The sequence below is a fragment of the Benincasa hispida genome, chromosome 2 (assembly GCF_009727055.1).
Source record: "Benincasa hispida cultivar B227 chromosome 2, ASM972705v1, whole genome shotgun sequence".
Classification (NCBI taxonomy): domain Eukaryota; kingdom Viridiplantae; phylum Streptophyta; class Magnoliopsida; order Cucurbitales; family Cucurbitaceae; genus Benincasa; species Benincasa hispida.
Genome location: NC_052350.1, coordinates 2,548,798 through 2,620,886, shown reverse-complemented (window position 1 = coordinate 2,620,886; position 72,089 = coordinate 2,548,798). Strand labels below are relative to the sequence as shown.

Below are 72,089 nucleotides of genomic sequence, written 5' to 3'. Positions count from 1 at the left end.
ATCTCAATTATTTCATTTCAAGGGGAATATGAATCGTTTTTCCCATTTCCATTTTAGTTTGAATTATAGAGTTGTTTCGAACTTGAGTCCTATTTATTTGGTCCTTCAATTTTAAAATTTTAAAATTAGTCTTTGATTTATTTAAATTTAAAAAAACGTACAAATTTATTAGACACAAAAGTTAAATTTTTAGAATTTTTATTAAACATGAAATTCAAATTCATATTTAATAGATCGATTAATTTTTAGACTTGTTAATTGAAGGTTTAAGAACCTTATTACAAACTTTCGAAAATTCAAATATCAAATAAATACAAATTTCAAAATTTACCATTTAAATTAATATTAAGCTTGTAATTTCACCAAAATTTTAAATAAACTAAAATATGTGGTTACCAAAAATTATACCATGCACTTTCCCTTTATAATTGTTAGATTTGTCTTGCATAGTAAAGAATGGAGAAAAGGTATTAAATGTAATTTTAGGTTAAAAAGTATTTTTATCATGAACTTAACAATTTAGTCCTTGAATTTTAATTTGTGATGATTTAGTCTTTATACTTTCAATTTTAAAACAATTTAGTCCCGAATTTGAGTATGTAACAATTTAGTATTTGTACTTTCGAAATCGTAACAATCTAATCCCTAACGTAAAAAAATTAGTTTAACGGTTTATTTATGCATGAAATCTCATTAAACCTTAACATTAATTTCTACAATAGGGGCTAAATTGTTACAAATTTTAAAGTGCAAGGACTAGATTATTACCTAATAAAATTCAATGACTAAATAATTACAAAATTGAAAGTATAGGGACTACATAGTTACAAGTCAAAGTTGAAGGACTAAATTGTTACTTATATGAAAGTTTAAGGCATTATTTGGTAACCATTGATTTTTTTTTTAATTAAACCTACAAACACTACTTTCACCTCCAAATTTCTTCTTTTTGTTATCTACCTTTTACCAATGGTTTAAAAAACGAGTTCAAACTTTGAAAACTAAAAAATGTAGGCCCCATCCGGTAACCATTTCGTTTTTTTGTTTTTAGTTTTTAAAAATTAAGCCTATTTCTTCTTCATTTCTTATAATGGTTTGCATATTTCTCAAGTATGATGGTTGAATTCTCAGCCAAATTCTCTAAAAAAAAATGAAAAGCCACTTTTTTTAGTTTTTAAAATTTAGTTTGATTTTTTAAGCCATTGATAAAAAGTAGATGACAAATTGAGAGTTTTAAATGTGGAAATAGTGTTTATAAACTTAATTTTCAAAAACAAAAATAAAAAACTAAATAGTTATCAAACGGGACCGTAGCTTTTAAAAACTTGTCTTTGTTTTTTGAATTTGACTCATAATTCAACCATTGTCCTTAAAAGAAATATGTAAATCATTATAAAAAAAAAAAAGAGAAAATAAATTTGATTTAGAGAAAAAAAAAAAAAACAAAATGATTATTAAACCAGAAGGAAGAGACAAAGTGATTTATAACTAATTTGAAAATTATTGGTGTGGCAATGGCCCACCACTCTCAATAATTTTTTCACTACAAATGGAGGATTTTATATTACATCCCTAGCCTTACACTTATCAATTATGTGATTCAAAAAGAAAACACCCTTGTGAAGAATTAAATTATTGTTGATTCGTACAATTTGGATCTGACATTTATTTAGTCTATAAAATTTCTAAAAAAGTGTCTCCTTGAAACTTAAAATCGAATACATACCAAATTTAAATCTTAAAAAACTAAAAATTTGTTTTTTTGAGGAAAAATAATTGTTGTTACATTTTTTTTAATATTTAATAACTTTATTAAATTTGAATTTTTATTTAAGTCAAAAAAGAGGTCTTTTGAATTAAGACGTAGTTGATTTGTAAATGTTATTTATTATGGATATCAAATATTGGATGTAAAATTTCACTATAAAATGACTCTTATCATTTTCAACACATAGAGAAATAATTAAAAAACGACTCTCTCTTATTTTCTCTCATTAGCTCGTTCAAGAGTAATTGGCCAAAAAGAATATAATGATGTTCTTAGTTGTAGAACTTCGAGCTTAACCTTTTTAGTGCAGAGTGGTTTGAACTATCACAATGTTGTTGTATCTTGGGAGACTTGCTAGAGGGTATCTATTACACCAGTGGTAAATTATAAAAATATTCAATACAAATGTCACGTAAAGCTTGAATCTCCTTAAAGAGAGCGAGATATTCACGCCGCAATCTAATTGTTTACGTGTTTATTTGCCAGTATTTACTCTATTTTTTTTTTGTTGGTATTTGTAATTTTCCGACAATAATTATAGAATGAATTTACTCTCCCTTCCATATATATTTGTTTTTTAAATCAATGACCTGGTTGATAATCAATATTTAAGTCTCAATTATGATATTTAATCGTATAATTTTTTATTAAAAAATATTTATTAGAAGATTTTGGCGAGTCTATTCTCCCAATAATAAAATTAGTAATGTAAATTATATGTTTACCTAATGATTGTAAATGGATGGCATACTATCTTTTAAATTTTTTTTTTATTTTTTTATTTTTTTATTTGCTTTGCTAACTTTAAATTAATTTTATAATTGATCAAAGACATCCTCAATGATACGTTAATTTTGTTATAAAATTGAAAAGCACAACGAGAACACCGATATGGAGAAAATATAATATAGTAATTTAATTATAACAATAATATATAAAATAATAAATAAATAAAATATAAAATGACTAAAATGGAAATTGAAAAATTCTCCAAAATTCTCCACTAATTTCTCAATCTTTTGAATTCCTCATCAATGTATGTATGTCATCCAAAACCCACAAAATGTCGCTATGTATAGGCAATTTGGCAAATAGAAGGTGAATTACATGGATACTAATAGTGTGTAATTTTGAGACACATGAACAACATTTTGGGTAATGAGGATATGACACACGGTAATTGGACACTAAGCATGAACATCTATTGGGCATTTATTACTATAATAATTCCCATTTAGATGTCCATTATATATATATATATATATATGCCTGACTAAAATCTTACTAGGAAAAAAACCCAATGGAAAAAACATAGTGAAGAAAAAAGGTACGTATTTCATATAATCTAATACTCTTAAAAAGAATATAGTATATTTACTCCCCTCATGGAAACATCACTTGAAATCTCTAAATCACTTCATTCCAAAGTTGCACCAATTTTTCAAAGGTTGTGATTGGTAATAATTTTGTAAATAAGTATGTCAAATTATCCTACGAACAAATTTGTTGTACAATGACGTCACCAATTTCTTCAAGATCATGAGTGTAGAAAAGCTTTGATGAAATATACTTTATTATATCTTTTTTAATCTATCCTCTATTGATTTGGGTTATGTAAGCTGTGTTGTCATTGTATAATATTGTTGGAATATTTTTATTGGAAGATAAGCCACGCGTTCCATGAATATGTTAAGTCATTGATCTTAGCCGTACACATTCTCGACTAGCCTCATGGATTGCAAAGATTTCAGTATGATTTAAAGAAGTGGCTCTTATGGTCTATTTCACCGATTGTCATGATACGATAGTTCCTCCACATGTGAATAGATAACTCGTTTGAGATTTAATTTTGTGTGGATAAGATAAATATCTAGAATCTGTATAACCAACTATATAAAAATTTGATTTATTTGAATAAAATAAACCCATATCAGTCGTTCCTCGGAGATAACGGAGCATATGCTTAATTTTATTCCAATGTCTTTTTTCGTTCCTCGGAGATAACGGAGTATATGCTTAACTGAAGGAACTTTTATCAAAGAGACCCGTGAGCGGAAGCAAGATCGTTCCAAAACCCCATTGTGACAGAACATAAACATTTATAATCAAACAGTAATAGTTATGCAAAAACTCTAAATTACAGCATGCTTCAAATGGGAAATACTAAGGCTTAAGAGAACTCACCCTTGAAGAACTATTCTTCTTGTTCCCTCGATCTTACTGCACGATCGTTCACTAACATGAACAAATGTACACTTGAACAATAATCTCCTCAGCAATCTCCTTGAACAAGAACAAATCTACACTCGTCCCTCGAATAGTAAGTAGCCACTACTAGAAGGCTACCTTGGTATTCTCGGTGTGAGAATCCAAGAGTTGTGTGTTGGCATTGGTGTCCTAATTCTCCCGGAGTCTCGTTGTTTGTAATACATACACATTGGTATGAATAAAATAAGAGTTATTTCATTATCGCATTTACTTATATCCAATAAATAATGCTTCATGGTTATTGTATGTAAACTTAAACATGTTTATGAGATATACAAGTGGATCGTGCCTTAAGTGATAACCTAAATAGGTCTGTAGTATAAGGATTAAAGAGGGATTCTTGATCCTGGTGACACTACGGATACGACCCACTTAGTAGAGGTTTGTAAGTATTGTAAATTATTATAGATGGTAGATCCTGACCATTCATGTGGAGACATGTGAGCACGGGTGTCCTATAAAAAGAGTTTGTATAAGATCGGACCACGAGATGATTCGTATCTGTATATAACGTCGTTGATACTGGAGACTTACATCTCACCTAAACGAACATAAGTGACATGACCTTGATCCTGAGTGTTTTGGGAACTTCTGTCTTTGAGGGCAGTCCTTTGATTAGTATGGGTAAGAGTGACGAGATTGCCAACTTAACATGCCTACCTTTTTAGAGACTTGTCTGATTTAGGAGTTAGGAACTTAGTTACACAAGATGAAATTCACTCATTCCCTAAGCAGGGATAAGTAGGTAGATTACTCCCTTAAGGGCTGATTCTAGGGCTTGAACATAGTTGCCACAACTTCTCTTTGGAAGAGAGGGTTGAGTCATAGTAGGACTATGACTTATGTTCATTAGAGGGATCGGTGGTACTTAAGGAGTTAGATGTAACTACAGGGGCATAACGGTTATTGGTTGAGTTGTATTTACGAGCGATCTGTGAAGGGTTATCATACTGTTGATTGGTTAAGATGGACACATAATATATCTGTAGTAAGGAGAGTTCGGCTGTCGGTCTTTAGTGGAGTGCCTGTCAGTTAATGGATGGTGGATCCCGTGACTAAAGAGTTGAGTTAGTTATTCACGTACAGTTGGAGCTTCGAGCTACAGGTCTATAAGATCCCCTTGGTAGCTCAATGGATTCAAGTTGAGAATCAGTTCTTGGTGTTGATTTAAAATGTTCAAATTGACAAGAGGTAATTCGATTATATATGGTATGATCAGTGTGATGTATGAGATACATCAGGTGGAGAGTTAATGTAAATGCGATTTACATTAAGTACCATGAAATAGAAAAAAAGCTATGGTTTATATGTTTCATGAGATGAAATATTAAAACTATAGGTTATAAATATAGTATGGTAAGTTGGTTATCATATATATATATTTATAATAATATTAATTGTTGGATAATTATCTCTTTTTCTCTAATAACCAATTGAGTGGAAGGTTATTGGTGGTTTCATGGTAACCTGAGATAAAAGAAAAAATATTTTCCTAAATTTAGTCGTTGTATTGAGAATTCCATTCTCAGAAAGTTCTCACGGAAAGACTGTCAAGTAAATTAGATTTGCTAAACGATAGCTTTGAGAGACTAGATGATCGTGGAGTGTTTCTATACAATAGACACTCAACTGGTCAATTAGCTAAATGATTGTGCAGCTTTTACTAAATGATCGCATGGCTTTTGTTAAATGATTGGGTATCGTCTATACGATAGATACTGTCATCTCCCACTTGCTTAGTCGTTTACACGATTGTTCTCCTCCGTTCTAGTCCTCTAACCAAGTCCAAATAGAGTCCAAACTTCTTAATTCTCACACCAAAAATATCAAGATAGCCAATGTGGTGGTGCCATACTCAACTAGACATAGTCGAGGTTCTATGGAGGTCGTTCGTGGTGTTCGTGTGGAGTCCGCTATGTTCGTGATCTTGGAGATCGTGGTGTTCCAGTTATTTATTGATCGTGCGTTCGTGTGTTGCAATCTTGGAGTCTGTTCGAGCACTCGTGATCAAGGACGTTGAAGATGAGTCTTCAAAGGTATGTTTGTTCTTTCCTTGATCTTAGTAAAGCATGCTATATTTTTGGTTTTGTGCATAGCCTGTATGTTTCCGTTTCTTGATTGTAATTGTTAATGTTCATATACGATTGAAATTTGGAACAATCCTTCCACTGCCCATGGAAATCCTCATGTTCGATTTCCTTCATTGTGGGCTCTGTAGGATTTGGTAGAGGGTCAGAGGAATTTGACAGATCGTGTAGACGATCGAGTAAGTGGGAGATAACAATGGTTTATCGTATAGACTTTGTACTCGATCATTTAGAAAACTAGTTACTATCGTATAGAAAACTATTACACGATCGTTTATGCTCTCAAACTATCGTATGGCTATTTCTTTTGATCGCACGTCATTCAATCGCTTAATGATCGCATAGTGTAAAAATGAAAACAATTTTTATTTTATCTATTAGTTACCATAATTGATCACAACTTTCCACTAAGTTGGTTATGAGAGAAAAAACCGTAACCAATTATCCTATAATTGATTTATTTACAAATATAATCAATATATTCATACTCTATGGTTTTAATATCACATCTCATGCAATATATAAACCATAGTTCTTTTCCTCCCTTATAGCATTTAATAATAATTCCTCCAATTAATGTATCTAATACATTAAGTCAATTATATCTCACATAATTGATGCAATTTAATTATATCATATATAATCAGATTTTCTCTTGTTAATTTGAACACTTCAAACTAACCCAAAAGCTGATTCTCAACATGAATCCATTGAGCTACCAAGGGGACTTTACTAGACCTGTAACTTGAAGCTCAACGGTACGTAAAAAACTGACTAAACTCTTTAATCACGATATTCACCATTTGTTTAACTGTCGGGCATTCCACTAAAGACTGACAGCTGCACTCTTCGTGCTACAGATAATATTTTGTGTGTCCATTGGATATAACCAAACAATAGTACGATGACGCTTCATAAATCGCTCGTAAGTACAGCCGAACCAATTTACCGTTTTACTCATGTAATTACATCTAACTTCTTAAGTACCACTGATTCCTCTAATGAACAATCCATCATAGTCCTACTATGAGTGAATCCTTCTCGGGCCATGAGAAGGTTGGCACCAACATTGTTCAAGTCCCAGAATCAGTCTTTTAGGGAGCAATTTATCTACTTATCCCTAAATCGGGGAAGAGAGTGAATTTCGTCTTGTGTAACTGAGTTCTCAGCTCTCCAATCAGATGAATCCCCAAAGTGGTAGGTTTGAGTCGGCGAGCTGGCCACTCGCACCCATACAAATCAAAGGACTGCCCCTCAACTAGGCCAAGAGTTCCCAATTCACTCAGGATTAAGGTCATGTTATCTATGGTCATCCTAGTAAAATGAAAGTCTCTGTCATGAACGACATTATATAATGAGACTAAAAATTTCGTGGTTCGGTCTTATACAAACTCTTTTATATAGAGCATCCCTGCTCGCATGTCTAATACATGAATGGTCAGGATCAGACCATTTGTAGTATTTTACAACATCTGTAAGATCTACAAAGCAGGTCACACTCATAGTGTCAACAGGATAAGGTTTCCCTCATTTATTCATCTATTATAGACCATTTACGTTATCACTTAAAGCACGATCCACTTGTATGTCATCACATACATGCTTAAGTTACAATGATAACCAGAGATCTTAGTTTATTGGTTTGTGGTTAATGTAACAAAATATCTCATATATCAAAGACTATAGTGAAGAAAATATCTCATATTATTACATCACATAATGTTTGTTCATATATATGTTTAAAAACTATTGGACCCTACGAGATTTAGGGCATCAACCCCAACATTAACTCTATTCCAATGTCTTTTTGTTGGAGAAGAATTCTATCTAGTTAATAAATATTTGGTCTTGTATTATTAGCAAGATACATAAGTGCATTAATTGTACTAAGATATGGTACTTTAGAACCAAGAAGTTCTTTATTATTATATCGAGGTTGAAATATATCTTTCTTCATATCTAGTGAACGAATTTCAATTGGAATGTTCAATAGATGTACTTTGTTCATATAAAATATTTTCAAAATTTTTCCTATATAAGTTGACTGATGAACATGTTGGGATTGGTGTCCTAATTCTCTCAGAGTCTCGTTGTTTTATAAAGATACACATTGTTCAATGAATAAAATAAGTGTTATTTAATTCTAGCATTTACTCATGTTCAATAAACAAAGCTCCTTGGTTATCTTATGTGAACTTAAGCATGTATATGTGATATACAAGTGGATCATGCCTTAAGTGATAACCTAAATCGATCTGTAATATAAGGATTAAGGTAGGATACCTGATCCTGATGAAACTACAGATATGGCCTGCTTTGTAGAGGTTTGCAAGTGTTGTAAACTACTACAGATGGTAGATCCTGACCATTCGTGTGGAGAGTAGAGTGGGGGTGTCCTATACAAAGAGTTTGTATAAGACCTGGACCACGAGATGACTAGACTTTGTATATAACGCCGTTGATACTAGAGACTTACATCTCACCTAAACGACCATAGATGATACGACCTCAATCCTGAGTGTTTTGTGAACTCCTGCCTTTGAGGGCGATCTTTTAATTAGTATGGGTGATTGCCAACTCAACATGCCTACCTTTTTGGGGACTTGTCTGATCTGGGAGTTGGGAACTCATTCCACAAGATGGAATTCATTCCTTTTCCGAAGTAGAGATAAGTAGAGAGATTTCTCCCTTAAGGGCTGATTCCGGGGCTTGAACATAGTGGCCACAGCTTCTCTTTGGGAGAGACGACTCAGTCATAGTAGGACTATGACTTATGTTCATTAGAGGGATCAGTGGTACTTAAGGAGACAGATGTAACTATAGGGGCATAACGGTTATTGGCCCAGTTGTACTTACGAGCGATCTGTGAAGGGTTGTCGCACTGCTGATTGGTTAAGATGGACACATAATATATCTGTAGAGAGGAGAGTTCAGCTGTCGATCTTTAGTGGAGTGTCTGGCAGTTAACGGATGGTGGATCCCGTGACTAAAGAGTTTAATCAGTTATTCACGTACCGTTGGAGTTTCGAATCTACAGGTTCATGAGGTCCCCTTGGTAGCTTGGATTCTGTAGAGAATCAGTTCTTGGTATTGATTTGAAATGTTCAAATTGAAAAGAGGTATTTTGATTATATATGATATAATCGGTATAATGTATAAGATACATCTAGTGGAGGATTGATGTAAATGAGATTTACATTAAGTACCATTGAATAGAAAAAGAACTATGGTTTATATGTTTCATGAGATGAAATATTAAAACTATAGGTAATAAATATAGTATGATAAGTTGGTTATCATTTATATTTATAATAATATTAATTATTAGATAATTAATTCTTTTTCTTTTAAATAACCAAAGTACTGGGTGGTTATTGGATGATGGTAACCGTGAGTTTAAAAGGAAAGTGGTTTCCTATTTTGAAAAGGGGTTTTTCAAAAGTTTGAAAAGGATTTTTGAGTTTTCTCTCCGCGAAAAAAAACTCACGAAGTTGTCAAATAAATACAAATTTACTAAACGACAGCTGAGCGAGCTAAACGATCGTACAGTGTTTACTAAACGATCGCATATCTTTGCTAGATGATCTCTAGCCCATTGTAAACGATCGTGTAGAGTCTGTAGGTGACAGACCGAGCTAAACGATCACATAGTCTTATCTAAACGATTGGGCATCGACCTATACAATAGGTCTCCGACTTCTTCCACTTGCCCAGTTGTATACACGATCGTTCTTTCCTCCGTTCGTCTGCCTCATACCAAGTTCGAACAGAGCCCACCCTCTGGATTCTCACCGAGAATACCAAGGTCGCCTTGTTGGTGGTGTCAAACACAACTCGACATCGTCGAGTTTTTCTAGAGGCCGTTCGTGGTGCTGTGGAGGAGTTCGTGTTGCAGAGGAGATCGTTGAGAACGAGCGCGAAGTGTTCGTGCTGTGTTTGTTGCGGTGTTGCAGTCGTGTAGATCGAGTGTTCGTGGTCGCTGTTGTTTGAGGGGTCGCGCATCGGAGCGTGGAGACGCTTCTGCCTATGTGTGTAGAGTTTTACTCTCTGTTCCTTTGTATTTTACATGCTGTAATTTTTATATGAATCGCATAACCGTTTGTTTAAAGTCGACTGTATATGTTTTGTTGATTCATGATGTAATTTGGAATAGTCTTATTCCGCTGCTCATGAAAATCTCGATTCCGATTTCCTTCAGAACAAATATCTACCACTGGAGAATATGTCTCCTCAAAATCAATGTCAGGTCTTTGTGAAAAAACTTATGCAACTAGTCTTACTCTATATCTTAAATAAACAGGAGTTTATAAATAGCTCAGGATTAAGGTTAAGTTATCTAGGTCGTCGCTTTGAAATAGTTAGTCCCAGTAAACAACGTTTTAAAGTAAGAGTGACTTACTTCTTGGTCCGGTCTTATACAATCTCTTTGCACATGACGCTCCTACTCGCGTGTCTCCAAATGAACGATTCAGGATCACATCGTTTATACTAAATACAAAGTGGACCGCATTCGATAGTATCCCCAGAATAAGATGTCCAGTCTTATCCGTATACTATAGACCATTTTGGCTATCTACTTGAACTTGATCCACTCTTATGTCTTCACATAAAGTCCAAGTACTTATGTAATAGTTATGGATATTAGTTTATTGAATTTAGGTTCTTTCTAAAATGAAATGAGTAATTCATACATTCAATAACAATTTTATTGAATAAATCTCAATAACATCTTTGTTGATAACATAATAAGTTTATTGTTTAACAACCACGAGTTTTAGGACATAAAATCCAACGGGTATGTCTTCCAAGACCCACCAAATTCCATTTTTTATAGGTAATTTTGCAAGTAGGAGGTGGACTACATGGACACTAATAGTATATAATCTTGAGACACATGGATAACATTTGGGGTAATGGGGATATGATACATGGTAAATGGACACTAAGCATGAGCATCTATTGCTATAATATTTATAATAGTGTCGTCCTATTTTAAAAGTTTTTTATTTTAGGTTTAAATACATATGGGGTTTATGTACTTTTGCTTTAATCTATTTAATTATTTTTAGAATCAAGTTTTGTAAATGTATCAATTTACATCATTTTCTAAATTTTGTTCGTCAAAATTCATAATTTAAATTGATTAAATTCCTAAATGTTCATAAGTTAATCAATTTAGACTTTTCATTACAATTTCTTACTAGCATCATCCATCCATCAAATCTCAAACTGTGTAAATTTCTTCAAATGTTGTTGTTACAAAATGGTCAATATAAATAAATGCATGGATGATTTATTAAGGAAATTTTGTCTAAGAATCCAAATTTATTCCTTTATAAAAGTTTAAGGATTTAATTGATACTATTACAAGTTTCATACAATATTTAAATTGATACCATTATTAGTTCACTGTTTAAATTGATACAATCCTTAAAGTTTATGTATATAAATTAATATACTTTTTTTAATACTTTTAAAACGTCCATTTTGATCATTGTATTTTCAAAATGTACCATCTTAATTACTATTTGCAAAATTTTAACACAATTTTTATATACCAATTTATGACTACATAATAAGAAATTTAGTGAATTAAGTTTCATGTTAAACATTTGATTGAAAGAAATAAGAAAATAAAATTAAAGGAACTAAAATGACCACTTTTTAAGAGATTAAGACCAAATAAATGTTTTGAAAATACGAAAACTAATATAAACGAAAGTTGAAAGTACAAAACCTAAATAAATTATAGTGAAAAAGTACATTGACTAGATTAATATTTAAAACTTATTTGCAGTTTTAGTATATTATATTATAGAGATTTGAAATTTTTTAAGTAAGTGTTATTGTACATACATATTTCTATCACGTTAAATTTCAAGTATGCTCCCTAAATTTGTATGTTGGTTTCAATTAGGTCACTAAATTTTGAAATATTTATAATGACTCCTTGAAAATTAAATTCATGTCCCAATAGATCCCTGCACACTAAAATTTTTTAATAGGTCTATAAGCTTTTTTTAATTCTAATAGATCTCGTATTTGAAATTTTGACATATTAACTAGTCTATTTGATATCAAATCTAATTTATGTTTAATACGACACTATACTTTGAATTTTATGTCTAGTATACCTATCTATTTTTTAAAAAATGTAAAATATGTCAATGATATATTAGATACAAAATTGAAAACTCATAGATCTATTATAGATAACCGAAATATTTAGATGTTAAGAATTATAGATGTCTGGGGCTACATATACCCAACATTTAGATAACTATGTTTGTTTTGTAAGAATATTTTTTAATATATCTAAAAATACTTGGATGACTATGTTTGTTTGGTAGGATTTCTACTCGGGAGTGTCTTAAATTTACATAATATTCCAAGATTGTTCTTGCGACTACTCATTAATTCATAATTAATTTAATAAAAATTGAACTTAAATTTAAATTAATAAAGTGTATTATTATATTTGTTTTTTTTAACAGAATTATATATATATTAAATTAAGTTTTTTTAAGAATAAATATCGATTTAAATTTAAACTTATTTCTTAAAAAATAAAAAATAGCTATATATAAGCAAATAAAGTAAAATACATGGTAAATTTATTTTAATTATAATATGAAAATAAAGATGAGTGATATTTATATATGAGGAAACTTGAAGGCTTGAAAAAGTAAAAAATGATGGTCTCAACTGATGTGGATATTTCATGTTACATGCAAGTGTACGTGGTCAAGTTATAATATTAAAATGGTTTGTAAGGCCAAATGTTGTCTTTAGGGAACAAATCAACAAGGTATCGTTTAACTATCTCATGAATGTATCAATTTTAGCTAAGGAAACATAATCAAATTAAATTTGTGGTTTTGGAAAATAAAAGATACTAGAAGAATTGTTTAAAAATCTAAGAACAAAAGCATTCTAGGGTATTGAATTCGTTAACTACTTCAATAGATTTATGCTAGCCAATTCATAGAATCATGTATAAACATTATGCCTAAGTCTAAAAACTTAATTCAAGATTACTTTTTCTAAAAAATAACTTATTCTCATGCATCTTAATTGATAACTAATCTCATGAAATCAAATTAAGAAACAAGGCATTAGGAGTTGTCATTAACAACTTTCACTATTAACCTAACTATGATCATGATAGATTAATATCAATCTAATAGTATAAATCCAGTAAAACATTCAACCTAACAAATATCAATGGCCAATTAATAAGAATTAAACATGATATCATTAAAAAAAAATAAAGTGTTCGGCAAGCATCCATGAAAAGAACTAAATTCAATCTAAATTCATAACAATTTCATCAATACCCTAAAACAACAAGTTTAACCACTCATAGCTTGCAGAAATATATTTTCATACATCAATTCAAGCATAAGATTCAGAGAAAGAAAAGGAAATCGAAGAATGCTCTAAGTTCGCCTCGATGGTCACCTTGGGAACTCGAACGTTCTTCAAAATATCTCTTAAATTCTCTAACTTTTAAGCATAAACTCTCTTTTAGGTCTCAAATTTCAATCTTCAGCGTTCAATTTGATCAGAATTATGTTTCGTTAGGTCAAAATGGCGTCCAATTATATAGAAGATGAGAAATTTGGCACAAAATCTTTACTGAACTTATCAGATTTTTTTCAAATAAGGTAAGTTAGCGTTGCGATGCCTCGACAAAAACGTTGCAACGCTGGTTCAAAATCATCATAGCGTTGCAACGCTTCATCTTAAATTGCAACTAATTTGCATCAAAACCTCACTTCATGTCGTAGCATTACAGCGCTACACCTAGCGTTGCATCACTCCCCTATTCTTTGGACATTACATTTTCCTCTCTTTTTTTCACTCCATTTGATCAATTGTTCGGTTTTAACTCCTTTAAACCTAATTTACTCCTTTTTTTATTTATTTTGAGTATGATTCACATCTCAATCATAAATCCTTGAAATTACTAGGAAACATATCAAATCCTAATAAAAACACATTAAAAACAGTCCTAAATCTAAGGCAAATAACGTACATTTTGTGTGCATTCTATTAACACGGGACCAGATTGAAAGAGAACGTGAATACTTGCAGCGGAAAACAGAACATATAATTCAACAGAGGACGAAAACTAGGATTTTCAAATCTAATTAAGCATGTAATCATAGTTGGAAGGGATGAAGGGAGTAAGAACTTACCTTTGAAGACAAAACTCTTAATAAATTATCTCCTGGTCGACTGCACGAACAACTCGTACTCATCCCACGAATACACGAATGCAACAATAAACACAACAATTTAAAGCCAAAATCGGATACCACCACAAAATTAATCCTCGTTATTCTTAAGATTGAAAATCATAAGAGGAGTAGGCTTCCGTAATTAATTTTGGATGAGGAAGAGGTTTGATTTTGTGAGCAAAAAGTCACAAAGAGTAACTATGAGAAGTTCTTCTGTGTGTTTACAGGAAAAGGTAGAGAATCTATATTAAAACCTCTGCCTTAACCCACATTCAACGAGAGAATAGGGCAGAGGGGTGGTTATCCAATGACTCCTCTCCAAAAACTAAAATTTTAAATTAAAAATAATTTTAATTTAGTTATATATATATATATGTAACTTTATGTTATATCTAATATAACACATAACATATAGTTTATATTATGTCACATATAATATAATCCATGATTTATTATTCTCTCATTAAACCTATAGTATTTATTATGAATCATATTTACATTACTTTTAACCTATATTTTATAATATGAATCTCACTAATATTTGAATCATAATCAAATATTTATTTTTCTCAAATAAAACTTTATATTATAATGCATCACATACATTATATTAATTATATCTCATATAATTAATTTTATATTATAATGTATCACATACATTATACTAAATATATCTAATATAATTAATTTTCTATATAAATTTGAACAATTCAAATTAATCCAAAATTAACTTGATCCTCATTAATTTGTTTTAAACTAATAAGGAGACCTTATAGATCTATAGATTGAAGCTCCAATGATACTTGATTAATTAATTAAATTAATAAACTTTCATTAATTTTCAGTCACTCCACTAAAGACCGATAGTTGTACTCTTCGCACTATAGATATTTTTCTGTGTCCATTGGATATAACCAATCAAAAGTGTATTGACCCTCCACAAATTGCTCGTAAGTACAGTTTGACCAAAATTATCATTTTGGCCCTATAGTTACATCTAACTACTTAAGTACCACTGATTCCTCTAATGAACAATTAGTTATAGTCCAACTATAACCGAACCCCTCTCGGACCAGGAGAGGGTGTGTGGCGCCACATTGTTCAAGTCCTAGAATCAACTCTTAAAGGAGCAATTTGTCTACTTGTCCTAACAGTATGGAATGAGTGGATTTCTTCTTGTGTAGCTACGTTCCCAACTCCCAATCAGAAGAATTCCCAAAATGGTAGGCTTATTGAGTCGAAGAAACTGGCTACTCTCACCCATGCATATCAAAAGACCGTCTCATAGGTAGAAGTTCACCAACTCATTTAGGATTCAGGTCAAGTCACCTATGGTCATCCTGGTGAAATGTAAGTCTTTTAGTAACGGTGTTATATAGAGAAACTAATTCATTTTGTGGTCCGGTCTTATACAAACTCTTTGCAAAGAATGCCCATGCTCACATATCTCCACATGAATGATCAGTATCAGATCATTTATAGCACCTTATAATTATAACAACCACAAAGTGGATCGTATTCGTAATGTTACTAGGATAAAGCACCTAACCTTATTTATCTACTACAGACAGGTTATCACTTAAACATGATCCACTTGTATGTCTCCATATACATATTTAATTTATAGAAGATAACATGGGTCACTACAACTAAATGTTAAATAAAATACCTCTTATTTTATTAAATAAGTAAAATGTTTGTACAATACAATTGCAAATAACAAGACCACGATATTTAGGGCATCAACCCAATACAGATGCCAAGGCATCTTACACTATTGCAAAAGAAACACGGGTAATCCAAATTTCATTTTTATGGTAATCTTGGATTCCCACGAGGGGTTTTTTTTTTTTTTTTTTTGGAATGTAGATAATCAGAATCTTTAGATACTTGGAATTATAGATGTCTGACATCCTTAAATAACCATGTTTGTTTTGTAAGAATATTTTTTAAGTTATCTCNTCAGAATCTTTAGATACTTGGAATTATAGATGTCTGACATCCTTAAATAACCATGTTTGTTTTGTAAGAATATTTTTTAAGTTATCTCGAAATACTTGGATAATTGTGTTTGTTTTGTGATATTCATATTCAAAACTTTTAAATTTACATAATGTTTCCAAGAATGTTCTTACAACTATTCATTATTTTATAATTAATTTAAGATAATTGGTTTGAATTTTTTAAATTATTATCATTTTATTATTTTATTTGTCAATTTTCTCAACAAACTAATATATATTTGTATAAGGTTTTTCATAAGATACATATTTATTTGAATTCTAATATTTTTTGAGAACCAGAAATAGGGTTAAAAAAGTAAAAATGGATGCCCTCAACACAGGAATCTAGAGAACTTATATTTTCAGGAAGACATCCAAAACTTTTAAGAAGTCCTTTGTATAACCATCCTAGGATGTCTAGGTATCTAACATTACCGCAAAACAAATGCATTGATACAAATATCCATCCATAGAAATCTGGGATTCCCATCAAACAAATGACTCCTAAAGATCTTTTAGAAACGTTCTTAAAATTCAAAGTCCTATTAGATATAAGACTAAAGAGATTTGTTTGACACTTCAAAATTTAAAAACCAAATAGGCACAAACCCATAAAATTGAAAGTTTATACTCTAAACTTATAATTTAACATTTTACTAAAAATATAATTAAAAAAAAACATTGACCGTAATTCGTGTGATAGGTTTTAAGTTTTATGATAATAGTATTCACACCTTGATGGGCTATAATTATTTAGTTTCGGTCTTATATATTTTCTTTTTTCTCTTACTATTTTTTACAAGATATAGCAAAATTTTAGAACTATCTGTGATAGACGTCGATATGCACTGATAACTCTAAAATTTTGCTATATTTTACAAATATTTTGGTTCATTTTTCTATATTTAAAAATAGCTCATTTCTTTAACTTTTTTCATTTATTGACGTGAGCATAACTCAACAAAAATAAATTTGTATTATAAATTTCTAAATAAAAGTTAGATTATGGTATAAAAAAATTTTATTTGAATGTTTATTTATTTTCCACTTTTCTTAAATTCTACCCAAGAATGATGAGATAAAGTTAACATAAAGTTGTTCAAAGAAAAGTTTAGATAAAATTATTACGGCAGAGACTAAATTAAAAATCTAAGAGAAATGGTAGTATATAGCTTAAAATGAGATTTTAAATACTTGTGGACCAAAAAATGAATACAAACAATTCAGCTAACAAAATAAAAAAGATTTAAAACTTGTGATCCATAATGAAATATAAAGAGAGCTTTGAGACCAAACTATCTGTTTAAAACCCAAAATATAATCATTCAGGGAAAAAACAAATATAAGGTGGAGATTGGAGAGTACAAAAGATATTGAATGACAATAATAAAATGAAACTAAAAATTCAAGAGAAGTTCTTATAAATATGAAAAATCTAAAGAATATTTAGACTTTATAGCAAAAAAATTTCAAAAGTATTTATATTTTGAAACTTTTGCTATAAAGTGTAAATATTTTTAAATATTTTTTTATATTTAAAAATATCTCAAAATTCAAATTATTTCTAATGAAAAATAATTTTTTAGACAATAATAAAATTAAAGTTAAGATTATATACTAATATTTAAAAATGAAATTTTGATAGAAGGTTTTTTTTTTTTTTTAAACAAGAGGTTTACATTTTTTTAGAAAGATGAAAATATTCGTCGATATGTTGATATATCTATTTATATATCCGTAAATCCAAAAGTTCAACATCATATTAAATATCTATGGATATCTCCAACATCATTCGTAAATGCTTTTAAAACATAAAAAATGTAATTTATTTAGTCCAATATGAATATAAATATTAATAACAATGTCAACCACTTAATTTGGGAGTAAAAACAACTTAATTATTAATGCAAATAAATTTTTTAAATTTTGTAGCTAGTATCCGTCAATATCGGTATATTTGTCAATATACCCATAAAATTAAAATCTCGATTTCGACATTGATATTTTAATTCTTTTTTATGGTTCGACAAAACTTCATAAATAATCCTAACCGATTAAATTAATTAGTTGAGTACTTTCAACTAACCAATTAAATTAATTAGTTAATATCAAACCAAGTCACAATTTTTTTTAAAGAAAAAAATAAATAAAAATAAAAATAAAAACAAAAACTTGTAACGATTAAAAACATAATAGCGACGTTGTAACGACGAGATTCGAATTTTTAAGACATGGAAAGGGAAAAGATTCAAATTATTAGGGGAAATAGATAAACGACAATGAAGAATCGCAACTTGAATCTTGAGCTATATTATTTATTCGGATAATATTTATAATAATTAGGTTTTAAATTCCATTTTCGTTTCTTAACATTGAAATTTTGTTTTATTTTAGGCAACTTTTAATTCTTTAAAATATGTATTTTCACTGAGTTTTTAGGTTCATTCAAATTTTACTTTTTAAATTTCTAAAAAATGCATTTAGATTCCTTGATTTTTTTAAAATAATTATTATATTTATTTTTTTATTTTAAACATCTTCTCAACCTAAATAGTTTGAGACAATTTTTTTAGTATAATAAGGGACCTCTTAATTACTAACATATATTGGGTGTCAATTGATTTATACTCGCTTTAAGAATTAGAAACAAATTTTAGACATGTGAATACTAGAACTAGATAGTTAAAAAAAATTATCAATAACTAAATTTATTATTTAAAAAGTTAACTAAAATCGATATTTTAAAGATTATAAACAAAGAATGAAAGAAAGAGACTTTGATACAAAACCCTTAGCGGATTGAAATTAAGAACCCTCTGAAACATGTGAACCTCAAATTCTCAAACACTAAAACTCCCAAGTCAATATGATTTCAACATATTGAATTAGACATGGATTTCCTTAAGATCAAAACTATTGAGACAAAAAAAAAATAATAAAAATAAAAATTCTTGACCCAAAATTTGAACACTTCAAAAGATAGGACGATAAATTTTACTTGAATATTCTTGACACGCAACCAACACATGAATTATAAAATCAAAAAGCTCTTCTAATTAAACTTGAAAGAAAATGCACAGATGGCAGATTTTAATTCATCATAGACATCACAAAACTATATAAAGTCAAGGTTTTAATAGCCTAAAAAAAACCTAATGCTACATTATAGTTCATAAATAAATGATAAAAATACCCCAACTTAAATTATCATCCAAATTATAATATTGAAAAATACTAAAATCATACCAAAATTATTAAATATAACATAATTAATAATTTGATGATGATTCACATAAGACTTTAAAAAACAATAATAAATCCAACACCAAAATTTTGAACAATAACTTAATAATTGGTGATTTGTTTCCTTTTTCTCTCTATATTTTCAAATGTTCTTTTTTTTAGAATAATTTAAATATCTAATATTTTTAGCTACTTTCCATAAATCTTTAAATCTAGGAATGTATTCATGGCATGAATTTATTATATTCTGATTTAACCAAATTCGAGAAGGTAAAAAATAAAATTAAACAAAGACTAAAATAGTAAAATTATATTTTAACCAATAATAATTCATAGGTGGAAGCGTGGGAAAAGACACGTCAATGAATGGGCCTACATCCACGTGGTCACCAGTTATTGGATGTATGGTCACTTCACATTTGGCCACTTCATCGGGGAATCAAATATTGATCTTTCCTATTTTTTAACAAGTCTTTGAATTTCCCAAAAAAAGATCAAGTCTTTGTCAATCCATTTTTAAAATAAAAATAATTAGAATTCTATTTTGGAGATTTTTTTGAATTTATTATTGGGACAAATTGCAAAATCTATATCCGAAGGATAATGATAATTGCAATTAAATCTTTAATTTTTTAAAAATATTAAAATTTGACTATCAAACTTCAATAATTGTAGAAAATTTGACCTACAAATGATAAAATTTGAACTCAAACTTATGTAATTGTTACAACTTATATAGTTATGAAGTTTGAAGGTCAAACTTGAACCAATTTTAATTTTTATATGATTGTGAGGGTTCGACTTTTAAAATTGAAAATTTAAAGGTAGGATTACAACCTAGAAAGCACATATACTTTTCATTGGGCAGAGAATTAGTACCATATACGTATCTGATACGAGTATGTCCATGTACATGTTCAATACATGATTTGAAGTATCTGAATTTTTTTTTTTTAATTTTCAAATATGGGTATCCCTTTCTAGATACGTGAAGGGACACGTTGGGTTTTTTTTTCCCATATTTATGCCCAATCACTTAAAAGGGTTGTTTTCAGATATGAGAAAATGAACAAAAATATTTACAAATAATAGAAAATTTTCATTATTTATCTGCGATAGACCGCGATAGATTACTATCTGTATTTATATGTGTTACGATAGATATAGATAATAATTTATCACGATCTATCATGGTCTATCGTAGATAAACTGTGATATTTTGCTATTGTTTGTAATTATTTTCAGCAATTTTATCATTTAAAATAATTTTTCTCACTTAAAAGTAAACCCTTAATGGACCATTTAAAATTCATCTTTCAAAAGGTCATCCAAATGCCGAGGCATCTTAAAACACCACAAAACAAACGCGGTATATCTAACTCATGATTCACATCCCTTACCCCTTCATCCTCAACTTCATTATTTAATCTTCGTCTCCTACTTCTTCTCTATCATTCGCTCTAAACACTCAACCAAAACTAGACATTGCTGGATTTTTTTTTTTTTTATAAGTTTTTACTATCTTCTTATATCACCTTTAATGTAACTTAAAATAAGTATTATAAAAATTAATTGGATATATATATCAAATAACCTATTTTCAACATATACGTATTTGTGTTTCATAGTGAAGGAACGGTGAAGTTCCACAGTGGAAGTGGGGATTGGTCTCAATTTTAATTTTCACAGAAAGTAAAACTTACAGAAAAATTTACAGGATGCTAGTAAAGAGGAAAATATGGTTAGAGTTTAAGAAAGACTTACCCTAAAAGAATAATTTCTTTACGTGATTCATCTTCTCTAAATTGATCACGAACACGTTGGTGAGAACATCACCACAAAAATTTCCTCTATATCCTTGAGTAATTTGAGAATATCAGGAGTGTATGGGTTCTGAAATCTTTTTGAAAGAGGGAGAAAGAATTTTCGTGAGGAATATCATTTTTTTTTTCTTTTTGTTGCATGATACCTTAGGCAAAGTCCAGAGAGTCTCACTTAGGATCTTTTGTGAAGAAGATGGAGATCCTAAAAAAACTAAACCACCTCACCATGTAAAAAAATTTGAGAGAGATATCAGATGGAGAGATTAGGAATAACTCCCTCTATTTTAAATTTTAAAAAATTTTAAATAAAATTTAATAAATTAAAACTATTTTCAATATATAGATATTAGATATAGATATTAATTACCTTAATATATAATATATACATATTATATGTTATATCCAATATAACATATAACCAATAATTTATATTATATCAAATACAATATAACTTATAGTTTGAACTCTCTCAATAACTCATCATATTTAACACAAATAATATTTATATTAAATTTAATTATATGAATCCAATTCACATCATTAATATTTGAATCATATTCAAATCATCTAAAAAATAATTCTACATTATAATGTATCAAATACATTATATTAATTATATCACATATAGTTTATTCTCTCAATTAATATGAACAATTCAAATTAGCCAAAAATTAATTCTCAATAATCCCTATTGAGCTACGTCTTATAGACTTGTAAATTGAAGCTCCAATGGTACTAATTAATTAAACTCATTTAATTAAATTATTTAACATTTAATTAAATTATTTAACATCTATTAATTGTTAGTCACTCTACTAAAGAACGACAACTAGGGGTGTATATGGGTTGGATTGGGTTGAGGGTATTTTTTGGACCAACTAAAAAATTCGGGTTGGTTGGATTGGCAACCCAAATGACCTAAATAAAATTTTCAACCCAACCCAACTCAACCCTTAAAATCCGGGTTGGGTTGGGTTGAGTATTTAGGTTATAAGTTATAACTTATTTTTTTATTTTTAATGAAAAATGTGTAAATTTAAATACTAAATACCAAATATCTATAATACTTATTACAAACTTTAAACAAAGACAAATATCATAATAATTTTAAAATAAAAATATTAAAAATTCACAAAGTAATCAATACAAAGTAATCAAACTGTAAACAAAGAGGAATACATACATACATATATAATTCGGATTGGGTTGGGCCAACCCAAATTTTTTTAGTCAACCCACAACTTAACCCAACCCAGTAAAAATAGAAAAATTCAACCCAACCCAAACCTTATTGGATAGTCCGGGTTGTTCGGGTTATTTTAACACCCCTACCGACAGCTACACTCTTCACACTACATATATATTTATGTGTCCATTGGATATAACCAATCAATGACCCTTCACAAATTGCTCGTAAGTACAGCTAGGACAAATTGTCGTTTTGTCCGTATAGTTACATATAACTTCGTAAGTACCACTGATCCCTCTAATGAACAATAAGTCATAATTCAACTATGACCAAACCCCTCTGGGCCCAAAAAAGAGTGTGATGGTACACTATTCAAGCCCCAGAATCAGCCTTTAAAGGAGAAATTTATCTACTTACCCAAACGTTAGGGAATGAGTGAATTCCGTCTTGTGTAGTTTTGTTCCCAGCTTCCCAATCAAACGAATCCTCAAAATGGTAGGCTTATTGAGTTGCAATTTGGTCATTCTCACTCATACAAATCAAAAAACCACCTTCATAGACAGGAGTTCACAACTCACTCAGGATTCAGGTCATGTCACCTATGGTCATTATGGTGAAATGTAAGTCTATTATTAAGGGTGTCATATAATGAGACTAGTCATTTCGTGATCTTGTCTTATACAAACTCATTTGTATAGAATAATCTCACTCATATGTCTCTACATGAATGATCAAGATCAAATCATTTGTAGCACTTGACAACAATTGTAACATCTACAAGGTGGGTCGTATTCATAGTGTCACCAGAATAAGGTACCAGCCTTATCCATCTACTACAGACCATTTTGGCTATCACTTAAACGAGATCCACAAATATGTCTTTACATACATGTTTAAGTTACAGATGATAATCTTGAATGTTAGTTTATTGATTTGTGAGTTAATGCTACTAAATGACGGATAAAACATCTCATATTTTATTAAATAAATAAAATTATTTTTACATTACAATTACAAATTACAGAACCCACGAGATTTTAGGTATCAACCCCAATACTTAGATTGCAAACCACCATACTTCAGGGTGGTTTTTGAAACTTGTCTTTGTTCATCATCATCATCATCATCATCATCATCATCATCATCATCATTATTATATATCCACAAAGATTCTCAATAACTAGAAAATTTTATTTGAATAAAACTTAAAATCTATTCAAATTATTTTAAGATTTTCCCCCATTTGCATGGACAAAGAAGATACTTATTAGGGGTGTTCAAATGATTCGCCAACCTAAACAATCGAAACTACCCAACCCAAATTATAAGGGTTGAGTTGAGTTAGTATTAATTTTGGGTTGAGTTAGGTTGAACTTTTTATATTTTTTCAGATTGGATTGGGTTTAGTTGCACTTTTTAAAATTTGAGTTGACCTAACCTAGCCCGAATTCCTAATATATATATATATATATAGATATACATACATATATATACATATATATAGATACATATACATATACATACATCTATATACATATACATATACATATACATATACATATACATACATATACATCTATATACATATACATATACATACATATACATCTATATACATATACATATACATATAGAATATATATATATATATATATATATATATATGTATGTATGTATGTATATATAACTATTATAATCCATATATATTTTTATGATGTTTTTGTGAAGTTTATAATAGATATCTTAGATTTTGATATTTAACCTTTGAGTTTTTTGAAATTTTAATTCTTAATATGTGTTATACACAAATTTAATTATTTTAAGTTAATAAAAAATGTAATAAAGAAGAAAAGAAAAAGAATAAATAATCGACAACTCAACCCAACCTAATCCAAATTTCAAGGGTTGGATTGGAGATCTTATTCAGATCATTCGAGTTGGTCCAAAAAATCTCCCCAATCCAACTTAATCTAACCTATGTACACCCCTAATAATTATAATGGTATTAAATTGTTTATATATTTACTTGAGTATATTTTAATATTTACATTTTGATTATAATATAATTTAAATAATTTAAAAATTGATAATCCCCTTTTATTTTTCTTGTGTTTTTTACAATGATTTTTTTACCGGAGAAAATTTATAGTACTACTTGTATGAAATTTTTTCTATATTATTTTCGTAAGCTATTTGTCATAATAATAACATTTAAGATTTATGTTGGATCATATTAAAAGTAAAAAAAAAAATCAATCCAAAAAATAAATTATAAATTAATAAATTATTTAACGATGTGTCAAATAATGAATATAACTTGTTGGTATTACGATAGTACTAAAAGTTTACGATCGTGTAGATAGTATCACGCTTTTCAATGACTATTGAAAAAGGCCAGAATAGTTATTTATTTATTTTTATTTTTAAATTTCTTCTCTTTCATTTATTTTCACTTCATTTATTAAAAAAGCAGATGTTATTTTATTATGTAATAATGAACATTCTTTTACGAAGCAATTATTTGACTTCAAGTAAATTGCCATATTGAACTCATAAGTATTTAATAGCAAAAATGGGACCATATTATTTACTCAAATTATACGAACTCCCAAGTCATACTCATGACAAACACGTAACGAAGAAGGATTGTCAACTAATTTAAGGGTACATACAAGGCTACTAAAAACGGTATCGATCTATTTAAAAGTTGAAGATTTGAATACCTACTATTTATTTAACTATAAAATTATATAGAAAATTATATGAGATGAATTAACGATTTGCCTTTCTTTTTTACATTAGCATATATATTTTTTAAAATTATTTCATTCATCACGTAATAAGTAATAGATTAATTCGACCTTTGTCTTCGAGTAATATTTGAGTGTCTCCTAAAATGCACAAATCTCTATGTATTTCACTTTCATAACTTATACTAAAAAATTAATTAAAACATTTTTTTATAAAATGAAATAAAAATAATTTGTCACATGACAAACTATGATTTGACAACTTAATGGAATGTACAAAGATACGTGATGTTCGGGATGCATCTAAGTATTTTTCTTTGTCTTCTACTTCATTTATATTGATATATTATTTTTCTATTGTTTTTACTGTAGTAAACAAATGTTCTTTAATTTAACACAAAAAAATATCAACTTAATTGATGTCATAAGATTAATTTAAAAGTTCAAAAGATCCGTAAGTAAAATTGTAATAATAATAGTTTATAAGAAAAATTATCTTCTTGGTGGATAGGTTTAAGGTTTAGTTTCTATTTAGTCTATAAACTTCAAAATATTACACATTTAATCTTTTAAATTTTAAATTTAGTAACAAAATAGAAACTAGATTTAAAACTTAATAAACATATAAGGTTTTTTTTTCTATAGTTTATAAGTAATTGGTACAATTTGTCCAAAAGTTTGTACTCACTAAATCATTATTTATGAAAATTAATTAAAGAAAAAAGAAAAAAAAAAGTAGAACTCTCCGCATCCTTCTCATTATCGTCCCCTCACATCGCAAAGGGCCATTTGAGATATGACTTCAATAAGTTTTAATGATAGTTTTCTCAAAATAATATTAATAAATAAACAAATTTTATATGATGTTTAGTAATATATATTCAAAATTATTGTAAAATTTACTATTTCCATATTTATTACATGCACTAAAAAGAAATTAAAAAAATATATATCTTTTTTATACTTATACTTTAGATTTTATTCAATTTTAGTTATTTTCAATAAATCTTAACAATTCGTATTAATAGTTTATGGTTGATTATTTTAACAATTTTACATTATCTACTAAATTTAAGATTTTTCGAAAGTATATTGATTAAAATCGAAGATTTTAAAGTATAGAGACATCAAACAAATTATAATATACAGAATTAAAATTTTATTTTTTTAAAAAATAAATAATTAGAAAACAGATATATTAATATTGCTTCATATTATCTACTTTATTTTGTGAATGCTATTAGAAGCTTTTCAAAACCTTTTCTCCAGCCACGCAATTTGCTTTTTAGTTCATGAAAAAGCCTAAAGAAAAATCTAATTGTTTTTTTATTTTCTGTAATTATTATAGAATTTGAAGGGTGGGACCCATCTTGTAAAGGGATTGATTTATGATTACTTCATTGGCCAGTGGACACCCCCACTCCCCACGTCTTGTTTGGTCCTTTTTCATTCTACTGTTCCATCATAATTTCCATTTTCCCAAAAATAAACCGACATAAAATAAATAAAAGGAAAGAAAATACTAAATTCATTGCATACACTTTAATATGTATTTCCACAAACGTAACATAAATTTAAGCTTTTAGTTTAACGATCCTATGATAGAAATTAAGGTAAAATTTAATAAGATTCCTTGCCTAAATAAATTCATAAATTAATTAGAGACTACATCATGAAATAATAAAAAATTAACATTTAATTTTGATATTTTTTTACTTTAAAGACTAAATTATTACAAATTTGAATATATAAGGACTAAATTGTTACATACTAAAATTTAAAGACTAAATTGTTACAAAATTGAAAATACAGAGACTAAATCATTGCAAATTAAAGTTTATGGACCAAATTGTTACTTTCATAAAAATACAGAAATAAAATTATTTTTAAACTAAATTTAACTTTGACGTATTTTATATGATTTTCAAATTTGAATAGTAAAAAAAAGAAAGAAAGATTTTGATTATGTCATTTTTGTAAACTCCTGGAAAATTTAAGAGGCAACATTTATTCATTCACATATAAATTGCAAAACATAGCATAAATTTAACTTCAATATATTTCCATGTAATTAAGAAGATCGAAACATAAAATTTATATTACATACCACTCGCGTAGATATTGAGAATAGATAATAATAGATTTAGGTGAGTGACATCAAGATTTTTCTTTTTTCCTTTTTTTCGACAATTTTTAGGTGGGAGAATTGAGTTCCTAAATAAGTTTTATATAAGTTAAATTATACTTCTTTTGATGACGTTCAGAAATTCAAGATCTATTGATGAATCGATTACATCCCCAACTGTTCTTTAATTTATTTTTAAGTTTTAACAATTTCTATCTATTAAAAAATTATAAATTGAAAATAAAGTATAATTTAATTGGGTGAAATATTAGGAGAATAAAGAAAATGAAGATAAATATATGTATTTTTTTTTAAATAATTTAGAAACATACCTTATTTTTAATTGAAGGTTTAGGAGAACTACGACAGAATATTTCATTTAGATCAAAGAGTTGAATGTAGATAGTGCTTCAAAATGTCTACAAGAGTCATATTTTGACAATATGTAAGAGATCAAACTTCATATCTTGAAATTGATAGTACAAATTCATTCTAATTGAGTTATGCTAATGGAAACTTTTTATTAATTACAAATCAAAATTACATTTTAACTTTCGTATGTGTGGTCAGAGCATTGATTAAATAATTTAAAAGTTATCTAGTTAAAAACTTTGGTCATCAATGTTTTAGTTCAATCTTAATTTATTGATTATAATGTTGAAATTTTTAACTTAATTTCATTTTAGTCTCTAAATTTAAGTTTTTAGTCTTTATGATTTGGTTAAACCTCTAAAATAGACTTTGATATTACAACTCATTGTTATAGGGAACATGTTTTTGTGTAAGCCGACTTTCAATTTGACTAGTTGTATTTTAAATTAACACTAAATAGAAAAATAAATAGGAGTTTCATTCCTTTTTTATCACAATAAAAGTAGGTGTTCGAATTATAGAGCTTTTTGTCGTTATATCTATAAATTAGTTGAGTTATACTCACTTTGTTAAATGTATGTATGAAATTTTTGAATGAGTAAAATTTTGGTTTAAACACATTATTATAGAAAAATATACATTGATATTAAGAAAAAAAAATTGATTATTTATTATTATTGTTGTGGAGGGAAATTTTATGAATGAGTGACTCATTTTAATAGTATCATTAAGTATTCTAACCATAAATTTGAGAAAGCATTTGGAACTGTCTACTCAATTTTATATCCTATTTGGTAAAAGTTTTTTTTTTCTCCTAGAAAGTTTCTTACTCAATTATATTAGGGGATTTTAGAAAATTGAAAAATAAAAGAAACTATTTACGTACAAATAACAAAATTTTAATATTCTTTGATAGAGACGGATAGAAGTCTATCAATGTTTATGATAGAAATTGATAAAAGTTTATCAATATTTTTTATATTATTTTTATAAATAATTTGAAATTTTTTCTATCAAAAAGAATTTCCCTTATATTTATTATTTAATAATATTTTCTATTCTTATTAAAAAAATATCGTTTTATTGTTTAAATTTAACTTTAAAAGTCAAGAACCAATCTAATTCAACTATCTAAAACATTACATTACAACTTCTAAGTAAAAAGAAATGGAAAGAAAATAAGTCTCTAATATTGGATTAAAGTAAGTCTTACATTACAACTTCTAAGTTCTTCTACTCACACTTATATTGGATTAAATAAATCAACATATAAATATGGTAGTTGGGTCTAAATAAATTCATAACTTAAAAAAGAATATTTTTGTAAGTCCCTACACTTTTAACCTTTTCCTAAAAAAAACTACTAAATTTCAATTATTGTTTGGGTGATAGGTACAATATTTGTGCACATGCATATTTTAATGCAACAATACATGGATGGTGAGATTTTCAAACCTTTTAATCTCTTAATTGACGACATATATCTTAATTAATTTGAACTATAATTATATTGATAGTAAAATATAAGTTTGAGACTCGTTATAACTTTATAATAAAATTTAGGTTAGATTATATGAAATATCCCTTAACGGTCAAGTAAATTTCAATTATATTCTTACATTTTTTTAAGTTGTTTCAATGACGGTTAATTTTAGAATAAATTTTAAAATTTAAAGATAAAAATGAACCTCTTCAAAACAAAATATCATATAAATGAAACCATTCCAATCGAGTTATTTAGTATAATTTATTTATTAAATCCTACTTTGGTCCCTAAACTTTGAATCTTGTTCTATTTTGGTCTTTAAACTTCAAAAAACGTTATTTCTAGTCCCTAAACTTTAAAAAAAATACTATTTTGGTCCATACCTTGTTAAAACATAATGTGAGATGGCTTGTATTTTTTGATAATTAGGTTGCCAAGCAAGTTAGTCATGTTAAAAAAATTTAGGGCTTCAGTTTTGAATTATGTGGTAAAACAATTTTCTATATGAGATCTCAAAAGTCATTTTGCGTCCAAAATTTTGGCCGTTAACTATTTTGGCACTTCGGTTGTTGACATTTTAGTCCACCTTCATCTTGTTTATCTCACACTAGATGCAATTTCATCCTCAAGCAGATTTCATCAGAGTTGAACATAATCTTAACAGTAAAGACCAAAATAAATATTTTATAAAAAATCTAGAACTAAATCGAACATGTTGAAAGTTTAGAGACCAAAATAGAATAAGACTCAAAATTCAAGGATCAAATATAGGGTTTAAACCTTTATTTAACCTAAAATGTTGGGTCCACAATGGTAGTTTTGAATGTTACGAAACGCCGTCGTTTTGTTATATGAGTGTAGAACATTGACAGAAAAATGCTCATCTTCCTCTATAAAAAGCTGCATGAACTGCAAACCCATTGTCTTACCATTGAACTCAAACCCGAGGCAATTACGCCATTACTCTCTCTCTCTCCGGCTAAAATGGCTTCTCCGACTCCGGCTCCGGCTTTAAATGGTTGAATTCTTGTGCATTTTCTACTGTAAAATGCATTTTGTTCTAAGCTTAATGACGATTGAGCAAAATTAACAGTAATTTTCTCTAGCAGGCGAAGAGCGATTGATTCAAAAGAAGTACTGGATTGAACATTCAGCCGGACTGACGGTAGAGGCTATGCTGCTCGATTCGAACGCCTCTGATCTCGACAAAGAAGAAAGGCCTGAAGTATTAATTAATTAATTAATATCGAACAGTTTAATTTCAGTTTCATTCTATTAAATACATTATAGTCTCATTTCGATTTCGATTTGACGCGATTGCAGTTTTTAATTTTGATTTCGGTTCGAGAAATTTGGAATTTCGTTTTGATTTTTCTGAACACAATGAAATTTCAGGTGCTTTCTCTGCTTCCGCCGTACGAAGGAAAATCGGTGCTGGAACTTGGAGCCGGCATTGGACGTTTCACCGGCGATCTGGCGGAGAAAGCCGGCCAGGTTCTGGCATTGGATTTCATCGAGAGTGTGATCAAGAAGGTAATTTAATATGTGGATTTAATCTTTATGAACATTATGAACTTGGATTGAAAACAGGTAACTGATTTTTGAGTTTTTGATTTGGAAATCAATTTCTTAAACCCTAGTTTTTGTTGGTTTGTTTGTTTGTACCAGAATGAAAGCAATAATCGGCACCACAAAAACGTAAAGTTCATGTGCGCTGATGTAACTTCACCGGAGCTTAATATTTCAGAGAATTCGGTGGATTTAATCTTCTCGAATTGGCTGCTCATGTATTTGTCTGATATAGAGGTAAATTACATTATCTACTCCATATAATTTTATATATTATATTTTAGTTCAATAATGTAAGAGAATGGATTTTCGAATATCTAAGTATAATTTAACAAATTGAAATTGGTTAAGAAATAGTATATATATATAAATATATACATAACAAAGTACTCCAAAGAAAAAAAAAAGTTTTTGGACTCCATGTTTTGTGTCTATTTTCTATTTATTTCTAGGTTTTCAATTTAGTATTTACGTTTTGAGTTTTGTTTCATTTTAGTTTCTAAATTTTAAAATATTATAATTTTATTCTTAAGATTGAAATTTTATTTCAATTTGGTCCATAAGTTTCAAGATTTCATATTTTTAATCTAATTTTTTCATTAAGTACTTGTACTCACTTTCAATAATTGTTGTCAATTTCTATTAATTAATTAAAAATAATTATGAGTGAAATTATAAATTTAATTTCAAAAGTGATTAAAAAATAATATAACATAGTTATTTAGAATTCTTTTAATTATTTTAAAATAATATTTAGTGAATTATCGAAGTTAAAATTGTAAATCTTGAAATATAGAGACCGAATTGAAGCAAAACTCAAATGTCAATGGTAGAATTATAACGTTTTGAAACTTAAAGACTAAATTGAAACATCGAAACCAAACTCAAAACTTTCGGACTAAATGTATAACATTTTAAAAATCTTGGGACTAAATAAAAACTAAACCTAAAACTTAAGGACAAAAAATGTATTTTTTTTCCCAAAAAAAATTTATGAATAGTTTTTTTTTTTTGACCGTTGTAGGTAGGGGATTGGACCTTTAACTTTGAGGTTATCATGTAATTTATTTTTCCTTTTAAAAAAAGAACAGTTATATATTTCTTTTATAGTTTTGGTTTGGTTTGTTTTTTAGAATACTTTTTTTTAAAAAAGAAAGAAAAACAAGTGGGTTCCACCTATTTTTGTAAACTCACTAGTTGTTTAATAAAAAAAATCAAGGGATTTATATAGACGGTACCTAATCATGTTTTAAACAAGCTACGATGTAAATCACAAGAGTGTTTTTATTAATTTTTAGGAGTTATTTTTAAGGTTGTATTTGATAACCATTTTTTTAAAATAAAAAACTTACAAACACGGTTTCAGTAGGTAGTTTTCTTGCTTTATTATCTATTTCTTAAAGCATGTTTTAAAAAACAGATAAAAATTTTAAAATTAAAAAACTATTTATGAAATTTGACTTAGAATATTTGTGTTTTAAAGTAAGTTGTACCAACAAACTGTGAGAAATAAGTTTAAATGAAAAAAAAAAAGTGCAAAACGATTATCCAATGAGAACTAAAATTTTCAACACTTTATTTTGTATTATTAATATGAGTGTTTTTAATGTCTAATAAACTAGCAATCTATTCACTTGCCTAGAAAATCTAGTATGAATAAAGCTCAATTGACATAAAATTCGTATTGTTAATGTTTCTAACACTTACACATTGTATTAAAGAAAAAAAAACTTACTACAGAGTGGGAAGATGTTAGGTTTAAACATTTTTCTTCTCTTAATTTGTGTTTTACTATTGAAATTTGGTGTAATTTATATCTTGACATGTGAATAATTTTTCAATTAAGTTTATAAGAAGTTAAACTAAAGCATTTTTGTGATGGAAAATTGCAGGTGAAGAATCTGGCAGAAAGGATGGTGAAATGGCTGAGAGTTGGGGGCCATATTTTCTTCAGGGAATCTTGTTTCCATCAATCTGGGGACTGTAAACGTAAATACAACCCCACCCATTATCGAGAGCCACGTTTCTATACAAAGGTATTTCTCAAATAGCAATGATTAGATGTAATCTAAATTGCAGCTAATTTATATATTCTCTATTTCTTTATCACACAAAAAAATAAAAAAAAATAAAAACTACGACGTGTCAATATTTTATTGGACTATATTTAGGATGCACCAATATAAGTACATCTAAAGGAGTATCCAAGTTTTTTTCTTTCTCAATGTCTATACTAAAATTTAGGGAAAATAAGATTAAGATAAGTTTCAACTATCATAATTAGTTAATCTTATTTTCGACTAATTAAGACTATAAATAACTACATTAGGGGCGATAATAAAAACTTTTATAAATCCTACTTTGAAATAGAATATTATTTTAGAGAGTCCTATTTCAATTTTAGGATGATATTTCTTTGTTTGACCATAAATTTAGCTTAATACCCTGAACTTTGGAATATGGTTTTATTCAATTATGCATAATATTAATGTTGTAAAAGGTGTCTAATATGTGCTTCAACTTTACCCATTAACCATCGTGTTAATTTTAATTTCATTTTAACGGGAAAAAAAGCTCTAAGAATAATTTATTAAACAAATTTCAAACTTTAAAGGTAAAGTTTTATAGAGATTATATATATATAAGTTTCATGAATGGTAAAATATGACAGTAAGAAATTAATGATGGCCAAAGAGAGTTTAACTCATCTAATATTATAGACATCGAGGACTAAGAGATGTTGACGTTCAAATAATCAAATCTCCAACCTCATTTCTATTTTATGAAAAATAGAAGTTAATTCGATGGAATTTAATGAAAGAAAAATAGTGAATTTGGAGAGATTTTCACACCACTTGTTGAAATTATGGTTTAACTCATTAAATGAGGGTGAAAATTGATTTGTAACTTGTAAGATATGGGGTTGATCTGAAGCATTGGTATAGGTGTTCAAGGAATGCCATATGGAGGATGAAGGTGGAGATAGCTATGAGCTATCCCTGGTTGGCTACAAATGCATCGGAGCTTATGCCAGAAATAAGAAGAATCAGAATCAGGTTCCCAAATCAATCATCATCACTCTGCTCTGTTTCCTTCAACCTTAAAAGGGATAAAATTGTGTGTGGGTTTTGCAGATCTGCTGGATATGGCAGAAGAATAAAAGTTCCAACGACGACAGAGGATTTCAACGCTTCCTAGACACAGTTCAATACAAATGCAGCGGCATTCTCCGCTACGAGCGTGTCTTTGGGCCAGGCTTCGTCAGCACCGGCGGACTCGGTAAGCGCTAAATCAATTCGAATTCCATATAAAATGGGCCTATTCCCGCAAGTGACTCCATTGTTAGAAGTTTAGTTTTTTTTAAAGTACAATTGTAAATATAGTAATCAAATACAAAATATTATTAGTAGATATGTTATAACGTAAAAAAAAATTATAAATATAATAAAATTTAGATCGTCTATAAAACATTGGTAGGAGTATGTTAATAATAGATTATATCATTGGTAGAAGTTTATCAGTCATAGACCGTATAATTTGATAAACTTTGTTACATTTATAATTTTTTAAAAATATTGTTATACATTTAGGTTCCCTTTCGTTTTTTTTAGATTAAGCATATTTGCTCCTAATTTCTTACCTGATCGACATGTTTTTTTAAGTACAATGATTGAATTTTGAGCTAAATTTAAAAAATATATATTTTTTAAAATTTTTTTTTCAAACTTTGGCCTGATTTTTTAAACTATCAATAAAAAGCAGATAAATTTTGGAAATGAAACTAGTGTCTACATGCTTAATTTTTAAAAAACAAAAACAAAAAAACCAAATAATACTAAAAGGAGTCCTTAATTATTATCACTAAAAATTATGGTAGTTATTTTTTTTACTTGTTAATAAGTGAAAAGTCATAAATACCTCAATATTTAAACTTCGCTCTCACAACTTTTCTAACCAATATTTTTCAATTTTTATCCTACTCCCATGAAAATTGAATAAGAAAATCTAGAACGAAAACGTCCACATTTTTAAAAATTTAAAAGAAAACACTTTCGGATGTGTTCGTTGTTTTGTATCGTGAAAATGTTATAAATGGTTAATTAAAAGAAGATTAAACAAAAGAAACCAAGTTTGAAAAGAATTGGAAACCATGAACTTCGATTGAGATTTTTGACCAGTTTGTGATTTCTGACTGAGATCTCGGTTGAAAATTATGATTTCCAACAACTTTTTTTAATTAGTTTTTTTTTTCTATACTATTTTATATAATAATATTTAGTTTTTGTTTTCTTTTTAAAATTAAACTAGACAAAGAAAGAAATAGTATCTTTAAAAATAAATCAATTTTTTCTTTTTGATTGTTATCATTTTTTTTTAAAAAAATATTACTAAAGAATCGTACCAGCTTAAAATGTGGACAAAAGTTACGTTTTATATATTTTTTTTTATCCAACTTTGATGAAAGTAGATTAAAAGAAACTTTAATTTTTGTGAAAAAGTTGGTAAAACTCTTGAAGTAGCAATTGAGCCAAAAGCTTAATCTAATAGGTGAAAGTAAGATGAATTTAATTGTAATATCTAACCATCCTCACACTTGTGGGCTTGAAATATTTAGAATGTCCAACGAAACAATAAGTGGAAATGAATAATAAATTGACGCATGACATCATGAACCGACCATCCTGAACCGACATACTCTAATACCATATTAAATTACCAATTAACGTAAAAGTCTAATCTGATGAGTGAATGTAAATTTAATTATAATATCTAACTAAAATATCAAAGAAATATCAATGAAAAATTGAAGAAAGTAAGAGTATTATGAAGCTACTTTCAACATTGTGACGCCATCTTAGGACTTATAAATAAGTTTTTAAAAATGGCTCATTTTAAAAAATAAAAATCATAGGAACCACTTTTATCAGTTTTCTTAAATCAATAATTTATTTTGATATGACATGAGATTTGAAAAATCTATATGAGTATCTGATACGTATTATGATAAAAAAAAAAAAAAAAAACAGAGACAACGAAAGAATTTGTAGCGAAACTGGATCTAAAAGCAGGACAACGAGTTCTGGATGTGGGTTGTGGAATTGGGGGAGGGGACTTTTACATGGCAGAGAATTTTGACGTGGAGGTTGTCGGAATAGACCTCTCTATTAATATGATCTCCCTAGCTTTAGAACGTGCTATTGGACTCAAATGCGCAGTAGAATTTGAAGTGGCCGATTGTACAAAGAAAGTGTATGCAGATAACACATTTGATGTCATTTACAGTCGAGACACCATTTTACATATTCAAGTAAAATTATTTTATCTCTTTCTATTTCCGTTTATTTTGTGTCTAATCTTTGAGGAAAGTGAAAAGAGAAATTGTGGATTTTGTTTTGTTTTAGGACAAACCTGCGTTGTTTAGGTCGTTTTACAAATGGCTAAAGTCAGGGGGAAAGGTTCTGATAAGTGATTACTGTAAAAGTAGTGGAACTCCTTCCCTTGAATTTGCAGAGTATATCAAGCAGAGAGGATATGATTTGCACGACATCAAATCCTACGCTCAGGTAACTTTTCACCCAACACAAATCGCTTTACTATACTATTAAAATTTCTGTCATTTTGATATATATTTTTACGTTATGATTTAAGGAAAATTGACATCTTTGCTACATTGTAAAAAAGACTCATGCATCGTAAAAAAATAAGTAACAAAATGTTAGTAAATTGAAGTCACAATATTTTTGTAGATGTCGTTGTTCACGGTAAAGTATACTTGTTAGTTCCAAATTTGTTAATGTCTATACTTCTTCATTTTATCTTATATTTTCATCTTTTCAATTATACTTTGGTGTTGGTACTAAGGTTAAAATTAGTTGATGATAGAGGTAGATCAGGACCTATAAAAAAAACAAAACAAAATAAAATTATCAAATTTTGAGAAACTTGGAGGAAGAATTATAAATGTCATGCTGTTAGATGATGCCTTGACCTTGACTTAGGCCAACGATTAGAATATCATTTTGATATTTGTATATTGAATTTCATTTTATTTTATTTTAGTTCATATAATTTTAAATTTTAAAATTTTTGAATTTAATCTAAACATGACTAAATTAGTCTTAGTTTGAAATATTTTTTTATTCAAATAAGTTAAATAATACTAATTATTATAAAAAATGTGGACATATTTTCAAGAAGGTAATTATTTTAAATCGTAAAATTAATTAAAATATTTTTAAATATAGTAGAATGTCAATACCTATGTCTATTCGTGTCAATAAATGAATTAATTTTATTATATTTGAAAACAATCCATTTCAAAATCTATATATAATGTCAATAGGGAGTTAAAGAGAAAAAAAAGAAAAAGGAAAGTTGACATAACGTTGGTGATTTTTTAACATGTTTTTTTTAAAGTTTATTAAAAATCAATTTTAACCATCAACAATAAAGGTATAATTCTCAAAATAATTTGACATTTTTTTTTTTATTTATGAAAATTTTCAAATTAAACATAAGGAATCGAGAATATACAAAATTTAAAGGAAGAATGATTAGAGAGAACCCAATTGCATAATTTTTAAAATTTTCTTTTTTTATTTACATATGATCTGATGTATTCATCAATCAACGATGAACAGATGCTTGAAGAAGCTGGTTTCAACAACGTGGTAGCCGAGGACCGAACCGATCAGGTTTTACTTTTTACATAATTAATTTGCAAATATATATTTAATTAAAAACTTTGTTGGGATTCTTCTTCATCTTCATCTTCTTTGCAGTTCATGAGTGTTCTTCAAAGGGAACTCAACGCTGTTGAAAAGGAAAAGGAAGCATTCATCCATGACTTTTCTGAAGTGAGTTTCTTCTTCTTTTCAAGCCCGTTTAAACGGACCTTCTAAAGGTTTTAAAAAGTGTTTTTAAGTGAAAAAAAAAAGTCACATTTAGATCGGTTGGATAATCATTTCAGTTTTAGTTTTTGATCTTTGAAAATTGAAAAAAACTATTGCCTCGTTTGGTTCTTGAATTTTAATTTTTGAAAATTAAGTCTACAAATACTTATTCCATCTCTAAATTTCTTCTTTTTTTAAAAATCTATTTTTTACCATGTTTTCGAAAACCAAACCAAAATTTGAAAACTAAAAAAAAAAATATATTGTTATTGTTTTTTTTTAATTTGGCTAAATTCAACTGCTTAAAAATATGTTATGATCGTAAGAAAATATGAGAAATAGAATTAATTCTTAAAAACCAAAAATAAAAAACAAAGACCCCATTTGGTAACCATTTTATTTTTGAAAATTAAGCTTATTTCTTTTCCTTTCTTATAATGATTTGCATATTTCTTAAGTACAATGGTTAAATTCTAAAAACAAAAACAAGTTTTTTTTAAAAATTTTAAAAAAAACTTGATTTTTTAAACTATTGGTAAAAAGTAGACCATAAATAAAGAAATTTTGGAGGTGGAAGTAGTGTTTATAGGTTTAATTTTAAAAAGCAAAAAAAAAAAAAAAAAACAAAAGATTATCAAACGAGACCAAAATGGTTACCAAATAGCTTTTTTTTTTTTTTTAATTTTTAAAATTTAGCTTAGTTTTTGAAAATATTGGTAAAAAGTAAATAAAAAAGAAAAAAATTGAAATGAAATGAATGTTTATAAGCTTAACTTTTTCAAAAATTAAAATAAAAAATCAAATGGTCACCAAACAGATCTTAAAAAATCAATCCAAGACAGCTGATTCATCTATTTTACAACTCATAAATAGATTCCCTTCTTGTTGTTTGTTTTTAATTTGTAATTTTGATGTTTTTTCCCTCTGATTTTGTGAATATAATGCAGGAAGATTACAATGATATTGTTGGAGGTTGGAAGGCAAAGTTGAATAGGTGTTGGTGTGGAGAGCAAAAATGGGGATTGTTCATTGCCCACAAAACAAAATGATCAACACACCGACTTCCTTTATTAATGTAATTAATTACTTTGTTATTCAGCTACTACTGCATCTATTGTTTTTCTTTTGTTTTTAGTTCAACCATTAGGCTTAAAAATGATAATAATTGTGTTATCTCACTATTCGATTGAACTATGTTTAAATTGATTTTTCTCATTAATAAAAGAAAAAATTAGAAAAAAATAAGTAATAAAAATTATTAAATTAAAAATAGAATTGGCTCTCGAGTAGTAAGTTGGTAACAATCTTCCAAATAATGGCTATAATTCTCTTCAATCATCGTTGGAGTTGGAGATGGACACAAACACTAATAATTGGATGAATGGAATTAATCTACTATCTAAAAATTAAATGTTTTTTTTTTTTCCGTTTAAAGGAGTGAAGATGAAGAGAGTGGAGGAACGGTTGGTCACTTCATACTGTTTCAAGTCTCAAATTTATGTTTAAAAATTTTAATGAATTTCTAATTGATATTATAACTTCTAGAAACATTAAAGAAACTTTTGAAACAAAGGATTAAGGTCTCGTTTGATAATTCATTTGCTTTTTTATTTTTATTTTTGAAAATTAAGTCTATTTTATCAACATTTCCTACAATGATTTGCATTTTTATTAAGTACAAAGTTGAATTATTAGCCAAATTCCAGAAACAAAAACAACTTTTTGAAAGCTACTTAGCTCTCAAAATTTAACTTGGTTTTTTAAACCATTAGTGAAACGTAGATAACAAACGAAGAAATTTGGAGGTAGAAGTAGTATCCATAGATTTAATTTGAAAAAAAAAAAAACAAAATAATTACCAAACAGAGCCAAAATTATGGGGTATTTTATAATTTTACCCTCATTTACTAATGAAACTTCCTTGAGAATTCCTGTTTATTGGGGCTTAAGAGTTTCAATTTCGGTGGAGTTACAAAGATTGGCGGTTAGGTGGTTGTTAATGTCTTAACTATTAGATAACAAATTGGCAGCTAGGTGGTTGATAGCTTCTTACCTATTAGATAACAAATTGAGAGGCAAGTGGTTGTTAGTGTCTTACTTATTAAATATGAAAGAGTTCCACCTTGAGAATAATGATGGAACCCCATCTTATACAATAACAAAAATTTGGATTTGATCCAAAAATGTTAAATCCAAAGAAACATAATTTTGAAAGAGCAATGCAAGAAGTAACATCTTATTAAGATTTTAAAGTCCCTTTATTTGTTCAACATGGGATCTTCAACATGCCTCTTAACATAATGCCTATTTGGATACATTATTTTTGGATCGAATCACAATTTTTGTTTTTAGGTTGAATGACTCTTTGGGCTTCATGGGCTTTAATACCAATTTTTGTTTGAATTTTCATACCCCAATTGTACTTAAAAATGACATGATTGTTAGTGTTTTGATGTTGACTATATTTTTTGGTGCGACAAACTTGAATGTTGGGAAGTTTGTCCTTCTTCATGTTCTTTGTGATGTTACACAAAATGTCTCACTCGGTGTATTTATTGTTTGGAAATACTTTCCTTGTAGGATATTATATGCACCTTATTTTCATGGATTATTTCCTTTTTTTGTCGTGGACTGACCTTAGTGTTTATCCGCTTCCTTCCTAAAGTTTTGAGTATTTCTAAAGATATGGCCTATTTGCTTTAGGGTTGTTGTCTTTGAAAAAGTTTCATTCTATTGGCTTTGTTGCGAGTTGAGTCACTTGACACGTGTGTGTTGAAGAAACCATTTCCGTTCATGGGTGTTCAAGACCATTGAGAGACTTGTATTTGTGTTAGTCGAGAGTTTTTTTAAGACTATCTTGACGTGAAGCTTTCATTCGTGAGAGAGGTGATCATATTTAGGGGGCCCAAGTTTTATCAAGTGAAGAGTACTTCATATAAGACAAGAGAAAAAAAAAATCAAGAGTATAGTTGAGAATGAGTCTCACATTTAGGAGACCTTAAGTCATTATTCACAAGAATTAGACTATTGTTTGTCACTATAGATGTCTTCTGTAATAGATAAGTACAACACTGTAATTACAACATTATATTAGTGAAACTATCTTTTCTTGAGCACACTACTCTCATATGTGGGTACTATTGCATCACTCCTACTATCCAATTATGGGCTTTGAGTGCATTCATGCTATCAACAACGAAGAGAAAGGGAGAGAGGGATGGGTGGCTCTTAAGCTAGATATGAGCAAAGTCTACGACAGGGTCGAGTGGCCCTTCCCTCTTGCTATGATTATTTCGTTGAGTTCCAATCAAATCTGGTTTCGTTGTATTATGAATTGTGTGGATTCGGTCCATTTCTCAATGCTTATTAATGGAATGCCTCAATGGAGGTTTGTGCCCTAAAGAGGTCTCCGTCAAGGTGATCCTCTCTCCCCCCGCCTCTTCCTCATTTGTGCCCAAGGTCACACGACTTTAATCTGAAGAGAAGAATCACTTTTTCTCATCTGTGGTCTTCGAATTAATAATAAGAATATCTTTCTCTCATTCATCGTCTTCGAATTAATAGATACTGTCTTTCTATCTCACATTTACTTTTTTTTTTTGTAGATGACAACCTGATCTTCTTTGAAGCCTCTATTAATGAATGCCAAAGAATTCGCTATGTTCTTTGAACCTACGAAGAGCCTTAGGACAAACAATCAATCTGGACAAGTTTGAATACCTTTTAAGCAGAACATTGGGGCTTCCTAGGTGGGGAGGATAAGTAGGGAGTTGGGTGTGAGATTTGGTTAAGTCTTTTGGTATCTAAGGGATGTTGGCCCAGAATTGTAGGAACAAGTCTAGGCTGTTGAACAGCCTATGTGATAGGGTGTGAAAAATCCTTCAAGGGTGGAAATAAAGCCTCTTTTCCAATAGTGGTAAGGAGATTCTCATCAAGGCAGTGGCTTAAGTGATTCCGACTTACACCATAAGTTGCTTCAAGGTGGGTTTTGTGACAAATTTAACCACGTTTGTGCTAGATTTTGGTGGGGCTCTAGTGGGGAGAAAAGGAAAGCACATTGGATGAGTTGGAAGAAGTTATGCTGTAGTGAGGATACTGATGGGCTTACATTCCGTGACATCAAACTCTTGAACCAAGCCATGTTAGCTAAGCAAAGCTAGCGGATTATTAAGAATCCTCACTGTTTGCTCACCTAGGAGCTTTGAGGTAGGTACTTCAAGGATGGAAACTTTCTCAAAGCCTTAATGGGGTATAATCCATCTCTAACTCGGAAGAGTATCCTCTGGGGAAGAGACCTATTCATGGGAAGGTACAAATGAAAAATTTGAAATAAAGCTACCATTTATATCCACAAGAATCCTTAGCTTGCAAGTAATAGGCCAAAAATTCCTATTTGTTTGAATAGAAATATGGAAGAAAAACGTGTTCACGATCTTTTCGGGTCGTTGATGGAACTCATCCCTCATTAATGATAGCTTATTCCCCAATGAGGTTGAGGCTATTCTTAGTATCCCCCGTAGGGGAGGAGGGAATATTGATGAGATTATCTGGGGTTTGGATCCTAAAGGTTTCTTTTCGATAAAAAGTGTTTACAATCTTGCGGTGAATCTTTGGAATGCTTCTTGTGCTTCTAGTTCTAATGCGCTTAGGTTGAAGCCTAAGTGAAAGTCGATATGGAAGCTGAATGTGCCTCATGGAGTTAAGTTGGCAGTGTGGAAGCCTCTCAACAATATTCTCCCACTGCCAGCAATATTTTAAGAAAAGGAATCTCTACTGACCCTCTTCTTTTTGTTTTGTAAGAAATACTTGGAGACCTCATGTTCTTTAAGGATGCAAATTTGCTAACGGTTTATGGCTTTCCTTGTTCCATCCTATACAAGTTTTTGGATGGTTTGAGGGAATGTTGGAGTCTGTTCGACAGTTGGGATGAGATTTTAAAGGAGCTTGTTGGTTCAGATCAAGAGGCAGCGACCGTCCTTCTATGGGACGTTTGGACCCATCGAAATATGGTGAAATCTTATGGTGTTGCCCTAGATCGAATCACTTTTTTGCATAGGGTCTGTGTGTACGTCAAGGAGTTTAATTCAAAGGTTTTTGTTGCTCCCCCCTCAAATAGGGTGGAAAGGTCGGTGAGTTACTCTTGTTGGTTCTTACCTACCCATGGGCATTGGAAGCTCAATTATGATACTTCGTGGGTGGAATCTGTTGGTCTTGGTGGGATTAGTTGGGTTTGCGCGACTTTGCAAGGCCTCTTATCTTTGCCGAGAGTGAGAAGATTTCGACGAAATAGGCTATAAAGAATTTGAAAGCAGTAGCGGTGGTTAAGGGTCTTTCTGCTCTCATTGACCAGTTCGATGGTGGTCTTATTCTCCCTTTGAACGTGGAGTCCAATTGTTGCGAGCTCATTCATGCTTGCTGCCACAAGGAGTTTGATCTGTCGAGCTTGATGGCCTGGTGAATGGGATTGTGTCTTTAGCTAGCGAGGCTTGTGTTCGGTCTTTCGTCTGGTGTTCGCGCTCGGTGAATGGTGTTGCACACCGTCTTGCCCGTGCAGCGGTGGATAGGGGTAGTTTTGGATTTTGTTGTGGACTCTCCTCTTCTTCCCATTCTGAAGATGTTGGGAGGGTTTCTTTTGTTTTGCCTGATTGGTTTTCCTCGATACTTGTATCTCTGACTCATTTTGTTTAATTGATTTCCTTTCTTAAAAAGAAAAAAAAAAACTACTATCTTTCTTGTCTATTTTATATCTTATTACTAGTTTTGACTTAATATTACATGTAACTCATGATCATCTGTATTAGATGACACTTCTTTCAACATTTTTTTAAACATGAAGAATCGGATTATTTTGATAACAATACTTTCACTTCATTGATTGTGGTTGTACAAAAAAGGAAGAAGGAAAGAAAAACTTCATTTTCCCCTAATTAAAAATATTAAGATTAAGATTCCATTATTCTCCCTTTTGTAACTTCAACTCAAAAAGTCAAACTAGCTAATTTGTTCGATTCTCATCCCAAAGAAAAGCTCAACTCAACAATGGCGTCCTTCGTTAAATCCACTTCTTCTGACCGTAAGTTGGTGGGGGAAGAACAAACTCTACGATTCACAGATTCTTCTTTTCGAGATTTCACTTCCCGTTCTTATCAATTTGATTTGAAATGTTAAACCATAATTCAGGGGAAGAACGTGAGAGACAGAAGAACTATTGGATTGATCATTCCGCAGATTTGAATATCGAGTCGATGATGGTCGATTCCGATTCTCATGGACTTCACTCGGAAGAAACGGCTGAAGTAACTCACACACTCTCTATCTTCCAAATTTCGACTACAGTGAAAATTTCCAACTCTAAATCCAATTCTGACTTCTGCAGGTGATTTCGCTGCTTCCGCCGTACGAGGGGAAGACGGTAGTGGAGCTTGGGGCTGGCATTGGCCGTTTCACGGCGGAGTTAGCTCAAAGAGCGGCGCAGGTTCTCGCTGTTGACGTTATTGAAGATGTGATTAAGAAGGTAATTTTCTAAATGCAACCAAGCTTTTTGGTATTTCTTCTTCATTTTTACTTTGTTGTTTTACTTTTGCAGAATGAGAGTATCAATGGGCATAATAAGAATGTGAGGTTTCTATGTGCTGATGTGACTTCCCCAGAACTTGATATTCCTGAAGACTCTGTGGATTTCATCTTCTCAAATTTGCCGCTCATGTATTTTTCTGATGAAGAGGTAAGAACAATCTTTCTTCTTGTTCATTTTCTCCTCTTAGTTTAGAATTGATGGAGCCATGTACAATCTAGTGATAGTATGGAGGGAAGTGAGAGAGATATTTGTATACAAGTGAGGAGAGCATCTCAATTGATACAAGAAAATCTAGGTAGAATTCAATATATTTCAAGATAAAGACTCAGGTCAAATTGTAAATTATAGAGACTAAATATTTACTCATAAAAGTTCAAAGACAAATTGCTATAGTTTTGAAAGTACATGACTAAATTGTATCAAGTCAGAGATTTTTCTTTTACAATTTAGTCATGTACTTTCAAAATTATAGCAATTCATCAGAGATGTTGAATGGGTGTATGAACAACTATTCACTGAGAGGACTGACTTGGTCCTTTGTTTGAAAAGGATTGTTGGGATGAGAACATTATTGATTTCACTTGGGTTATTGTTGGATTTGCAGATTGTGAAATCCATTGGGTACTAGTTTTGAATTGTCCCCACCATTGTAGTAAGAGTCAATGCTTATTGATATGGTAGTTTAAAATTAGATGCACAAGCTAAAAGAAAACAGCATATAATATTCCACAAATTCTCTTCTCCCTTTCTCCTAATATTCACATTCATTTTCCGACGGATTAAGAGATTTAAGCTGTGATTTCTCTGCAGTTGGATAAATTTTAAGTCGATACAAAGCTCATGTTATCATTTTGTTTTATCTGCTCTGATCAATTGTTCAGTTTTGTCAATATGCATCCATCTCTTGGATCTACATCATATCTGAAATACGAATTTGATGGTAATCGTTTCTAATGAAGTACGTTAGCATTTAATTCCTTGGCGCTTCGAGGGAGCTTCTGTTTTGTTAGTAATTCTATGGTCTATATGTTTCCTCCAATTTTGGTTTGTGGACTGCAGGTAAAAATTCTGGCAGATAGGATGATCAAATGGTTGAAGGTTGGAGGTTATATTTTCTTCAGAGAGTCTTGTTTCCAACATTCTGAAAATTCTGATAAAAAGCACGACTTGTCTCACTACTGGGAACCAAGATTCTATTCAAAGGTTTGTCTTTTTAAGATTTTCTTTACGCCTCCCGCTTCGGCCTGTAACTTATTTTTGCACTTCAATGTGTTTTGTGCTTTTAAAAACAATGTTGGAACATAATAGCATCTATTGGCTGCTGCTCTGCCATTAAACTTCTTATTGCAATTTATGTTTGCAAAATACATACTATTCTTATCTAAACTAGTTACTTTCCAGGTTCTCAAAGAGTGTTATGCCAAAGATGATTCTGGAAATGTTTTTGAACTTTCTCTTCTTGGCTGCAAACCCACTGGAGTTTATTTGGGGAACAAGACGAGTCAAAATCAGGTAAACAATCCTTGTCTATGTCTGTTTATTCTGTGCTTGTGTGTGTGTGTTTTTTTCCCTAAAGAAAAATAGTGAATTTGGAGAGATTTATACCTCACTTGTTGAAATTATGGCGATATACTCATACAAGTAGAATCCTTGTCTGTTCTATTTTCTCGTTTTCCAATTCCTACATATCTTGAACCCAAAAGGATAAAACTCTGTTTTTGGGTTTTGCAGGTCTGCTGGATATGGCAGAAGAAGAAAAGTTCCAGCGAAGGCAAAGGATTCCAACGCTTTCTAGACACAATTCAATACAAATGCAACGGCATTCTCCGGTACGAGCGTGTCTTCGGACCCGGTTTCGTCAGCACCGGCGGAATCGGTAAGTGATAAATCAATTATTTAGGTCCCGGTTAGTTACCATTTCATTTTTTGTTTTTAGTTTTTTAAAATGAAGCCTATAAAGTCATTTCTACCTTTAAATCTTTGCTTTATCTACTTTCTACTGATATTTTAAAAAACCAAGCTAAAATTTGAAAAGTATATATATATATATATTAAAAACTTGTTTTGGCTTTTAGAATTTATATAAGAATTCAACTCTTACACTTAAAAAAAATGAAAACTATTAAGAAATTGAGAGGAAACAAGCTTACTTTTCAAAAATGAAAAACCAAATGGTTACCAAGCAGGGGCTTGAGAAATCTGTTTGAATATCTAATATGTCTTATCATAGAAAAACAGATACAACGAAAGAATTTGTAGCGCAACTGGAGCTAAAAGCAGGGCAGAGGGTTTTGGATGTGGGTTGTGGAATTGGGGGAGGAGACTTTTACATGGCCGAGAATTTTGGAGTGGAGGTCGTCGGAATAGACCTCTCCATTAACATGATCTCGCTAGCTTTAGAGCGTGCTATTGGACTCAAATGCCCAGTGGAATTTGAAGTGGCCGATTGTACAAAGAAAGTATATGCAGATAACATATTTGATGTCATTTATAGCCGGGACACCATTTTACATATTCAAGTACAATTATTCTATTTTTATCTATCTTTGTTTATTTTGTGTCTGATTTTTGGGGAAAGTGAAGAGGGATTGTACGTTTTGTTTTGTTTCAGGACAAACCTGCATTGTTTAGGTCGTTTTACAAATGGCTGAAGCCTGGCGGAAAGATTCTAATAAGTGATTACTGCAAGAGTAGTGGCATTCCTTCCCCTGAATTTGCAGAGTATATCAAGCAGAGAGGCTATGATTTGCACGACGTCAAATCCTACGGCCAGGTAATTTTTCACCCATCACAAATTGAAATACAACTCAAATCTCAAGGGTAAAATTGTAACGTCTTGAAACCTAAAGACGAAATCGAAGCCAAACTCAAAACTGAAGGACTAAATGGGTAACATTTTGAAACTTAGTGACCAAGTAGATATTAGACCCGATTTTTACAACTTGTCCTAAATCTATAAGTTTGAAGACTAAATTTTTACGACTGAAAGTTTGAAATTGTAATTACAGTTACCAATATAGGGTCCGGTTTTTGCAACTTGCCCCCAAATTTTTGTTTGCATCTGATCTATTAAATCAACGATGAACAGATGCTTGAGGAAGCTGGTTTCAGCAATGTGGTAGCAGAGGACCGAACCGATCAGGTTTTACTTTTCACATCATTTAATTTGCAAATATATATTAATTTAAAACTTTGTTGAGATTCTTCTTCTTCTTTGCAGTTCATCAGTGTTCTTCAAAGGGAACTAAACACTGTTGAAAAGGAAAAGGAAGCATTCATCCATGACTTTTCTGAAGTGGGTCTCTTCTTCTCAAATTTCAAGCCCTTTGAATTGACTTTCTAATCGTTTAAAAGAATGTTTGAAAAAAACAAGTCTTTAAACACTCGGGCCCTATTTGATAATATTTTTTTTTCGATTTTTGAAAATTAAACTTATTTCTTCCCAATTTTATATAATGATTTGATGATTTGCATTTTATTTCAAGAGTTGTATTCTTAGCTAATTTTAATTTTTTTTATTTTTAAGTTTTCAAAATTTCGTTTGGTTTTTTTGAAAACACGGGTAAAAAGTAGATAAAAGAGCAAGAAATTTAGAGGTGGAAAGAATGGTTATAAGCTTAATTTTAAAAAACTTTAATAAAAAATCAAATAGTTATCAAACGGGATCTTACAAGATGAATGAAACATGCTCTTTCATTTAATTTACCACTCATATAGATTTCATTCCTCTTGTTTTTAATTTGTAATTTTGGGTTTTTCTTTTTTGGTTGATTTTGTGAATATAATGCAGGAAGATTACAATGATATTGTTGGAGGTTGGAAGGCAAAGTTGAATAGGTGTTGGTGTGGAGAGCAGAAATGGGGATTGTTCATTGCCCACAAAACAAAATGATCAAAACACCAACCTTTATTAATGATCAATTACTTTGTTATTCAGCAATTGCATCTATTGTTTTTCTTTCTTTTGAATTCAATAATTATATTGGTGAAGATCATACCATGTCTTAAACGATGGTAATACTTGTGCTACCTCACTACTCGATTGAAGTATGTTTAGATTGATTTTTATTGTCAATAATAATAATTAAAAAAAACATTTGCAAATATAGCCAATCAAGCCAAAAGTATTAGTTGATATAATAAAATACCAAAAAAAAAAGAGAGAATACTAATAAAAAATTGTAGATATGTTAATCCAAACTAAGCACACTTAACTTTAAAATTCTTATGATTGAGCCACCGAAAAGCAAGATGCACCTTGTTGATATAGGTAGTAACTTTTAATTCTTTTAAATCATTCTTAACCATACTTTCATGTCCTCATGATCCCTCTTATTCAGATGTGATATCAATTTATTCATGTACCTCTCTTAAACTCGGGTCGTTACATTCTTTCCTATCAGATTGGAGTTGGACACATCCATGGTGAAAAATTTCCACCGAGAAATTTCAACAAGGAAAATTTCGAGAATATTTCTTTTTAGAACTTTATAGTACTAAATTTTTGTCAAAATGTCGATATTTTCACAGTTTCTAGATTCGATATCGACGTGAGGGATGAATCGATATTTCCATTATATTGTAAAAAATCTGCAAAACTAATAATTAAGCAATAAAATATCACTAATGCAAATATAATATAAATGATAGATATGTTAACTTGCTTAAAAATCACAAAATATTTATTTACTAATTTTAATTTATTTTTTGATTTTTTTTTCACAATTTTTCCAAAATATCAATCGAAATTGAAATTTTATTGATATGTCCATCAAAATTTCCATGAAATTAAGACTTCAATATTTTAGTTATCTATTTTACACATTTAACTAATTTCAAGTTTTTTTTCCAGTTTTATGATCTTGATTATATGCTGTTCACACGAGATTTCATGAAAAATTTAATTCGTGGAATTTGAACTTTGTATTTGTATTCATTTCTTTAATGTAATGAGTGCAATCTCTAATACATAATCATTTGATGTTTTCTCTAAAAAAAAACTAATCTTTGGGTTTGTTAGTCTTCGTGGATGATAGGCGTTTGGGCTTGTTGATATGACCTTTGGACTTATTGAGTATAATACAATTCGTATATGTCATGTCAAATAGCACATATATATACATTCATGAACTTAGGTCCAATATTGCATATGTTTCAATTACTCGTATATGAGTATGATACAATTTAGAAAATAAAGCATGCAACTTTTCTAATATACGTTTTTCATTCGAATCAAAAGAAATAATATATAGATCCTTCACATTATTCTTACTATCAGTTTCAATATGATAAACCATTGTAATGTATATCTTTAAAACTTAGAAAATTTCTCTTTGATTGACCAGAGAACAATGCATTATTAATTGTGAATTTTGTCCCTAGGTAAAATAATATTTGATTTTCCCAAACCTTCAATCAAGTTTGCAGAATTTGATATTGTATTTACTTATGCTTTCAACATTGTCAATTTGAAAAAATATCTTTTTTACTTGTAAGTATTGTGTGTAGTTATACTGTTTCTAGATATAGATCTTCTTTGCTAATTTTTTAATCACCCAACATATAAAAATGATCAATATTTCTTCAGCGAGGGAAACTATATGAGCTCGTGTTGATAATATGTTGTGAAATTCAGGAGTACATCGGAACATAATGGGAACACGAATATGAAGAAAATATAATATAATGATATATAGATATAATAATAAACTAAAACTATAAAAATCGGATAAAATGAAAATTTGATGGAACTTTGAAGTGGATTAACTCACTAATGTATGTTCTTTCAAGATGCATCAAATATCACTATTTATAGAATCTGATACACTTGGGTACTATGCATAGTTGAATAACATAAAAATGACATTTATAATAATACGATCATTTTCCTTTATGTAATCTCAATTCTTCAACAATGGCGTCCTTCGTTAAATCTAACTTCTTCTGGCCGTAAGTTGATGGGAGGGAAGAAACTCCTAAATTGATTTTGATTTGAAATGTTAAACCGTAATTTAGGGGAAGAACGTGAGAGACAGAAGAAGTATTAGATTGAGCATTCTGCAGATTTGACTATCGAGTCGATGATGATCGATTCGGATTCTCATCAACTTCACTCGAAAGAAACGGCCGAAGTAACTCACTCACTCTCTATCTTCCAAATTTCGACTACAGTGAAATTTCGAATTCAAAATCCCATTCTGATTTCTGCAGGTGACTTCGCTGCTTCCGCCGTACGAGGGGAAGACGGTGGCATTGAAGATGCGATTAGGAAGCTAGTTTCCGAATGCAACCAAGCTCAGTGGTATTTCTCCTTCATTTTTCTTAGTTGTTTTAGTTTTGAGAATGAAAGCATCATTAGAATGTGAAGTTTCTATTTGCTGATGTGACCTCCCCAGAATTTAATATTCCTGAAGGCTCTGTGGATTTCATCTTCTCAAATTGGCTGCTCATGTATTTGTCTGATGAAGAGGTAAGAACAGTCATCCTTCTTTGTCATCCTCTCCTCTTAATTTAGTATTGATGGAGCCATGGACAAACCTAGTGATAGTATGGATAGAAGTGAGAGAGATTTTTGTATATAATTGAGAACATCTTAATTGATACTAGAAATTCTAGGTAGGATTCGATAGATTTTATGATACGAACTAAATCATTGATTCATTACAAATTGTAAAGTACAATGTCTAATTTATTACTTATTAAAGTTCACGGACTAGATTGTTACAATTTTGAAATACATGACTAAATCATTACAAATGAAACTACATTGTTACTTTCAAAAAAATCAACGACCATAAGTGTTTTTCAACTTTATTTATTTATTTTTTATCAATTCAAAGATATAAAATGGATGGATGAACGACTATTCGATGAGAGGATTGGCTTGGTAGTCCTTTGTTTGAAGAGAAAATTGTTGGCACGAGAACATTATTGAATTCACTTGGGTTATTGAGGTATTTGCAGATTGTAAAATTTATTGGGTGTTCGTTTTGAATTACCCCCACCAATGTGGAAAGATTCGATGCTTTTTCATATGATAATTTAAAAGTAGATGCACGAGCCAAAAGAAAACAGCAGATGAGATTCCTCAAATTCTCTTCTTGCTTTCTCCTAATATTCACATTCATTTTTCGACACGTTTAAAGGTGAAGAGATTCAAGCTTGTGATCTCTCTGCAGTTGGATAAATTTTTAGCTGATACAAAGCTCGTGTTATCATTTTGTCTTATTTGCTCTGATCAATGTTCAGTTTGGTCAATATGCATCTATCTCTTGGATCTACATCATATCTGACATACCAATTTGATGGTAATCGTTTCTAATGAAGTACACTGTCATTTAATTCCTTGGCTACAAACTGGAGTATTATCTGTTGATTTCAAGGTTGCTTCTTTGTAATTTCATCTTCTCAATGGAATTTCATTTTTTGAAGAAAAAAAATTGGCATTGTTCCATATTTCATGCTATAGATTTGCTGGATATGCCAAAAAAGTTTGTTCAGACAATGATAGCGGATTCCAACTATTCTTAGACACAGTTCAATACAAGAGTAGCGGCATACCGCAATACGAGCGTGTTTTTGGACACGGATTTGTCAGCCCTGGAGGTTTAGTTATGAGTACACAATGAGATTTTAAAAAATTCAAAAGATTTTACTGCTTGAACTCTGTTTAGCTATTTGATTTCAAGAGATCAGAAGCAGTTGATTTGCTTGAGTACATGCAAACCTCTACAATCCTTATTTGTTCAAGTGATTATTTGTATTTGATCAGATACAACAAAAGAATTTGTGGCCAAGTTGGACCTCAAGCCTGGCCAGAAGGTTCTTGATGTTGGTTGTTGCATTGGGGGAGCAGGCTTTTATATGGCGGAAAATTTCAACGTTGAGGTTGTCAGCATCGATATCTCCGTCAATTTGATCTCTCGAGCATTCCATTGGACTCGAATGTTCCGTCAAATTTGAAGTTGCCGATTTTAATAAGAAAACATATCCGGACCATAATTTTGATGTCATATACAACCGTGACACCATTTTACACTTCAAGTAAGCCATCTAAAATTTAAGAAGACAATGTCTTGGCATTGCAAACAAAGTATACTTCAACATCATGTTTGAATTGTTTCAGGACAAACCTTCTCTGTTCAGATCATTCCACAAGTGGCTGAAGCCAGGAGGAAAACTTTTTATAACTGATTATTGCAGAAATGCTGGAACTTCGTCATCCAAATTTGCCGAGTACATCGTGCAAAGAGTGTATGATCTGCATGATGTAAAAACCTATGGTCAGGTACTTCAGTGAACAATTTTCCAGGGTGTTTTCATTGGATCTTTTTCAACATATTAACTTGTTACTTTATTTATTTTCATTTGATGATTGAGGATGCTGGTTTCAGTGAAGTCGTTTCGGAGGACCGCATGTACCAGGTCTGAATTCTGCATCTCTTGCTGATATTATGAGCAAATGACATGAAAAGAAACTGTAAATTGTCTTCATGTTCTAAATTCTAACTCATAACCTTTCATTCTCCATTCAGTTTATACAAGTTCTGCCGCGGGAACTCGAAGCCGTTGAAGAGCAAAAGGACAGATTTATCCATGATTTTTCTGAAGTTGGTTCTTTCTCAGTTCTACCTTCATGTAGCTTATTGTCTATTCTGTCTACCAGATCTCTCACTTTCTATATGAACCACAGGAAGGTTACAACAACATCGTTTGTGGATGGAAGGCGAAGCTGAACCGAAGTTTATCCGGTGAGCAGGGATGGGGTCTGTTCTTTGCCAAGAAAATAAACTGAATTCTGATTGCTAATATAGAATTTCCTCCTCTTGCCAAATCAAGCTTAGCAGTAATTGGCTAAAGTGAACCTAGTTCAACGATCATTGGCATGACCTTCTTTTTTAGAGATTGGAAGTTCGATTCCCTATCTCTGTAGTTATGGTACTTAACAATAATATATTGACATGTACTCGTTCTATTGAGGTTAAAAGTTTATATCATAGAATACATATAGTTTATATTGTAGATATATTGGACAAATTATAAAACTATTTTGGTCTATATACTTTTGGTTATGGTTCTTTTTGGTCTCTACACTTTCAATATATTCATTTTGGTATTTTGGTCCCCGTACTTCCAAAGTCACTTTCTTGGTTCTTTCATTTTCATTTTTAAAATCCAAAATGGTTACTTTTTTAAAATTCAAGTATTAAAATAAACCAAAATTGAAAGTACAATGACCAAAATGAATATTTTGAAAGGATAAAGACCAAAATGAACTAAATTCAAAAGTATAAATATCAAAGTAGTGTTTAAACCTAAAATAAATTGAGGATTTGTAAGGAAGTGTGAGAATTCCAATCTAAATGTAATAATGATTAAACAAAACTTTTAACTTTAGGGAGAGAAACTTCTATGTCTGTGTCACAAAGATATAGTATAATATAATATCCTTATAATATACTAAAAATGGTAAATTAAAGAGAACAAAAAGAAAATAGTTGAAGTCAATATTTTAAGAGTTGATTTCAGAATAGAATTCTTTCAAGTTTAGAGCTGAGCTTACATATCAACATCAAAATTCTGACGTCATCCTTTTTCATCTTTTTCCCTTCTTCGCCGTTGCAGACATCTCGAAGGTCGATTCACATGGCAGAACCCATTTTTTGCCATATCACAGATAAAAGCTTTCTTCCTTATCTCTCTGTCACCTTTCACATGTCTCTCTATCTCTCTCTCTCTCTCTGCTATATTCTATTCATTCTTCACCATTTTATTTCATACCAAAACCATTCTCATCTCAAAAATAAAAATCAATTTATACTTCAAAACAAAACGCTAAATAATAATTACATCAATTTAATTCAATTTTAAAATTTTATATTTGAGTTGATTTTTTTTTAATTATTATTTTTAGGATAACCATTTCTCAGCCTCCTAAATAATTAATGTAAAAAAAAAAAAAAAAAAAAACACCATCATTTCAAACAGTATTGTATTAGACATGGTCATATCTATCATAGCCCCCAACACGATGGTTATGTCTATCGCGATATTCATTTTTGTCCACTTGATATAGTATGTGTTATGGATGGACATGTCTATCGTAGCTCTAATGCGATGACCATGTTTATCGCAAACTTCATTTTCCCCACAAATATTGTGATGGAGTGGAGAAAAATAAAGATCGCGATATACATGACCATTGTGTTGGGGCTATGATAGATATGATCATCCCTAGCACGATACTATATAAATGTAGTAGTGCACAAACGAAACAAGATGTTGGATTTCATATGTTTGTGGAGGTGGGTCATTAATCATTTTGTATATGTGAAAGGATCATCCGTACAAAAATCTTTTGATTTAGATTTTTTTTATTTGATTTTTTAGCTATTTTCACTAATCTCACTCAAATCAGCTCTATTTCACTTAAATAACATTATCTTAGAGAAATGTTATTAAGTAATTGTTTTTCTGTAAGCCGAAAAAAATAAAGGAAGAAGAGTATGAAAAATCTTTCAAAATTTAATGAAAAAAAATTTACTATCTATTGATTAATGCATTTCTCTTTAATTTACATTAATTACTTGTATTAAAAGTAATTTTATACAAGCATAGAAATTATCTATTAATAATTTTGAAATGAAAGTCTAGGTCTAAATTGATTCACTTGTAAACGTTTAGATTTTTTTTTTAATTCAACAGATTGGGACACAAAAACCAACAAAAACAAATGATTAAAAAGAGTCAAAATGAGAAGCAGAATCCACCCATGGAGGGTCGAATAATGAAATCTACAAGCATGGGTAGCTAACTTGTGTGCAACAGAGTTACACCTACAGTTGGCCCAAAAAAAGCCAAGAATAGAACTACGGGAGTAGAAGTCATGAATGTCATCAACAGAAACTTGAATCTCATTTGCATAAGATATTTTTCAATCAAGAGATTCCAAAGAATTTTGGAGTAAGTTTCAACCAAATTTAGAGTTTAATTTGATATAATCATTAGTTTAAAGTTTCACTTATATATCTTATCAAATCTTGGAGATGTAAATGAATTTTTTTCCAAACAACTTTTTCCTCAAAAATTTTCTTTGATTATATCTCTAAAATTTCGATTTGTGTCAAATAGAATAATGTATTTCTAAGACAATGTTTGTAAAAACTTCGAAGATTTATTAAAAAAAAAAAAAGGTAGAATTTTTTAACAGCACCGGTTAAGATTTAGGATTTAACATTTTTTAAAATTCAAATACTTATTATTAGGTATAACTCATTCTTGATATCTATGATGATTCTTCTTTAACATCGACATTTTATCTTAGTTTTCACATTTTTATCGGAATTATATTTAAAACCTTTTGTGGAAAAAAAACACACACACATTAGAACACTCTCTGATCTCTTCTATTCCTATATGGTAACAAAAATAAGTCTTAACATTGACATAACATGGTGAAAATGAAATCAGTTTTTGAGTGGAAGAAACTCAAAAAACTGGAAACTACAACTTGGAGATAAGGTGGTGCTTTTGATCACATTGTCTGAATCCGACATGATCGCTGGCCAATCATCCCGTCGTCCTTCTCTCTCGCCGTCGTATTTGTAAAACTTGGTGCTGCATAGAGGAAACAACTGAAGTGTCATCGTTTTAGATTCTTCTTCGCCATCGTTATCAACGACATTGTGTCGTTGGTCTCCGGTGCGGGATTCGTCGACACTGTTTAGATGTTGGGTCTTCCTTGTAGGGTTTATGAGTTGACAATTCAATATATTATTGTATTTCCATGTTCCATCTCTTTCCACTGACTCTCTTCTTGTTTCCTGTTCTTCTTCTTCTTCTTGTTGTTCCAATTCAACAACTTTTGTTTTTCTCTGTGTTTCTGCACATTCCTGCATGGGGAAGATTCTCCTTTCATTTGTCTATCAATCAATTAATATAAATGTTTTGATATCGTTCTTTAATATATTATATGTTGTACTTTTTAAAATTAAAATACTTTATATGATCTTCAAACTAGATTTGAAGACATTTCAAAACCCATAATCCCTAAACTTGAACTTAAACGGATGTGTTATAGTAAATTTAATCAATACTGTTAACACTTTTCCTCTGTTGTAAGCTTCAAATGAAAATCAATATTAATTAGAGAAGAAATAACATTTCTTGAGGGCTATCCCAAGCTACTCTTATACCATATATTAATTAATAATCAACTCAAAAATTTAAGCCGGTGGGTTAATATCCATGTAAAGAGGAAAAAAAGTTGCCTACATTTTTGTTAGCTAGTAGAATATCCACATAACTTTCTAAACGATACATTTGTAATGACTAAAAAGATATGATAAGTTAAATCCACTGAAATGAAGAATACACCATATAAGAAAGTTAGACATCTACTAATCAAGTCAAGGAAAACACATATAGTAAAAACGTTTATGTGAGATTTAAAGCATATTTGAAATTGACTTTGAATGATTAAAATCATCCAAAAACGTGCAGTTAACGATTCAAAATCATTTGAAATGTTTGATTTTAAACTTTTGAAAATAATGATCGATCTAATGTACGTTTAATAGTAATTCTAGATACGAAAAAAATGATTTTAACAGCATAGAACACACTTCTGAACAAAGGGACACACCAATGATGAAAGTACTAGACAATAGAAAGAAGCAAAGAGAAGTATAGGGAACAAAAGGGAAATGTGAGATTGAAAAAGGAGGGAAGAAAGAAAAAGAATTGGGGATGTCAATGTCAGGAAAGTTTTGTACAAATTTCTTTTTTGAATAGAACATAAAAAAAAAGAGTTGAGGATATATTGTCATTTGTGAGCAAAATAGGGGTAAAGTGAAGGACAGCACAAAACCCCAAACGTTTCTCATCTCCTACACTATGCCAACAAATGCACCAGCTTTTGGGCCCCCCTTTTTCATTTCCCAACAAATCCATTTTCCATTCTCCCACACTTCAAAAATTAAACTCACTTTTTGTAACTCAAACCTCCACACATTTTAATCTAATTTCTATTTCCCCTTTCAATTTTAAGATATTATAGTTTCCAATTTAGTTTCATTTTAATTACTCGATTTCATAATAGTTTTAGTACGTATATTTTGAAGTAGTAACCCTTGATCGTGGATTGGATTGGGTTGAAGTACTTTTTAAACCCAACTTAAACGTTTGAGTCGTAGATTTCTTCAACTTAAATAATCTTTATTAAAAAAATGAATCTAACTCAACTCGACTGTGAAATATTTGGATTAGATTAGTTGGGTTACTCAGATCATTGATTTAAATTTTTGTTCTAAAAATAAGTAAAATGTTATTACTTACAAATTTGATTTAATTTTTTTTATATATTAAATTAAGATTAACAACTCAATTTCAATTTATATAATGCAAATTTTCTTTCTAAAGTACTAAAAAAACTATTTTTATGAGTTGCTAGAAATAAATTATCTAAAAAATAATGAAATTAAATAAGAAAAATAAATATATGTATATATAATTGTATCATAGATTAAAAAAAAAAAAAAAAAAAAAAAAAAAAAATTTAAAGTAAATAATAAGTTTGAATTGGTTCGAGTTGGTTTGTGGTCATTTTAGGTAAACTCTTGAACTAATCCAACTAAAAAAATTTAATTTATTTGAACCCAAACCCAATCTAAATAAGTTGATAATCCAATCTAAACCACACAGGTTGGGTTGGGTTGACCCTACTAACTACGATAGTATAGGTTAATTTGTGAATGATAACAACAATATCAATTAACCACGAAAATAAATAGTAACTATAATCTTAATTATCTTTCCCATTTGTATGCATTAGCCCGTAGCCTTCAATTTTTTCTCTAACAATTTCAAAATGTAAGCTCTAAAATGAAACTTTTTAGGAGCTGTATGAGGTCCAAGTTCAATTGGATGGAATGAGCTATTATAATCCACCCAGTGTTTAGACCTCCAATTATAATAATTGATATTTCTAACTATTATAACTTAAAACTAACTACGGTGCTACTATTTCATACTCATTTGTTCTTTCTCTTGATTACAGTGTGTACTAGTTTCTACTGAAACTAAAATAATTTGCACTCTAAATAATATAATAACTAACTTAACGTCCTAAATGTCTTCTTAGAGTTTAAAAGTTCCATCTAGACATTCAACCGTACCTTAAAATTGGGTATTTTATATAATTTAACCTCTTTAAAAGTTGAAAACTTTGATATGGGTTTTGAAAAATAGGAAATGGGTTTTGTTCATTTATTTATTTTTTTTAAAAAAAAATGGGCTTTGAAGAGAGAGAGAGAGTAGAGAGAGAAAGAAAGAGACCTGTGAAAATAGAGTAGAGGAGATTATAGAGGGTGGTGGTGGTGGTGGCCTTCCCCACCTACACTTCGTCTTTGTCTCTTCAATTTCGTACCCTTTTTCTGCCTCTGTGTTGTTGACATTATCCAAGACAAGAAGAATTCAACCTTTTTTTTCTTTTTCTTTTTCAAACGACAATTACAATAAAAAGAAATAAAAGTTAAATTATCATTTTAATTTTTATATCTCGAAGTTCTATTCAATTTTAGTCATATACTTTTCATAAATTTTAAATTTAGTCATGAAAGTTAAGTTTTGCCAAAATTAGTTAAATAATAAAAGCTTTATAGTAAAAATATTGGTGAATAACGAAGAAAATGAAATTAACATTAAATAAATGATATGGATTAAATTTAAGATTTTTGGAAACTATGGACTAGTATTCAACAAATTTCAAGGTATAAGCATGAAAATGGTATTTTAGACTAGAAAGGAATTCTAACATTTATTTTTCTTCATTTCGGGTGATAATTTGATTCCATAAATTTTAAAGGTAATCTTTGAAAGAAATTGATTTTACATAAAATAACAAAATTTAATTTTATTTAATTGAGCCTGATAGGAATCTATCGATGATAGAAACTAATAGAAGTCTATTATCGATATTATGTGATAGATAATGATAGAAGTCCATCAGTGTCCATTAACATTTTTTTTCTATTTCTATAAATAATTTGACACTAAAAATTTTTCTAAATATTATAATAATTTTATAGTAAATATGGTAATAAATAACAAAAGAAAAAAACAATTTGTGGAATAGAAATAATATTTATTTATTTGTTTATTATTATTATTATTTTATTTTTTGGGTGTGTGGTGTTAATTTGTTTACCAGAATATTTGGTTTGTTCAGCGGCAGTTTGACGGCGTCGTTTTTGGCGCTCTCTAGCCTTGTGATTTTGAAACCAATAGAAAACGTTTTTGCCTTCTATTTTGCCGTAGCGGCGGAGCTGGGCGGTGATGTGTTGGATTTGGTCGGCGGACGGCGTTCTTGTCCCTCGCCGGTAAAGCTCCTCCAGAATTCTCAACTGCTCCGCCGTCGGATTCCATCTTGATGAACTCACTGTTACTGGTGTTGGACTTGATGAACTCTTTTCATTATTCAACAACTCTCTCTGGCTTTCCTCATTCAAAAGATTTGCTACAAATTAAAAAAAAAAATCAAACTAAAATTATTCCCAAACACAAAAGCTTAAGTTGATAGATTATAATAGAATGTTCAAAATTCCAACGATTGGTTCAAACCCTAATAACATTCTGTCAAAATCTATTTGCACTAATAATAATGATCGATACACTCGTTTTGACAAATGGTTGCAGTTTAAACCTATTATCCTAATAAATATTCGAAATAGTATCATATGCTACGGATCATCAATGTGAGCATAGTTGAACAGATTAAGATATTATATTCTCAACGATTGAACAAATATATATATATATATAGTTGAAAGGGATAATGCATACCGAGATGGTAATATTGGGAAGACAAGTTAGCGCCATTGACACGAAGGGAAGGCAAAGGGCGAGGGACAAGAGGCCGGAGCTTGCGACCGCCATGAAAGGCCTCAGAGAAGCAAAATTCTCCGCCATTGTCATCATAACCCAAAGTCCACATTCTCAAAGAGGAAGAAAGTTGGAAACTTTTTTAGCCTTTGGTTCAATAATAGTAATAATAATAATAAAAAAAAAAAAAGACAATATTTATAATGTTTTTGTTGGGAGTTTATTAGAAAGAATGGAATGGTTTTGGGAATTGAAAAACAGCTGAGAGGGAAAGTAGAATGAAATGGGAAGGGAACAAAAAGGAAAGAGAAAAATTTAAAAGTTAGAAAAATGGGTTTTGTATAATAATAATAATAAGTAAATAAATAAATAAATGGGGTATTGGAAAAGTATTTCAAGTGTGTGTGTTTGAAGTTGCAGACATTAAGAGATGGTGATTGATCAATATAACATTACAGAGGAGAGAGAAAAAAATATTGGTTTATTTGTTGTTTGTAATGTTTTGTTTTTATTTTTGTTTTTGTTTTTTTTTATCAATACAAGTATAGGTCAGTAGATAGATATATAAACGATCATTTTAAAGGTTGATGATTCGATCTTACTCCTATATTATCGTTGAACTAAAAAAGTTAGTTTTAAATTTCTTATGTCGACAAAGTGATTAACATTGACACGAATGAGTGAATCGATAAAAAAATATTGATGAATTATAATTGGAATAACAACTTAACCATCATAATTTGGCTTACTACTCAATAAAAACCATGACTAAAAAACTTAGAGAGAATTAATGAGTTCAATTCATAAATTAATGAGTGGATCGATAAAGAAACAATGATGAAGTATATAACTAAAATAACAATTTAATCATCCTTTGAAAAAAAAAAAAAAAAAAAAAAAAAAAAAAAAACTCTCTTCACTCTCCTACGAGAGAAGGAACAGCCAGTTTGACTTTCTTTGTGGTAGCTAGGCTTGGTATTTGGTAGCATGTTTGCTAGTCTTTTCGAATTGAAAATTTAACCATACTCGGTGAACGTTGTTCTTTTTAAAAACTTGCTACTAGTTAGTTGCTTGCAACTCATAAGGTGCAGTCTTTCGTCCATTCATCCTCCACAACCAAATTCGGTTGAAACTAATAGGTCGAAGCAAAGGACGGTTGATTCAATTTATAATGGTTCATATATCTTAGAATTTAATATATCCTACGAGTTTCCTTGACACTTAAATATTGTTAGATAATGTATATTTTCTCGTAATATTAGTCTATGTGTGCATATACTAATCGAATACTCATATATAAAGCAAATTGTTTGTAATTTAGACTGACAAAATATCGATCCGTTAACTTAAATATTATTTCTTTTAAAACATCCTTCAACATTTCAATTAAACGAGTGTATTACCATTAATATTTTTATCGACATCAATATTTAAAATTTTAAATATGGAGGTTTAATATAGGTGAAATTGACTAGGTAGAGTGGAGAGAGACAAAAAAGGAGAGAGAAAGAGGTGAAAAATTTGTAATAAAGGAGAGGAGAGAAGAAAAGGAAGCGTGGAATTCTGGAAGAAGGGGGTTTTTTTGGGGATAAGAGAATGGAAAATGACATGACGAGATGATGAGCATTATCATAAGCTTCATCATACTCTCTCTTTCTTTTTTTTTTTTTTTTTTACTACTCTCTTCCTTAAAAAAATTCCCAAAAATTGTTTGTGGGCCCAAAATAATCGTCTTATTTTTCGAGAGAATTTAAATTTTTTATTTTAAATCAAGTAGACTCTCGTTTTGAACTATTTGTTTTAAATAATCGATTTACCTAAAAGTAGAGGTTTGAATTAGAGAGTTTTTGCTTTGATATTATTTTAAATCACTAATTGATCTAAAAGTGTAAGTTCGTGAGTTATGGTAAAATTACTATTATATCAATATTCCAACGATCTGCATTGAAATTGTTATATTCTAAGGAATAGTTATGTGTTGAAAATTTTTTCGTTTAGTCACATTTTGTTTTTGAAGTCCCATGAATTGTGCATTTATATGTACCTACATGAATAACCATGTAAAATATTGCCGAAAAAAACCTCTCAATATAATAAGCAGATCAATAAATAATTGAGAAATTAAAATAAAATAATAAAAATTAAGAAACGCGAGAATTTAAGTGGAGAACTCCAAACCTGGAGAAAAACTACAACCCACCCGAAAGAATTCTATTATGTGAAAAAATTATTACAATCATACATAATAATTCTCTCTCTAATCCCAAGTACAAAAGTACTCTTAAATCTTTTATATCACTCACACCATTTTTCCATTTTGAAACTAAAGAATACATAAAAAGAATTTAGCTAGAGTTAGTATACCCAAGCTTAAAAGTGTTTCAAATTAGGACATTTTGAAATCAAAGTTATAGGTCTCTTTTATAGTGGTTGGAGCTCATCACTTCAACTAAATTTTTCGATGTGAAACAACAACTCTTCTAATTAATATTTAGCCAAAATTCAAGAAATACATAATAACTTATAATCACTAAAAAAAAGGTACACGAACATGGATAACAATGGTAACTAGATTTGTGAAGTTTGACCTAATTCATGAGGATCTATTTCTAAAACCACGTTTTTCTTTTTTGAGTGAGAGATTGAATCATCAATTTTTTTTTTTTGTCTTGTCTACTGAGTTAACATCATTAACAACCGATTTTTAACCATAATTATTTTTTCTCTTTCTTAGTAATAGTAGTAGTAGTGTATATATATTTGTAATTTTGTGTGTCTGTTGTGTGTCATAAAAAATTTCTATCCTTTGTCCAGTGGCTTTCACACTTAATTCTCCATTCCAACTGCCTCTATGAGCTTTCCCTATCTATCTGGTCTTTCTTTTGTCTTTCTTTACACAGGTAGGTGGCTCCATATGATATCTCACATACCATTATTCTACCAATATTAATTTCTATGGACCTCTTTCCAACATTATTCTGCAAAAAACAGTCCTTCCCCACACTTTATATATATTTATAAATGCCCCCCTTTCCCTTTCAAATATACCCCTTCCAATCATCAACTAATCTTCTCCTAATCACACCTTTTCTTCTTACACAAACTATTTGTTTCCATTCCCCATTATAATTGGGTTTTAACTTATTACTAACACAAAAACCTTCGATTTTCTTCTATCATGAGTCTTTTCGGTTAAATATACACATCGATCTATAGGATCGGCCATCAAATCATACGTTTATTTGGCTAAGTATAAAGACTAACCCATAGGGTCGACCATAGAGCTAGAAGAGACCGACCTTATGAAAGTAAACACTATGCTTACGTGTCATACTTTTGTACATGTTTGGGCCTCGATTCACAATGGTTAGTAACATCTTTATTAATGACCCCAAAAGTTAATTAGCCAAATAACACATTATAAAACTCATTTCTATATAATCAAGAAGGTTTGTGATATTTGACGTATGCCAAAATACACCCTGAAACTCCCTATACAATTATTGGCTTTATCGTTGGAGTGTCGGTGGCCAAGCACCACGTCGGTGCGAGTTTTTCCTCTATTATATAAGACGTTTGTTCAATTCCTCCCAAAATTACAAATTCACAGTTGGTATCAATTTTCGATATCAACACAAAGGAATGAATACATTTCAAAATCCAAAACTTGTCCTATTACCCAATCACTAGGCTTTAGTTTAGCCTCCCAAAATCGAATGTGTCATATCATAAGTCATAAAAAATATCATTCTTTAACATGTTTTAGAAAGGATAAAATTCAAAACAATAATACTATGTCTAAATTATTAAATAAAATATAAATATTAATTTTGAACCCTTGGTGGTTCCTACCGCATTCCCTTTACAAATAATTGTGAAAATATATCCACATGAAAATTATATTATTATCCAATCCATTTCAACAAAAAATAACTTCGAAAAACTATAATGATGATTTATTAAAAATATCATGACTAAAATTAGAAAATTGAAAATATATGAATTAAAATAGAATGAAATTCACATTACATACTCCAAAATGCTATTTTGACAATATAATTTACCCCTTTAATTTATTCTTAACACTATTTGTTAGGGAGTTATTAATGAACGACTCCCGGTATCTATATAACATATTGATTGATAATAGATTGATCTTTACACTTTGGGTTTTGTTATATTGTGGTCCTTGTATTTTTAAATGTTCAATTTTAGTCTATGTACTTTTAATAAATAATCTTAATTTTAGTTCTTTGCAATTAATTTTTATCTAAATTTGTTGAATAATAATAATAAATTTTATGTTAAAAAAAAAATCCTATGTAAATATATATATTTAAAAATTTGTGAAGTGACACTCATAGAGTTTTCTTTTCTTTTTTCATTTTTCTTTTTTTTTTGGGAAAAAAGCAATAAAGAAAACCAACTACATAGACTAATTTTAAGATCCATTAAAAGTAAAAAAGGCAATTAAAATTACAAAGAATAAAATAAATGTAATATTACACTTTGGATTTGGGTATGCATCAAATAGGCGTTGGGATTGCTTTTGGGAGAAGAATAAGTGACTATTAAAAAATCTTTAATTGTATTATTTATTTATTATTTTTTATGTGTTTGGTAGAACAAATTTGGATTAAATCTGTCAAAAATTCATTTCACACTTATTCTAAAAGCAATGTCCTAGCTTTTAGATTCTTCTAAAATAAGTTTTTAATTAATTTTTAATTTTTAATTTTCTTTCCTAAAAATAAGATTTATTTTAAATATCTAATTCTCATCTAATCAAATCTATCTTCTAATTTTCATGAGATGAATGCAACCACTTTTAAAAAACTATACTATATTGATTTTTTTTAAATAAAACTATTTTCTTTAATATTTAAAAAATAATCTAGAATAAACAAAATATATCATTCTAAATAATTATTTAAAATTATAAATTAAATAAAAAAAGTTAATATTAGGTCTGTTTTAGTTAATATATCTAAAACAATATATTTTGTATTGAATTTACAAACACTAAAACTTACTTGTGTAGGTTTAAATCGAATTTACCAAACACTTTTATGGTAATAGATAAATTCAATGGAAATATAAGTATTTATTAATTTTTTTTATAAAATTGTTCGAATAGATATAATAAAAAAAATATATATTCATATTACTCATATAACTTGAGTGGATATCACACTAATTATCTTTTGTAAAGTCAAAATTTCGATTTTTCGCTCTATATTTTTTAAATTAAAAAAAATCTTATTAAACTTCAGATTAGAATTTCTTTACATTAAAATGGCATTTCTGTTACACAATTATTTTTCATAATTTTGGTTTTGACAATTCTTACATTAACACATGACATAACACAAACTTTAGAGACAAAAAATATATATCTTATATAAAAAAAATTAAAAAATACTTCTGATTCCTAAATTTTTAGTTCATAAACTTTAATTTGTAATGATTTAGTCTCTAAATTTTTCATTTTGTAACAACTTAGTCTCTGAATTTTAGTATGTAACAATTTAGTTCTTATATTTTTAAATTCACAATAATTTAGTTCCTAACATAAACAAATTTATTAGAATTATATGTCAATTTTTATTATTTTATGATGTAGATTTTGTATTTTATAAAAACATTAAGTCTCTAATTAGCTTATCGGTTTATTTAGATAAGAAATCTCATTAAATCTTAACACTAATTCTACAATATGAAAATTTAAAGTATAAGGAGTAAATTGTTATATAGTAAAATTTAGAGACTAAATCGTTACTAAAGTGAAATTTTAAAGACTAAATCGTTACAAACCAAAATTTAGAAACAATTTTGTTATATAAATGAAAGTTTAGGGAATTCGTGGAGTGAGAAATAATTAAAAGAAAAAAAAAAGAAACATATAGGAACTGGATATGTCGTTTCAGAATCTTTGTTCTGTTGATGTGGTACGACCTTGGAGTTACTAGTCAAATACCATATAATATAATATACAAAATAATTGATATTTAGTATGACTCAGTTTTCGAGTCACTGAGTCGTCTTTCAACTCAAACTCTGACTCGTCCTTTTTGTTATCATCTTTGATTTTTCTTCTGCAAATTTTTGGTTAGAGAGCCCAATGCCTAATCCCTACTCTTTCAATCCGCTCTTATCCCTATTTTTTTTCTTTAACTCATCGGGTTCTGCCACTAAATTATCTACTTTTTAACAATTTACCCTTATTTATAATTTACTTAAATTCCTTTTACTAACTTCTAAAGGGTGTAAACATGTCACATTTTCATTCATACTTATATATATTAAAGAGAGTCTATATTTTCTTCGCATCATAAAAAAAGTTAAAACATAAAAAATAAACAAAATGTCATTAATATATATATTATATAAATTAGAAGTATAACAAAAAATCGAAAAACTGGAAAACCAAACTAATCCAAACCGATCCACTGGTTTGATTTGGTTTTTAGTATAAATTTGGACATATTGGTTTGTATTTAGAGAAAACCAAAAAGTATTAGCTTAGATCGGATTTTGATTGAAAAACCAATCAAAATTGAACCAAATTGATGGTATATATACTCTTAAAAATAAATTTTATTGTTAGTGAAAATAAGAAAGGAGTTGTCTATTATGTGATAACTATGTTACCTACAATGTTACAATATTCCACACAACAGTTACTGAAAATTATAAAGCGATAAATTAACACAGAAGATTGATAACCTATTTCGGTCAAATCACCTACGTCTGAGGGCAGTGTGCCCATGAAAGATAACTTCATTAATATCAATAATAAGTAATTACAGCATAGTACTTATATGTAATGATAACACAATGACAGTGACTCCTGAACAATTTTGTCACTCAACCAATCACGTAGGTTCCCCCTAGGTGTGAGACTCTCTCTCACGATAACGTAGGCTCCCCATAAGTTGTAGTATCAGTGAAGAATGTCTTAGCCCCCTCCCCCCAAGACGGAGACTCCCTCTCTGCAAGACTCGAGCTCCCTTCAAGTCATGAGACTCCTTCTCACTTGAATCGTGTCTTTCCTTCTAAGAAAAAAAAATCCCATTTGCTCGATTAGCTTAAGCTCCCCCTAAGATAGAGAAATCCTTCTCGAGTAATGATGTCTTAGGTTCCCCGTAAGATAGAGAATCCTTTCTCAAGTAATGGTGTCTTAGGCTCGCTCTATGATCGAGATAACCTTCTTTTGAAGAAAGCATCAACGATGATTTAGAGAAATAACTTCAAGATCAATGATAATTCAGAATTGGAGTTTCAACATTCGGCCAACACAAAAAACAGAAGGTTTCAACAAAAACTATTCAAAAGCGGCCAACTCAAACGGGAGGACTAAATGTTCTTTAAAAATGCACAATGGAAACACAATGAACAACCCTAACTTCCATAGAATCGTACACTGAATAAAGAAAAGATATTGGTAAAATAAGACAAGAAAGGAAACCACCGATAAGGAAAATATTTTGCAGGATAACATTTTTGTACAACATTCCCTTTTCAGAAATTACTGAAGCAATGACATTTCTGGTAACATATGAAGACGAAAAAACAAATATTGCCAATCTCATAATTTGTAACAAACTCCCCCTTTGGCAATATGTTTTTTTAAGGAGAGACAACCCTAGAGATCATAAAGGAATGAAACACAATATCATTGAAGCAGAACATAACATAGTGAGAAACAATTTTAAAAAAATAGCACCACCAAGACCAAACTGAAAAAAATAAAAACAAACTTACACGGTCCAAAAGCATCAACAAAGCCAACCACTAACAAAACAATCACTTCCCCTCCTCTAGAAGTGCTTAAAAATGCAGAAAATAATAAAAAAACAAACAAATCATTCAACCACATCATCATCTTGTGCACCGGAGCTTCTAACTTGATCAGGGCCATCTAAAGAACTACAGAAAAAATTCAGCAAGTCATCCACCTCTGATTTGCGAGCAAGAAGATTCTGAATCACCACACCAAGATCCTTTGGCTCCTTAGCTCACTCATGAATGACTTTTTTCCCACAAGGAGATTGAAGAAACTCTCTAGTGGGACCATTCTCAAAAGAAGGTACAACAGTGTGGACCAAATAAGGGACATGTTTTCCTTAATATAAGTGATAGCTAAGAAACAAGGTAAGAGGAAGAGGACCAGGAACATCTGAGTCAAGCAAAAGATTAGATTTCTTAGCTAGGATAGTATTACAAATTAGCCTTGGAAATTATAAGGGAACTTGGGTGGCTGGAGAACTAATGTGTCCGCTTGATTTGGTTGAGAATAAAAGCCCCATAGTTGAACTGAGCCCCTGTGCCAATTTGAAACAAAAGGCTTGCTAAAGTGGTAGAGAGTTCAGATTTGTGGGAGGTATGGATACCAATTCTCAATTCCAATCTTGTAAACCAGAACTTATTTCACAGTGAGTTCAAAACAAGGAAGTTTCCTCTTCTTGGGTCAAGCTTTCTTGCCTCCTTCGGTGAGTTCAAAGATAAGATCTGACATGGAGGATCGTTGATCTGTGATATTTTTTGGAACTTGTCTATCAAGAAACTTGTTAATGAGAAAGGCTAAAAAGACAAAGTAATGTCATCTCACATGAACAAGTCTAAAACCAGGGTTGGCTTCAACATCAAACTGCCGAGAGAGATTCACATAGAATTCACAAACTAACTGAGGATAATATGGCCCCTGATTCAACACCGAATGCACAATGTCTACTTTCACAAGAAGTTCCATGATTTCAAGGCAGTCTTGAGCTTATTTAGATAGATCACGCTCAACTGTTATCCTTCTATTGACAATAAACTTTCACATTTTGGCAGTGTCCTCAGAGTGGAAAGAAATGCCATCTAAAGCACAACAACAACATCTTTCTTCTTTACTCATCTTTTAGCCTCAGTTTTTTTAACTTCTTCACTAGACACATTTTGAGAGACATCTTCATTTTTATCCAATTCTACCCATTCAAAATCAGGAACCCCAACATCTTGGGGGCTTGGATTTGAGGTACCAGCATCCTCACTCAAGCATTTTTGCTTATCCTTTTGTTTCAACATATTGATATGAATATCATCTTCGGATAAACCATCAAAAGAGCTTAAAACACTCTTGTTTGTTTCATTTATATTAAAAGAGCCATCATTCACTTCAGTTCTTTTGGACGTAATATCTTCAAATTCAGATTTAGCACTAGTTTTACTAGTATTACTTTTGTCACTAGGACTTCCTGAACTTCTATGATCATGACCTTTTGCAATATTATCAGCCTCATTTAACACCAAATGTAATAACATTCGAAAAAACATTCAGAGCATCTTCCTCAGTACCAACAACATATTGATTAGTTTTATCAATATTTGACTTAACATCAAACTCATTTGGACTAGATTCAGCAATCTTATCCTTGGAATAATCAGGCTTTAGCGGAATCCTAAACTCGTGTACTCTATTTTCGTCAATTAAGAGTTCATTTGCAATATCAGCATGTAATGAGTTGTTTCAACTTCAGTACCAAGCCGCACAAGGTTCTTCATAGTAAGTCTCAATGAGGTCTCCTTCTATTCTTCTTTCCTTTAGGATTGGCAGGATGAGTTGTTCTTTTCTGCTGGGTACCCAGAGAAGTTACACCATCATCTCTATTAATCGCCTCAGAATTAGGGTTCTCATTCACAATAGATTTTGCAACATTTGAAGGACAATCACCAAAAGCACACAACGACCACCGAGTAAGTTAAAAAGATCATGGAAATTTTCAAATTCAAAAACTTCTTTCCTACCAAAGTTCAACTGACAAAAGTTATAATGAAAAAACAAACTGCAATTAATTTTAGACTTACCTAAGCAAGCGCCATAACATGTAGAGAAATTTTGTCACGTGTATTGTCTCTTGAAATGGGGCCTAAAGTTTCCCAAAGCTCGCAAACAACATATAATTAATTACTACAAATCAATACAACAAAGGCCCAAGGCTGCTCGAAGTGTTTCAAATTGCTTTATATCTACAACCTTTGTAAAGATGTCAACTATCTGATTGTTAGTTCAAACATGTTTTAAAACAATTTGCTTGCTTTCTACAAGTTCTCGGATAAAATGGTGTATGATGCCAATGTGTTTTATTCTACTGGACTGAACTGGATTCTTCGTAATGTTTATGGCACTCAAGTTGTCACAATACAATGTCATAGCCTCTTTGTGACATCATACTCTTTGAGCATCTGCTTCATCCAGAGCAATTGAGTATAATTGCAATAGGCAGCAACATATTCAACTTTAGCTGTGGAGAGGGAGACACAATTTTGCTTTTTCCTGTACTAGGACACCAAATTGTTTCCTAAAAAAAACCATAAGAGGTGTTTTTTCGATCTTCTGAGCTTCTAGACCAATTTGCATCAAAATATCTACAAGAGAACTGTTAGTGTCAAAGGAATATAAAAGGCCATAATCACAGGTACCATTTATGTATTTGATTATTCGCTTAGCACCCAACAAGTGACTGGCTTTTGGATTTGCTTGATATCTAGTACACACTCACGCAAAAGATATATCAGGTCTACTTATTGTGAGATATAACAAACTTCTTATGATGCTTTGATATATACTTCCATCCATAGAAGTGCCATCAAAATCTTTGTTCAATTTAGCATGAGTGAGGGTAAGAGTACTCTTTACCTTGGAATTTTCAAGATTGAACTTCTTGACAAGAGACTTTGTGAAAAAAAAAATACCATTATTCAACTGTTAATCTAGAACCCCAAGAAATTAGTCAATTCACCAACCATACTTGTCTCAAATTTTGTCTGCATTTGTTTTATCAAGGGATTAACAAATTTCTGTGACATTTCTCTAAACACAATATAACTCACATAGACTTGCGCAATAATAAGGTTTCCTTCATCTTTCTTAACAAACAAGGTTTTGTCTACTCCACCTTGACAAGAGACTTTGCATATTTGCTTTCCGAAAAAAAGATACCATTATTCAGCTATTTCATATGGAACCCCAAGAAGTAAGTCAGTTCATCAACCATACTCGTCTCAAATTCTGTTTGTTGTTTTACCAAGAGATTAACCAATTTCTGTGACATTCCTCTAAACACAATATCATCCACATACACTTGAGCAATAATAAGGTTTCCTTCCTCTTTCTTGACAAACAAGGGTTTGTCTACTCCACCTCTCATATATCCATGCTTGAGAAGAAATTCAGTTAAGCGTTCATACCATATACGAGGAGTTTATTTCAACCCATACAAGGCCTTTTGAAGTTTATAAACATTGGCTGGACATATAGGGTCAACAAACCCCTTAGGTTGTTCAACATAAACCTCTTCATTTAAGTACACATTGAGAAAAGCACTTTTCACATTCATTTGGTAGAGTTTGAATTTCAAAAGACATGCAATACTTAGAAGGAGTCTTATAGCTTTTATGCAAGCAACTAGAGAAAACGTTTCATCAAAGTCTACACCTTCTATTTAGGAGTACCCTTGAGCAACCAATCTAGCTTCATTCCTTATAATAACACCAACTGCATCTGGTTTTCTCATAAAGATCCATTTGCTTCCAATAACATTTGCATATTCAGGCCGAGGAAGGAGAGCCCAAACCTTGTTTCAATTCTTCTTGCATTACATTCACCCAACATTCATCTTCCAAAGCTTTATTGACATCCTTTGGTTCTAATGGAGAGGTATAACAGATATTTACAATCATATAGAGATAGTCCACTTTGTTCTTCTTTCTAGTGGAAACACCTAGATCACCAATGATGTTACTGGACGGGTGATTCTTGAGGATTTT

At 30.0% G+C, this 72,089-nt stretch overlaps 3 protein-coding genes and 1 long non-coding RNA gene across 8 annotated transcripts; 3 read left to right on the top strand and 1 right to left on the bottom strand.

The window, feature by feature from the left end:
* Positions 1-30,226: 30,226 nt before the first annotated feature.
* LOC120072227 (phosphoethanolamine N-methyltransferase-like) lies at positions 30,227-39,000 on the top strand. 2 transcript variants are annotated; one of them, XM_039024643.1, is made up of 12 exons: positions 30,227-30,375; positions 30,467-30,582; positions 30,753-30,890; positions 31,026-31,163; positions 32,819-32,962; positions 33,872-33,982; positions 34,061-34,205; positions 35,954-36,234; positions 36,329-36,490; positions 37,568-37,621; positions 37,709-37,783; positions 38,767-39,000. In XM_039024643.1, exons 1-12 carry the CDS (start codon positions 30,234-30,236, stop codon positions 38,866-38,868), a joined length of 1,608 nt encoding a protein of 535 aa, XP_038880571.1. In that variant the 5' UTR covers positions 30,227-30,233; the 3' UTR covers positions 38,869-39,000. The 2 variants fall into 2 exon arrangements, with proteins under 2 accessions (XP_038880571.1, XP_038880570.1); XM_039024642.1 differs by having other exon boundaries at positions 30,273-30,375; positions 30,464-30,582.
* Positions 39,001-43,734: 4,734 nt separating this feature from the next.
* On the top strand, positions 43,735-48,458 carry LOC120070690 (phosphomethylethanolamine N-methyltransferase-like). Of its 2 annotated transcripts, none has more exons than XM_039022534.1 (12): positions 43,735-43,892; positions 44,000-44,115; positions 44,196-44,333; positions 44,406-44,543; positions 45,456-45,599; positions 45,798-45,908; positions 46,128-46,272; positions 46,635-46,915; positions 47,008-47,169; positions 47,485-47,538; positions 47,617-47,691; positions 48,187-48,458. In XM_039022534.1, the coding sequence occupies exons 1-12, from the start codon at positions 43,859-43,861 to the stop codon at positions 48,286-48,288; spliced, it is 1,500 nt and encodes a 499-aa protein (XP_038878462.1). In that variant the 5' UTR covers positions 43,735-43,858; the 3' UTR covers positions 48,289-48,458. The 2 variants fall into 2 exon arrangements, with proteins under 2 accessions (XP_038878462.1, XP_038878463.1); XM_039022535.1 differs by having other exon boundaries at positions 43,811-43,900.
* A 1,856-nt stretch (positions 48,459-50,314) lies between these two features.
* On the top strand, positions 50,315-54,365 carry LOC120070925. Of its 3 annotated transcripts, XR_005480072.1 has the most exons (9): positions 50,315-50,527; positions 50,607-50,697; positions 50,792-50,865; positions 52,168-52,439; positions 52,522-52,683; positions 52,776-52,820; positions 52,931-53,005; positions 53,089-53,146; positions 54,021-54,365. It is a non-coding gene; the product is annotated as an uncharacterized LOC120070925 (long non-coding RNA). The 3 variants fall into 3 exon arrangements; XR_005480073.1 differs by lacking the exon at positions 54,021-54,365 and having other exon boundaries at positions 52,790-52,820; positions 53,089-53,516; XR_005480071.1 differs by lacking the exon at positions 54,021-54,365 and having other exon boundaries at positions 53,089-53,516.
* Positions 54,366-55,707: 1,342 nt separating this feature from the next.
* LOC120070924 (WUSCHEL-related homeobox 1) lies at positions 55,708-60,523 on the bottom strand. Its single transcript, XM_039022836.1, has 4 exons — positions 60,237-60,523; positions 59,602-59,910; positions 58,731-58,834; positions 55,708-56,287 (listed from the first exon to the last, which is right to left on the bottom strand). Exons 1-4 carry the CDS (start codon positions 60,385-60,387, stop codon positions 55,862-55,864), a joined length of 990 nt encoding a protein of 329 aa, XP_038878764.1. The 5' UTR covers positions 60,388-60,523; the 3' UTR covers positions 55,708-55,861.
* Positions 60,524-72,089: the final 11,566 nt, after the last annotated feature.

What these genes read in the sequence shown, in the direction of transcription:
- LOC120072227 (XM_039024643.1), top strand. Translation starts at nt 30,234, where the DNA reads ATGCTCATCTTCCTCTATAAAAAGCTGCATGAACTGCAAACCCATTGT. An exon ending in CGTCAGCACCGGCGGACTCG is followed by an intron (nt 34,206 to 35,953) that starts GTAAGCGCTAAA and finishes AAAAAAAAACAG; the next exon opens with AGACAACGAAAGAATTTGTA. An exon ending in ACACCATTTTACATATTCAA is followed by an intron (nt 36,235 to 36,328) that starts GTAAAATTATTT and finishes GTTTTGTTTTAG; the next exon opens with GACAAACCTGCGTTGTTTAG.
- LOC120070690 (XM_039022534.1), top strand. Translation starts at nt 43,859, where the DNA reads ATGGCGTCCTTCGTTAAATCCACTTCTTCTGACC. An exon ending in TTGAAGATGTGATTAAGAAG is followed by an intron (nt 44,334 to 44,405) that starts GTAATTTTCTAA and finishes TTACTTTTGCAG; the next exon opens with AATGAGAGTATCAATGGGCA. An exon ending in CAGAGGACCGAACCGATCAG is followed by an intron (nt 47,539 to 47,616) that starts GTTTTACTTTTC and finishes TCTTCTTTGCAG; the next exon opens with TTCATCAGTGTTCTTCAAAG.
- LOC120070924 (XM_039022836.1), bottom strand. Translation starts at nt 60,387, where the DNA reads ATGTGGACTTTGGGTTATGATGACAATGGCGGAGAATTTTGCTTCTCT. An exon ending in TTCCCAATATTACCATCTCG is followed by an intron (nt 59,911 to 60,236) that starts GTATGCATTATC and finishes TTTAATTTGTAG; the next exon opens with CAAATCTTTTGAATGAGGAA. An exon ending in TGAACAAACCAAATATTCTG is followed by an intron (nt 58,835 to 59,601) that starts GTAAACAAATTA and finishes TCAACAACACAG; the next exon opens with AGGCAGAAAAAGGGTACGAA.